At 35.8% G+C, this 72,089-nt stretch overlaps 1 long non-coding RNA gene across 1 annotated transcript; it reads right to left on the bottom strand.

The window, feature by feature from the left end:
- Nucleotides 1-16,799: 16,799 nt before the first annotated feature.
- On the bottom strand, nucleotides 16,800-60,559 carry LOC132680099 (uncharacterized). Its single transcript, XR_009610513.3, has 3 exons — nucleotides 60,436-60,559; nucleotides 40,034-40,221; nucleotides 16,800-16,946 (listed from the first exon to the last, which is right to left on the bottom strand). It is a non-coding gene; the product is annotated as an uncharacterized LOC132680099 (long non-coding RNA).
- Between the last annotated feature and the right edge of the window lie 11,530 nt (nucleotides 60,560-72,089).

The following is a 72,089-nucleotide window of genomic DNA, read 5'->3' as shown; positions in this document are numbered from 1 at the left end:
AAAAGCTGCAATTAAAGTGATGTGTATTTGTGAAACGTAATCACCAAAAAAATATATAATGGAAAAAAAAAAACAAAAAAAGGGGTTGCCATCATCCTGCTGTGTTAACAGCCACTATTCATTTGTACATACCACACTCATAACAGATTTTGCATTCATGTGAATAGTAGTCCTGCCAAAGTGGAGATTTTTTTTTCTCTTTAACATAGAAAAACTTTGTAAATCAGCAGTCATTTGCTAGTATGTGAGCCTTTACGTTGTCACCAGGAACCCCAGAAAATATATTTTTCACTAACTTCAGCGCATGGCTTCTGTCATAAAGATAACCTCACAGTTCTAGCCTTCACATCTGCATTCTAAACCAGCTGCAAAATGTGTAGAAAGATTTAAAAAAGCATATCTCCCTGCTGACTCAGCTGAATTTAATGAGTCATTTCCGAAGTCACACACAAATTGTCTCAACACATTTGCATCTAGACCCAGGGAAACATAGGAAATGTAGCATTGTGCCCAGTTAAAATTGGAATTCTGTTAGTAAGAATGGGTACACGAACATTGCAAAGTCCATAGCAATCTCTGATGACATACATAATAATGACTTCGAATTAAATCTTCAAGCAATGATACACACCTTTGAAATGTTATCAGGTAGAAAGAGTAAGTTCAAAACATTTCAGCAAAAGAATAAGGTATAATTTGTCAGTAGATGTTTTGTGTGTCAAAGAGGCAAAAAGTGACTGACTCCACTATTAGTGACCAAATCTATAAAACAAATAATATCACATGACTTTCAAAATTCCGTTTCGGGAGTATAATTTTTCTTGTTCACTTTTCGAGAGACAGAGAAAAGAACATGAGTGCAGGAGGGGCAGAAAGAGAGGGAGACACAGAATCGGAAACAGGCTCCAGGCTCGGAGCTGTCAGCACAGAGCCCAAAACGGGGCTCAAAACCACAAACCGCAAGACCCTGAACTGAACCGAGTCAGAGGCTTAACCGACTGAGCCACCCAGGAGTCCCAGGGGAGTTTACTTTCTTTAGGGTTCTAAGATTAGGGATAGGGAACTTATATTTTGATTCACCCATATCCTCACAATACTCAGATAGGGTAAGTAGCGTCAGCAAAAAGCAAACTCGTCAATGAATAAAAATTTAAAAAGTGAAGCAAAGAAGGATTATCATAAGAACATAGGGATAGGATAATACACTTGATATATGTGCGTTTATTGTGTTTGGTAGTTTGATAACACACGTAGAAACTTATTGCTCCATCCAATGTTGGAATTAATACAATTGCAGAAGCAATGATTAAACAGATACAAATCCAAATGTCAGCTCTATCACTTATTGTTTGAGAAAGTGTGCAAGGATGGTCCTATAGGAGTGTTCCTATGCATCACCTGAGATAAGCTTTCCTAAGAGGTTTGCATGACTACACCAAAAGGACAGGAGCCAAGAGCCTGCTCTTTGATTCGGCAGCATTGTGTGGCGTGCGACGCACAGTATTTGCTCTCTGCAAGAAGATAAAGGGAATGATTGAAAAACACGGGCTCAGACTTTCCTTCCAGAAAACTCACCAATCTTATAATACCATCCTCCATGAAGTGAATAAGTGAGTAGTAGAGAGACTCTGTAAGGCTTATTCTTAGAAAAGCCTCCTGGGGAGAAAAGAGGACTTTTGCAAACCATTTTGTATGGTTCACTCTTGAACTCTTGAACTGTCAGCTGTACACGGGCACTGATAATAAATAAAAATGTTCAAAATTATCTCTAGAACTCTAGGTGATTGAGGTGTTTCACTACACTTGCTGCATGACTTCAGACCCCTTCTACTTGGACTCTGCCCATACTTTCTGGGTTAAGAAAGAAACAGAGTACTATGTTTACTTTAAGAAAGAAACTACCCGTATTATGCAGGATCAAGTAACACCACTAAAACTCATGTTTATGAAAAAACACAGATAATTACATTTTATTATGTGTGTTCTAAAGAGAAAAGTATTTGTGTTCTGCAATGTAATTTTATAACGTACCATTCTAAATACTTTCTTTTAAACAAGATCATTATGAAAATGTTTTGCACACAGAAGTATTTTTGAATACGTTTCTAAAATGATCACAAAGTATATAGGCTTTGAATGTGTTGAATTATTTTAATACTTTTACACTATAACTGGAATTCTTAAAGAGAATATGCATTTGCATAAGGCTGGTAATCTTTTTTCATTTCTTTTTGTGCTTCAGCTGTTGTAATATCCACTGATAATGGTAATTATATGTGTTTATTATCCATGATTATCTCTAGATATATGTGCATTTTCTTTAATTAGACTATAAAGTCTAAATGGAAAAGCAAAATGAAGTTACCTCTTGTCTCAGTGTTGGGTATTAAATTCTCCTCCTTGTATCCAGAGTTTCCCAACTGCCCGTTGCACAATTTTACTTGGGGAGTAGAGAGTGGAAAATCAATAGAGTAAATTATGTTACAGGAAGGAGGTGCACAGAGTACAGCTTTTCATTACCTTCGCTCCCACCCCCAAATGCTACTTACTTATAACCACCAGCACTCACAAGAACAAGCAGTTTTCAAGAGCATAATACATTGTGATGAAAAGCTGTGTGAAACATTAAATAAACATAAAAATCAGAACAACTATCACTATTTTTCATTTCCATCAGAGGAGAAAAATCCTTCAGACATTTAATTATTTCAGAAGAATTTTCTATCATTAAACCATAATTTTGATAGAAGAGTTAAAATTATATATATATAAAACATTAAAATATTTTAAATTATACATATATTAAAATATTTTACATTATATATTTATTATATATTATATTTATAGCTGTATTAATACATATTTATATATTTATTTTTATTTATATGCATTTTATATTATATATTTATATATACATATATTTATATATATATATATATATAAAACACAGGGTCAGATGTGAACATGTATTCCCTCTACTCAGGGTAAAAGGTTGTCTTCAACTGAGCAGGAGACTTTAGCTCAGGTCATGATCTCGTGTTCGTGAATTTGAGCCCCACAGCTTGCTGTTGTCAGCGAGGTACCTACTTCAGATCCTCTGTCCTTCTCTCTCTGCCCCTCTCCTGCTTGTCCTCTCTCAAAAATAAATATTAAAAAAATAATAGAGGGGCGCCTGGGTGGCTCAGTCGGTTAAGCGGCCGACTTCGGCTCAGGTCATGATCTCGCGGTCAGTGAGTTCAAGCCCCGCGTCGGGCTCTGTGCTGACAGCTCAGAGCCTGGAGCTTGTTTCAGATTCTGTGTCTCCCTCTCTCTGGCCCTCTCCCGTTCATGCTCTGTCTCTCTCTGTCTCAAAAATAAATAAACGTTAAAAAAATTAAAAAAAAATAATAGAATAAAATACATAAGAGCCATCCATTCAACAGATAATGTTTAAATGGCTGCTCTATACCAGGAGTTCTAGATACAGGGAATGTACTGGTGAACAAGAATGGGCTGAATTAAAGACTAGCCAGTGCTTGAGGGAAGGTGATTAATGACAAATACCACCTCCAGTTCTATTTACGTGACCAATATGGTTCTACCTCCCTTCAATACAAGTCGTTCTGTCATTAACCAGATCCACTACGCCAACCAAGCAGCTTTCGATATACGTCTGTTCCTCTTCCATTGCAATATAGTTTTAAATGGCTCTACAATGATACAATAAATCACTATGGAATATTGATAATAAGTCAATATGAATAAGTTATTATCCTATCTTATTTCTAAGGTAATAAGTAGAACTATTAATTTTGCATAAGTAAAAAGGGATAGCAAATGTAAAAATATATTTTAGTTCATGGAAATATCCAAATGTTGTAATAATCGCGTTCTTCAAATGCCAAAGTGATGGGCTGCCTGTGTCCCTGAGAGTCCTCCACCATTCTACATGGTTCCAGATACATTCCTCAGAATTTCTTCATGTATGAGATCCAGTAAAACCTACAATGATTTCAGTAAACACATACACAAAAACAGAACAGGGAAATAAGTTGCTCCGATGAAGAAGCATAGTGTATGTGTAATTTGTATATTTGCTAAATATTGGAAGACAATTTAACAATAGCTTATACTGTACTATTTTCATGTTTCCCCATTGTTTTCCTTTCTTCAGAAATCTACCTAAACAACCAATGGATGTGTGTGTTGTTTTCATATATTAAAAAAAATATATTTTCCAGAAACAAAATTTACATGGCCACCTCTGCATTTAATACACCATAAAGTACGTGGTGCCGACGCTGAGAGAGAATCTGGTATTTGACAATTTTTTTTAAGGAGCACCCATCTGTAGAGGCAGGACTGGCAAAGGAAGAATATGAACCCTGGGTTTCTCTGGAAACGACCTGTCAGAATTCTCCCACTTGAGGCAACATTGTCAGGTTTTTGTTCTTCCTTCTCCATTAGTGTTTGGATGCTACGTGTTCCAGGAAGTCCTACACTGGGTCAGATAACTCTTACACTTGAGACAATCCTTAGAACTGACAGCTTTCTGAGGCTTTCCTGTGACATTGCTCCCGGCAGGCTCGGCAAAAATCTTTGCTTGAAGAGGAATGTGTCCATCACAGTGTTTGCCTTTCCGCTTGTGTAAAAACTAAATTGTTTGTTTCTTAATTTTCTGTTCGTTCGTTTGTTTTTTCCTTCTTCCTCCCAACTCCTCGATATCAAGGTGTCACAAACTGAGGCATGCAAAAAAAGAAACACTTTTATTTAGGCAATTTCATAAGTTCCTTCAAATGCAAATTTGTGCTAAAATATTCCTTTGATACTAACAATTTTTAGGGTTTGTGAACCAAATCCGTCATGTAATGCATAAGTTTATGGCTAAATTCTGAAGGAGTATTGCATAATCCAATATTCAGGTTGATGTACACATTTAAATAGAGAACATTATTTGATATGGAAATGCGCTTTGTGAAAGGAGAACGGGTAAGTTTTTAAAGTTGCTCTGAACGACACAAGGTGAACGATTTATTGGCCGTCTGCCGCCTTCAAACGGCTGCCAGTGAATGTCATTACATGTGGCATCTTTCAGATAGCGTGGGCTGTTTCAAGGAAGTGCTTCTCATGATAAAAATTCAACTCAGGGACCATGAAGAGGAAAGCGTGATGTCTATCCTAATAGCCCCAAACACGTACCTCAAAGGTTCAAATCATTCATAAATCCTAGTATGCCAATAATGTGATTTGCACCCATGCATTTTAGTCCCAAGAGACAGCACTTCACTCATACAGAAAATCACTTACCTAATCATGCTGGATTTCAAACCCATGCTGCCCTGTTTGAACCGCTGGCAGGATTTGGAAATTAGAAGTGGAGAAGAGGTTTCAAAAAGGAACCAATGTTCTTGGCTTCCCTGATTTTACGCCCAGCAGGAGAGACTTTCTTAAGGGCTGAGGGAAAGGCGTCATGCTAAGCCCAGAACTGCTGTAGGGAGGAATACAATGTGTTAGAGCTTTTTTCCTGTGCTGATTCTGATTTATCCTGAATCAAAGTATTATCCTGTCGTTATCACAGAGACTTAACATTGGTAATGTCTACCTCTTGATAATATTGATTTTCTTCTGTTATTAAGTAATACAAAGGGAAGAGAATTTGGATGTTAAGGGGCAAGAAAACCCAGAGATAAATAAAATTTAACTTTAGACAGTTATAATACAGTTAACTCACATGATGCTTTAGGGATTACACTTTAAATGTGCTTAGAAAAATTCATCACCAGCATTTTCAACTATCATTAAATAGTCAGCTAAAGTACAGTTGTGAACGATTGCATTTTGTTGAGTTTTTATATTGTTCACAAGTGTTTTAGACAGTGACAAGAATTTCTTTTAAAATAAATTTAATTGTTCAATGACCAAAGCGTACATATTGATCAAAGAAAATTAGAAAAGAAATAGACAGCGTATGTAATTAAATAACCTACACGGATCACAATGATTAACACTTTATACATATATTTGCCTTATTCGTTCTATGCATGCGAGTACGTGATCAATTATGCAACATGAAGGATTCATTTTGCACATAAACTCACTATTTTTTCCCTTAAAAGTAAATGCAATGAACACATTTTCATATAACTTTGTTTAACTAGAAGAAGAATATCTGGACAAAACGCACAAATTTAAATTTTTCTTGTTATTTAATTCAGAAGAGATTTCCAAAAATGGTGTATTTCTAAATTTCACTTGTACAGCATAATATGACTACATCTTTTTCCTGAAAAATTGGCTAGATATTAATTTCTATTTTTATTTTTTAATTTACAATATATTTATGGATGATATCTCATACGTCACACTAATTTTGGACAGTAATAAGATTGAGTCCCCTTGTTATTAATACTGTGCATTTTGCCCTCTGTGGTTCGGCATGTTGAACACTGCAATGGTTAAAGTAAACATTTTTGGAACCAGATTAGCTGTTTCATATCCCAATTCTATCTCTAAATTGTTTTGTCATATTGGCAAATTTCATAATCCTTCAGTGCTTCAGGTTGTAGACGAATGAGTAGGAAGTTACTGCAATAATCCAGGAAAATTAGAATATTTGTATCAGAGTCAAGAAGTTTATTAGAAGTATTAAATGAGTGACTGCATGTGAAACAATCGAGGAAGTGCCTTAGAGAATATGGGTACTTACATTGTTTTAATAATTTAAAATTTCTGTATATAAATCTTTGATTCATCTGGAATTAATTTATTATATGATATGAGATGAGTTTTATATTTTTTCTCCCAAAACTATTCTTCAAGACAACTTTTTAAACAACCAATTATTTCACCATGGTTTATAGCATGTACTGTTGATAGATTAACTTCTCTTTACATATTCTGGACTATATGTTCTACCTAATCCATTGTTCACTATTCATCACAGTGTTCCCTGGGCAGCATTTAACAACGGACTGCAAACTTGAAAAAACCCTTCTGCACATCTGTGGGACCATATTCTCTGGATCAGTCCCACCTCAAGTCAATTCTTTTTTTACCCTCTAAACTTTGAATTCCATGAGTATCCCAAAACTGGGTCTTGGATTTTCCTTCGACCATAGATGTGTTCCCATTTTTTATTGTTTATTCACATGACATTATACATCATGTTGATGCTGACAAATCCCAAAATTATTTCTGTGGCCTGGACCTGTCCTATGAGTTGCAATGTGCTATAACTGCCTGATTGACAACAGGGTCTTGTAGGCATATCAAAGTCACCAGGTCCAAAACAGATACTTTGTCCCTATCTGTACTGTAACCAACTTGTTCCTTTCCTTCCCTCCACTTCTCGGTAGCATGATGAGCATACCACAACGTCACTATTTTTCCAGTTTTGAAATCTGGGAGTCATTCATCATTTTTCCTTTTTCCCTCTGTCCGCACATGTATACAATTAGTTCATTCTAAATCAAAAACAGTGTGATTACAGTGGGAAGCAAATACTTTGAGTCAAGCAAAACTGACATAATTTCTGGCTCCTTTGTTTACTGACTATATCATACTCTGTAAATTACTTAATCTTTCTGTCTCTAAGTCTTTTTATCTGTAAATATAATGCTTAACTTGCGATTTGATTGCAGGATTACACTGAAACTCCCATTGTCATGTTTATGGCTCCCTTCAGTCATTATTATTATACCCATCAAGTACCTAAGCATTTGGTTTTCTCTTGAAAAAAATTTTTGAATTTCGTTAAAGTGTTAAAAGAATGATTGAGATAATACATGGTATAACTACAGAGAGGTGTGAATATGCCTGGGAGGTAAGAACATATCATTTCTTAAAGAAATTGTCACATTATATTAAGGTGTCAGATTAAAGGTAATACGTGTGTTGCTTTATTTAATATGCTGATGAAAATACTAAAATTGTATTTTTTTTTTTTAACATTTATTTATTTTCGAGACAGAGAGAGACAGAGCATGAACAGGGGAGGGGCAGAGAGAGAGGGAGACACAGATCGGAAACAGGCTCCAGACTCTGAGCCATCATCCCAGAGCCCGACGCGGGGCTCGAACTCACGGACTGCGAGATCATGACCTGAGCTGAAGTCGGACGCTTAACCGACTGAGCCACCCAGGCGCCCCACTAAAATTGTATTTTAAAGCATATACTAAAATACTAAAATTGTATTTTAAAGCAAAAAAATACTTCCTTTTATTTCCTATTTAATCATTTTAATAAAAATTCATGATCAATGTTAATTATTACGGTTTTAAAATATCATCTGTCATTAATATTTTTGTGTCCTTATTTTTGAAAAATAAGGATTTATGCTTCTGCCTTGTCTCCTTGAACACTCTTGATGTTGCTTTTCCTACGATTAGTCTCAGAATTCAGAATATTGAAACTGTTAATATGTCTTCTATGCACAAAATACCTGAGGTTCCCAGAAGGAACACCAGGTTAAAAAAAAAAAAAAAAAAGAATTTTGTTCCTTTATCCTATACCCAGAGGATAATAGAAATAACTCTGTATTTCTTAGTATGTTCTGAGTGGCAATTAACTCAAATCTATTGTGAGCTATCTTTCATTTATTCAACTTATGAATCAAAGAACAGCTCATATTTCAAGTTTAATTATGTATAAAAAGATACATTAACATAAAGGCTTTTCAGTCAATATATAGTTTCCATTTAAAAGAAGTATGCTCATGTTCAAGAACAATAACTGGGGCAATAACTATCTACAATATGCTTTTTTTTTCCCTCCAGGCTTTAATTCCTTCTCTAGCAGAGATAAGCAAAGTACATGGCATCAATAGACATGGACTTTGTCAATATCCTCCCTGTTCTTAATAGGTTCTTACTCTCAAGGACATTATTAGCTATATTCCCACAAATTGTATATCATAACTCAAGAGACGATTTCCCTCTTTTCTATCTACTGATGTGAGTTAACATAAAACTTTAGTCAGAATTGTTCGGCTTTATTGGCACAGTGAGGACAAATTAACCATTGTCATTAATCAATGGTTTGGGAGACATTTTGCCAAAATTGTTGAGTGTATCTTTATTTGCTTGTCTTGGCAAAACTATAAAGTGTCCTTTGCGAAAATTCAAGTGTATTCCCTACAGCTTGAGCTGGAAGTAGATTTTGATTATGTCTTGATCATTTTTTTCTTTTGGCTATGAAGAAAACCATTCTCTCCAGCCTGGTGAACACAGACCTATCCCCCCAGTAAAGAAGAAATCATTTTACTGAAATTTTTATTAAAGAACTTGGTAAAGTCTGTCACTTAATCAGACTTCACTGTCCACATCCACATCAACCTTCACGCAAGGTGGAAAGAACAGATGGAAGTCTGAAGCTAAATGAGTCAATGGTCACAGAGACCTTAAAACCTGCAGAGTCTAAGGTACTTCCTCCTTCCATGGTTCAACTGTAGTTTGTGAGTTAATAACAGACCAAACCATGTGTCTAGAAATATTACTTCTGATTCTAAAATCTACATTTGTTTCCATAAATGTTGTCAGGGGCTAATGAAATCCATTCTTATCACCAACATGTACTGAAACCTTAGTATTCTCTTGAGCCATGCCTGCAAAATTGTTTCTCCAACCTAGATATCAAGTTTGTTGAAGAGACACCATAGAAAGACATAAGTATAAAAGTCACTGACAAGCAGTTCTGCCAACTAGCAAAGTGTAAATCTTCAAAAGACTGATCCCTTGATTTTATATGTCAGATGAGGAGCACAGGTCTTCTTTGAATCGTGGGAAGGCTACTCCACCCAGAATCTCAAACTGAAGATGCTTAGGATTCTTCCAAAAGCAAAAGGTCTTGGACAGGAGTTGGCTTCCACTAATGACATCCAGACCAGGGAAATCATTATGTGATAAATAAACATCTACCAATCATTCTTCATAGAAAAAGAACCACAGTTTGTCATACTCAATCTGTATGTTTTGATTCTTTTTTTGCACAACAATCTTTTTTTCATCCCTGCTTCTTCTTTAATGTTACATTTAATTATGTTACCCGTAAAACTATGATTCCTAATACTTCTTTTGTCATCTTTAGTCACTCCCTGCAGGAGTTCAATAACTGGTTGCAACTTGTTTATGATTTGGCTAGAACATACATGTGAATCATGGTTGAGTTTGTGCACATTCTCCTTGAAGTGCCAGCCAGGTCCTTTTAACACTGGTCCCTTGTCATGAAACATTTGGGTTTATCAATATTTGAACTCAACTACTTGTTGATATTTTATCTAGATAGCAGAGCATTAGATAACTAAAAATCTAAAATCCCAACTAAGCTCATCTAGGAAGGGAAGCCTATGCTTATAAGGGACACAACACTCACAGATCATTTATAGAAGGCAGCTTCTATAACTACACTTTCAGAAAGAGAAGTCTTGGAAAGGCAATAGATTAAAATCGTATGTATTTAATACTTTCTCATATTTAGAGACTTCAAACAAATCAGATCTACCCTGCCCTCTGTGTGATAAGTTTTCCATTTTATATCCACAATCTGATTAACACTAGAATGGCACTGAAAGCAAACAATAAAATTTATCAACCCTAATGACTTCTATGGATTTGTAGTACCAGAATCTAGTGACTATTACAACAAACTTGAAAGAAATGAACCATATTAGTGTGATAGGCAAAATACTGCACTCTCAAAATGTCTAGATTCTAATCCCTCGAAGTGATGAAAATGTTGCCTTACATGGCAGGAGAGACTTTGCAGTTGTGATTAAAGGTAAGGACTTTTAAACAGAATCATCCTATAGTTTTGGGTGGCCAAATGTAGTCATAAGGCTTTTTTCAAGTAGAAAAGGGAGACAGAAAAAGATGTAATGTGAAAGGGACTTAATACGCTCTCTACTGTTGAGCCCTAACTTGTATATAAAGTGTTGGTATTTTGCTATGGAGTCTTTGGGAGGTAATAAGATTTAGATAACATCATGAAGATAGTGCCCCCATGTTGGGATTGGTGTCCTTTGAAGTAGAGGCAAACACACAAGAGAAATTTCTTATCTTCAATGAGCGAACACTGATGAAAAGCCCTGGGCACACATAGTGAGAAGGTGTCTGTCTGTAAGAGGTTGGAAATCTAGGAAGTGGGCTCTCTCTAGGAAATGAATATGCTTGATCTTTGACTTTCTTGTCTCTAGAACTGTGAGAAATGAACTGTTCTTTAAGCCATCCTACTTTTTGCATTTTGTTGTATCAACCCAAGCTAACCAACACAGGGTCCATGAGCTGAAGAATGTAGTTGGGCTCTAGGTATTGAGAAAGCAAGAACATGGATCCTCCCGTAGTATTAAAGGAGGAATGCAGTCTTGCTAACATCTTGATTTTAGCCCAGTAAGACTTGTGTTGAACTTCTAATATGAAGAACTATTGGATAATGAATTTATGTTGTTAAGCTACTAAGTGTGTGGTAATTTTTGCATCAACCATTAGAAACTAATAAATTTGGTAAGTGAATACATGTGTTCATGATGGTCAATTAATATCACTCAGGTTCCATTTGGGCACATTATTTCTATTCCTTCATAAAAACAGAACAAAACAAACAAAACAACAAAGACAATTTTATTAAGTAACTTGGTTTTGAAAAAGGAGAAAAAGTTGAGCTTTTAATCAAATTTGAAATGCTTGAAATCTTAACTACTTAACAGGAATTCTATAAAATTTTCCTCTCTCATCCAGTCTCTTCATATCACACTGTACACAAGGCATGAAAATTAAAAAAAAAAATCTACATACTATGGTTCACTGATTACAGATGAGCCATAAAATGTCAGTGAGCCCAAGGAACTCCTCAACTGAGAAGTTAATGACAATGGGCAGCTGATGGTCTAAAGCATTATAAATCATGTAATTAGATACTGTTGGCACATATTCTTATGGTAGCCAACCGCCAAGTACGTCTTCAATTATCTTTACCTCTTAGTGTTAATGCTCTTGTATAGTCTCTTCCCACATTGATCTAGAAGTGCTCTAAGTGACTAACTAGGTATGGCAGAGGTGACAGTGTGTGACAGTGTGCAACTTCTGAGGTAGGCCTTAAAAAGCATGGTGGCTTCCATTTTGGCTTCTTCGATTATGCACTCTAGATGCAGCTAGCCATCATGTTAGGATGACTTTGAAATAGCCTTAGAAAAGATGAATATAGAGATAAAATGAGGCTGTCCATCACCAGCCAACATCAGTTTACAAGCCATGCAAATGAGCCATCCTGGAAGTGAATGTCCCAGCCATAGCCAAGCCTTCAGATGACTACAGTTTCAACCAACAAATAAAGCGTAGCCTCTTGTAAGATCCTTTGCCAGAACAACCTGTCTTTATCACCTACTCACGAAATTAATAGATATCTACTACAGTGCCCATTTCCAGCTCTCCGCACTCGTCAAATTGTAGTAGAATTTGTTCTTTTGACTTAATATGGGTTGTCTTGTCTTTCTTAGAAGTGGACTACACATATCGATTATAATTCTTCCTTTAGTATTTGTCTCTAGTATTGTTCAAATATGTGATTTCAAATGTTGTTCAGATGCTGTCCCATCAAGTGATATTACAGATGATCAACCAAACAAAAGAATAGAAAAAAAAGACACTATACAGTGGTCAAAATAACTCCCAGAAAACACCTTATCTATAATTACATCTCTTCAAACAACATTGTACGTCTGGATTGATCATGTTCCCGAATAATAATGGTCTCTCCTCCATTTCAGGCCGAAGGACAATGAGCTGGGATAAAAGCAATAAAACAACCTAAGTCAATATAACGTGGGTTTGTTTGTTTGTTTGTTTTATCTCCACAGTGTGAGCCTTTGCCCCTGAAAAAAAAAAGAGTACCAAATACTAAATAAATTTATTGTTTGCCTCAGGAAATCACTCAAGAACAATTGAGCTGAGACACCATGCTCATTCACCTAGGCAAATATCTTACCTATGCAACAATGGTTTCTTATCAAAACTTGCTTCAAGACCTTCACCTTGCTGTGAAGCTTCACTTGCATTATTGCATACTGACCAATTTTTATGTTACTCCCCTTGGAAGACGCATTTAACTCATTTGAGCCCATACTCCGTAACAGGGAAAAATCCTTCTCTGAGTCCTCACTATTGAGACATGACTAAGAGTCTGCCAAAGTGTCATACTTCCTTGCCAAAGAGAGTTTTAATAAGTTTAGTTTTACTTCAAACACAAGTTGTCCTGTGCTATTTTCGGGAGTTACATTGGTTAATATACAAAATGTTAGCTAAGGCACTATTTCGTGAACTTGTGATTGTGCCATATATGGTAGACAGTGTTCATTACTGTAAAATATACCTATTATGCAATCAACAGGCATTTTTGAGTACATACTAAACTCTAAGTGATATGAATACAGAAGATGGATCAAAAACATACCCTCAATGAATATACATACCTTTATACATAATATGCTGAGTAGAGAGCCCCTGACATAGTGTCATGGCAACAGGCAAGTTTAGGTGAGCATTTCCCATGACAAAAAAAGCTATGTTCATTTGTGCACTGTGTATTTGTGTTTGTGTTTGTGTCTGTTTGGTGAGACAGCTAGCAATATAATTTGATGTCTTAAATATCCAATTAGGAAAGGCATCTCAGTAATAAATAAATAGAGATTCTGGTTTAGTTATTAGTGTTTTTTTTTTTTTGGTTATCTGAGCTTTTTACTAGGATGTGATATCTTATCCCATTTTTACATTCGCATCTACAGACACACACACACACACACACACACACACACACACATGCACACACACTTAATATGGTGATATTCTGCTCATGGTAATGAAAGGAATAAAATATTATTTCTACTATCACCAAAACTAGTCATTTTGAGAGATGCCTCATCTGAAAATTAACAATTTATAGTTCCTTTATAGATTAATATGAAAATTTGATGTTTCCTTTCCAGAAATTCAAATTCATATTTCAATAAACAGGCATCTCTCTCTGCAAAACCTGGAAATGTAGTTCTTTTGAAAAATAATCTGTGCTGGAAAATTGCATGTCATTTTGGGAAAAGACCAATCACAAACAGTAATTACACAGAAAATCAAGCCACAGAAACATCCGTTTCCCTTACAGTTAAGAGTCCTTACTGCTCTGAAATGTACACAGGAAAACCAAATGGGGGACGAATGTTCCTGACACTTCAGAGAAAAAGTCACTTGAACAACAGCTCAGCTGACATAATCAAACATATGCAAACCTGGAAAGGAACAAGACGACTGTTTTTCATATTAGTTCAGCTGTCAAGAAAGTGTAAAATAAAACTATCATTCTTCACTGCATGATGATTTTTTTTTCAAATCATTATTTGTTCGTTTTGCAACTTCAACAGCTAACTTGCAGGCTGTGTTCCATGACATTGAAGGACTACGAAATCACATTCATGATAGTGTAAAGGGAGATGTCAAGAGAGTATGGTGGCATTTGGATTAATTTCTATTATTAGATGCAATTTGTGACCAAATAATTCAAGGTGTATTTTTTCACAGCATTTTAATCAAGATGAATATTTACTAATGAGTCATTTTAGGGGACTTTTAATTTTAAAAATCAGTGCCAGCTTTTCTAAGGGTTAGACTGCTTATAACTTTAGTTTTTTTGTTGTTTGTTTTTGTTTTTGTTTTGTTTTGCAATTTATAGTTAATGCCTAAGACCTTAATGATTTCTATTTCCTTTCAATGTCTAACTTCCTTTACAGCAAAATTCCATGTTTGGTTTATGTAACTACAGTACATTTGTTATTTGCAAACAAAAAGTGCTCAGTGGTAAACATTGCCTGCTGTATAAGAATAAGTTAAATTCCAGGGTGCCTGGGTGGCTCAGTCAGTTGAACTTCCGACTTTGGATTAGGTCATGATCTCACGGTCTGTGAGTTTGAGCCCCGGGTCGGACTCTGTGCTGACAGCTCAGAGCCTGGAGCCTGCTTCAGATTCTGTGTCTCCCTCTCTCTCTGACCCTCCCCTGTTCATGCTCGGTCTCTCCTGTCTCAAAAATAAATAAACATTAAAAAAATTAAAAAAAAAGGATAAGTTAAATTCCTATTCTCTGTTTTCTGTAGAACTCCTATTTTCTTCCATAGTGTCAGATGAACTTAACGTGTAATAAGATGAAGGAATCAGCCTATAGGAGTGTAGATCTAAACTGAGATGAACCCGTGAGTGTCTGATGATGGATGGCGGAAGAAGTTGTTATTGAAATTTGTCTCAGGACCCTAACCTAGTATTGGATATTTTTAACTGAGGCCCAGTGCATCTGAAATTCCAAGCAGGTAGAACATTTTGAGTGGAGATCTCTTCCAGGAATTGCCCCTCGCAGGGAAAACATGACAAGATTAAGGAAAGCTCCTATAGAGTTCTCATAGGTGACCCAAGCAAATGTGTTCTAGGCAGATGGTGATCTTAGGAGATCTGCACTCATCTATCCAACAGTTCTCAGGATCAACTGAGAGACAAAATTATTGGACTTATGCTTATTCTTTTTCCTATGAACTTCCTTTTTATAGGCTCATAAAAATATGATGACATACTACAAAAGGAAAGTCAGCAATATTCTACGTACTAAGGCAGGTTTTTGTCAAGAATAAAATAGGATCAAATGATCGAAGAATTCCTAAAAAGCATTCCTCATTTGTGGGGTCAAAACACATACAACATTTGAAGATCCAACAAAAAGAAATTCCGTTTTAGGTCTAACACAAAACTTATTTTCACTATGATCAAGGAGGCTTTCAAATGGATGATTCAAAAGGCTTAAGAGAAACTCTGTTTCTGGGTTAAAAAACTTGAGTCATAATGGGAAGAGGGTCTTGGCTAGTTCCTGTAAAGCCCCCAGGGATGTTGCTTAGTGACTCCCCAAAAGACCAACTAAAACATGTTGAGTAAGCAAAGCTAAATAAAATAGAAGTACAACTACAGAGGAAAACACTACCTTGACAGGGTGGTGTTTTAGAAGAGTAGATGACGAGGTGATATTTATAGGCCATAGGAGTGTGGGTTCAAGTGGATACGTAGGCCTTTCAAGGCCAGTAACTGATTAGAATAGGTAAAATCCATGACATAAGTACTGAGGATTGAGGGACACTTTTAGATGAGAGCCTTGAAGTGAGTCTTCATAAGTAAACCGCTATTTAATAAACAGCTATCTGCCCAGGTGAGAAATCTATTGTCTGAAAAGAGAATTGTTTGCTCACACAAATTGGTTTGCAGAAATTTCCTGAAGCAAACAATAAAGTTATTTATTGGTTTACCATCCTACCTTCCTGAAAAAATAATATGAAATAAATTTTTAAATCATGTTGACATAGACAGTCTCAGGTTTTATTTCTAATAGTTAAGCTATGTAAATACAGGTAGTCTAAAGTTTCTATGTACTGTTGATTAACACTATCCAGCGAAGATATTACTTTTATTTACTATGAGCTTCAGCTGAAAATCTAAAACAAACAAACAAACAAACAAACAAACAAAAAACTTAATTTCTTCTCTTTAATGAGATTATTGTAGCTGTGATAATCAGCGGGCTGTGCGTATGTGAGGAGTGTGCTTACTCTGTCAACATATTCCAAAACATCTTCTCTAAAATTTCAATTTTGAGTGAATGGGAGAACTGTTACATTGTTTAAGTCTTTTATTACTTAAATCCTATATTACTTCAATTGATTGCTCTGTATTTTTATGGCCAAGTTTTTGATATGTTGTCATGAATTTAAATGAAAAATCTGTTCAGCATGAAAACAGGAGTATTTATTTTCCAAAAGGATTCTCCACCATATGTCATTTACAGAACAGAGTCAATTCTTCAGGGCGTAGACGTGTACATTTCCTTCTGTTGGTGTGGAAGTAAGCAAAATGCCGACGATTGTACATTCTTCACAGGATTCTCTGCAGCTTCAGGTAAAACTGTTAAGATGCAGAAAAATAAAAATAAGCTGCTAGAGATTCATAATTACAAATCGGGAAATAAATGTAGAATCATTGCTTGAATTTCATATTTCTCTCTAGGGAATTAAAAGCAGCATATAAACATTGTTTACAAATGTCGATATAGTCCTATGCTGATTCCATATGTGAGCAATTGACCTTCTGTCGAAGTCACTGCTGCATTTGTTTTTCAGACTGGAAAGTACTTGTCTGCCAGAAATTTTGATTTCTTCATCTGAAATGAGGGGATAATATATCTGAAAGCGTATATATTTTCTAGCATGAAAACATTGCTTTTGTATTCTGACTAATATATGACTGAAAAAAACTCATATTTAAAAGAATCTAGGGAACAAGGTGCCATATCCAAGATAAATTGTACGATAAGTACATATTCCATGAATTTATACCAAATAAATATTTCACAAATAATAATAAAGGAACTATTTTACAGCCTCATTCCCACAACTAATAGCAATGGTGCACACACACTCATATGTGACTATATATATACATATATGTATATATATAGTCACATATTATATATAAGGAGAGATGGTTCCATGCATATCATTAGCACTGTCTTCATCGTCATTAGTACCACCATAGAGCTGTTACTTCTTTTTTATATATGATCATGTGTGTATGTGCATGTGTATTCCAGGTACAATCGAGAATTTCTGCATCATTTCAAATATGCTGCTCTCTTATTACCAGATCAGTAAAAGGTAGTTTATGAATTATAAAATTATACACATAGACATCTTCTACTTGTTCAATATTCATTAAAGCTCAAAAAATATTTGGATTTCCATTCAAAACTCTTCCCTATCTCTTTGTCTATCTTCTTTAATTTTCACTGTTGCTCAATAGCTACCTTTTTGTCAAACAAATTCCAACATTAGGCTGCCCAACCTTGGTCTCAGAGTAGTCATACATATTACCGTATTAAGGCCTTGTCCTCCCTAAAGTCTTGACCACAAAAAAAAATGTAAGAAGGAAAAATACTGCAAATGTCAAATAAAGGCCCATTCTATAGTGTAATTGGTAAAGCCCTGAACTGATCGTCATAATCCATTATAAGGTAATCAAGCAACTGAAGAGATTGGAAAGTATTATAAAAACTTTATTGCAATTAATCTTCATGGTCATTAGTCTATAGGAAGGTACTGTGTAATCGTACCCCTCTTTTTGCTTTCTCTTTAATGCCATATTTAAATATAAACTGATGGAATTCATGAGATATAAAGTGACATAAAAACAATGTTCTTCTGGCTTTCCAGTGGATCTTATTTCATCTAGGAAGTACATTTCCTCCATATGTGTGTGATAATTATAGTCTCATAATTTGGATTTATTGAAGCTTGTTTTTAAGGAGCTTTGGGGCTGATAGCAGGGTCTCCTTTTCCTCTTGTATTTTCATTTGACCAGCTTTATTGTCTGTGACTTCCCCACATTACTAACATAATTACTGTGACCAGTGCTTTGATTGTTCAATATAAATGTGGAAAGAGATGAGTCATATTATTAGATAAAACACTGGAGACAACATATTATTAAATAAAGATATATTAATCAGCCAGGAAAAAAGTAGTAATACTCCTGGAGGGTCATTTCCAATAGTTGATATAATTATCATTGCAATGGCCATATAAATGAGCAAAAAGCTAAAATAAAAGAAGAAAAAAACCAGAATAGCTTAATAGTAACTTCTTGCTTTGATTTCACTTGAATTTTGTTTATTTAATACTATATACAAGTATCATTTTTGTTAAATGGCATTGATAGGACACTCATGATGAAGTAGAAAATTTAGAAGAAATATTTGAAGACCACACTTACAACATCATTAACTAAACTTAACTCAAATGCCCAAGTGTAGACTTGACCAGTAATATACCTATGAAGGAAGCTGGAAAACAATCTGAATGACACATATTTAGATTTGAACAGAGGCAGAGAAATATCATGTTCTTGGAAAAGACTCAAAATAATAAATGTGTCATTTCTCCTTAAATAAACTATATCTTTCATGGTATTACAAAACAGTATTTTTCGTGTTTACTTTCCCGGAGTTAGGTAAGTTGACCGAAATTGACTCAGAGGGGTAAAGAAGCAGAAATATGAAGTCAAAGTATCTGTAGGACAATGCTCTCCCTAAAGGCTCCAAGAGAGGATCCTTCCCATCTTTGTTTTTTTTTCTTCCCTCTTAGCTTCTGATGTTGGCAGTAATCCGTGATGCTCCTTGTAAATGCATCCCTCTAATCTCTACTCTCTTCACACAAGCGTCCCTTCATATGTCTGAGCTTTCACATTGGCCTCCTCCTCTGCATGTCTATATTTCTTCTTTTCTTATAAAGACACCAGCCATATTGTATTAGGTCTCATCTTAACCAGGTTACATCTATGAAGATCCTATTTCCAAATAAGGGCACAGTCCTGGAAACTGAGGGTTGGAATTTCAGTGTATTTTGGGGTGACACAATTCAAACCACAGCACCATCCTAATGTTTCACTCACTAATGAATTAATATGTATTGACATATAAATATTTTTACATTTACATGGTGACTTTCTTTTATTTTAAAAAATTTTTTTTTAATGTTTATTTATTTTTGAGACAGAGAGAGACAGAGCATGAGCAGGGGAGGGTTAGAGAGAGAGGGAGACACAGAATCTGAAGCAGGCTCCAGGCTCTGAGCACAGCGCCCGACGAGGGGCTCGAGCTCACGGACCTTGAGATCATGACCTGAGCCGAAGTCTGACGCTTAACTGACTGAGCCACCCAGGCGCCCCTACATGGTGACTTTCTAAATTATACTGTGTTGTATAGTTTGGTCCACCAAGAGGACCAAATGGAATCACCTACCTTAATCAATTCTACTATGTTGCCTAAGCAGTGAACGCCATTGATGCTCAAATACAAGAATACCTTTCATTTTACCTGTAGAAGAAAAGTAATAGAATCCACCTTTGTTAATTTCCTGTTTCTCTCTTTTTATCCTGACTTCTCTTTTTGTTGTTCTTGCTATGTCTGGTTATTGGTGTAGGAGCAGAAAATGTTTCCTTTATTCTCTTCTGGGTTCTTTGGCTGGTCTAATAATTAAATTGACATAAAACAGATTAACACGATAAAAACAAATTTAATTTTGTACTTATAGGAGCCCCACCAAAAATATGAGCCTCGAGGGAATAACCAAGCAGGCAGATTTTTTACATTTTAGACAGAAAAACAAAAAAAAAATTGTGAAGAACTGATAAAACAAAGAAGTTGGGGTATGGGCTGGTAAATTAGTGAGGTATTAACAAGTTTTGTTGGCATAGCCTCTTTGGCCTTAAATTTCCTATTTTTCATAGTAAGGATGTTTTCTGCCTTCCTGGTACAGGGAAGGTGCCTTTCATATGGGAGGTTTATTTCCTACTTTTACCAAGACAAAGAATGGTCAGAGTGTCCTTCTTGCACTGGCTGTTTTGTAAGTAACTTTAATTCAAAATAATCATTATGCTAAAATGGCATATCATGGGGTAACATATTCTGCCCTCCTTTATAGTCAGTTTTGGTTCTAATTCTGATTAGTGCATGGCCACTGAACTACTCTCCACTGTTATAGCAATGGTTAATTTCTTCAGGACAATGTTGAATAGAAATAGGGAAGGGGAACAGCTTTGCCTTATTCTTAATCTCAGGTTAAAAAAAAAAAAAATCTCAAGTGAAGAGTTTTTAACATATCATAATTTAGTGTGATGCTAATGGAAATGTTTACAGATGACTTTTGACAGGTTGAGGAAGCTATTAACTATTCCTAGCTTGCTGAGAATTCTTAAAAATTAATGCTGAATTTTGACATTTTTTTTTCTTCTATGTACATGATTATATGTTTGTCCTTTCACATTGTTATTTTGGTGAATGAGACTGATTTTTTTTTCAAATGCTGATTTTACTTTTCATTTAAGATAATATTTTATTACGGGACACCTGGGTGGCTCAGTCAGTTAGGTGGCTGACTTCAGCTCAGATCATGATCTCATGGTTCATGGGTTCGAGCCCCACGTCAGGCTCTGTGCTGACAGCTCAGAGCCTGGAACCTGCTTCGGAATCTGTGACTCCCCCTATCTCTCTGTCCCCTTCCCAGCTCATGCTCTGTCTCTGTCTCTCAAAAATTAAATAAACGTTCAAAAAAATTAAAAACAAAAGATAGTATTTTATTACTTCTAATGCTTTTCACAGAGGTGGAAGCTGGAACTGATTAGTGAGTATTTTAAGAGATTTTGCACATTAATTTTTTAAAAAGAAAAATACATTAATATAATTTTAAAACTATGTTAAAATTCCAATTTTGAGTTGATAGAGCAGCAAATGAAGTCTACAGTATGGAATACAAACTTTAGAAACTTTTCAATATAGAAAAAAATGAAAAGAACTAGAAAGAGAACAGGAGAAATAGATATACAATATGAGAGGGATGGAATAAAACACGAGTATGCACATCAAAAACAAAAATCTAAGAGATTTAAATACTATTCACATACAAACAGAGACAATATAAAAGAAAATTTCATGAGCTGTTTTTTTTTTAACATAGCTGAATTTGTGTATCAGAATGTGAACTAGATTTCTGACTACATAATAAAAATAGACCCTTTTCTAAAAATATCTTATAACATTTAAAATACAATGATAACAAAAATATATCTACAATAATGACGCAGGATTAATATTTTGATTTCTGTAGTATAATATGTCTGGATAGCCTTAAACTTTTTTTTTTTTTTAATCTAACATCTAGAGGTTGGAAGAACTCTCTGTTGGGATTCGAAAAATATTTGCATACAAAATTTTATGCTCTGTATTTGTAAAAATGGAAAGTTTTTAAAAGTATTATATCTCCATTTGAAAAAAAATAAATGGTAAAAAAGGAACATGTGAATAACATTAACCAAAATAAGGGACTAAAAAATAAGATTAAAAAAATGATTGAAAGTACTATTTATGATTACATAAATTTAACTAAAACTATGGTTACTGTATTGAATAGAATTAAAAATATTTTTGCAAAGGTATATGATTAAAGTATTATAGTATTATGGGACTTATCACAGATTAAAAAATAAATAAGAGAATAATTTATTTCTTAATGCTTAACCTTAGTACATTTAGTGCTTTTACTTGTTTACATTATAAATGAGAATTATTTATTTGAAATATTGAAAGACATGAAATATATGAAGCTCCATTTAAAAATAAAAACAGCAGCTAATATAATTACAAGTATTAAAAGTGTTGTAAGCTCATAAAAGCTTTATGAAAAAGGTAAAAGCTCTATGTCATTTCTCACAATAAATACAAACCATATAATTTTCCTAAAAGAGATGTAAATCAAAATTTAACAAGGGAGAAGTCATTCTTAAACTATATGATTCGCATTGCTTAAAAAAATATATGTTTGAAGATATATTGAGACATACTGTGAAAAAAGAAAGTGAAAAGAAAGTGGACCTGATATCAATGTGCAAAGAAGAATTCATAACAACATTGCATTAAACATGCATCAATGTATTGATAAAAGCCTGAGAGGGCGCTGTGATGCACTGTTATTGATTCTTATAGACATATTAATGCTAGAATGTCAAATATATAAATTAGGCAATTTATAGTAAAAAAAAAAAAAAAAAAAAAAGGAACTGGCAGACATGAAATGAAATGTAAGCCTTTCCACATTAAAAGGCTTTCTGGGGCACCTGGGTGGTTCAGTCGGTTAAGCGTCTGACTTTGGCTCAGGTCATGATCTCATGGTTTATAAGTTCAAGCCCCGCGTTGGGCTCTGTGCTGATGGCTCAGACCCTGGAGCCTGCTTCCAATTCTGTGTCTCCCTCTCTCTCTCTGCCCTCTCCTGTCTGCATTCTGTCTCTCTCTCAAAAATAAATGAACATTAAAAAAAAAAAAAAAAAAAAAAAAAAAAAGCTTTCTAAGTTGCCCATGCTTTTCTAGTGACCTGTTTGGTAATGGAGTATAGGAAAGGGTGTCCAGATTTTGTAGATAAGCACAGTATTGAACCAGATCTCAGTGTTGAGTTTGATAGAAATAAAGCACAGACCACATATTTAATTCTACAGTTGGTAAAACCTGAGTCCCCTTGAAAATACGACCAGCATAAAAGGAGAGAAAAGAAATGTGATTAAAACTGGGGTATATGATTGGATCAATTGTTTCAGACTGATTAAAGATTACTCCTAGAAGATAGTTTTAAAGTTTGGCTTTATGGTTTCCTTCATCTTTCAGTCTGATTTAAAACATCACTTTAAATGACTCTGCAGAGTATAAAAATATCAAATCATTGTGTGGTACACCTGAAACTAAAATAATGTTGTATGTCAATTAGACTTCAAGAAATAAATGACTATTTTTAAATATTAGAATAAAATCAACTCATATGTCCATTTCTTATTTTAATTTACTTCTACAAAAATATTAAAAAGTAAAATTAAAGCAACTCGAGTTGGCAAAAATAAGCTCTCTTCTTTTGGGTGGAAATGGATAGTGAAAACAGTAAGATAAACCTAAATGCAGTTTATTTCCACAAATTGGAGCTTCTTTTTAAGCTTCAGAGAAGTCACTGAAGAATTTTAATTAAGGAGTCAACAGTGACAAATTTGTGCCATCAATTGGACACTCAAGACAATATAGAAACATACTTCTCAAGTTACAATGAGTATATAAATAACCTGGGATTTTATTAAAATGAAGATTTAATAGAGTTTAGAGTGAAGCCTAATAGTCTGAATTTCTAATGGATTAAATTAACAAAGATGAGGAGGAAAATTTTGGTTACTTTACTGCATATGTATTCACAAGCATAGGCAAACACATATTGTTTAAACTATCACTCTGGTAAGAAAAAACATGTATTTTAGAAGACATTTTTTTTTTAGATTCAGATTGATTTATTATTATAATAATAGAATCTTTTGACTGTACATAACTCTATATTCCAAACAGCTAGAAACTTTTGAGTAGTAATTGTTCACCATCTAATAACATTTTTCCTGGATATCTAATGCACTTTTGGACAAAATAGCTGCCTTCCAGTGATTTCCAATTTATCCAATTTTCCAGCATCTTGTCTACCCACACAATGACAGATTACTGTTTCATTCTGTCTACTCTGAACAGCTAAGCCAATTGTTTTCAATCTTTTTTTTTTTTTTTTTCCTTCAGCAGTCTTTCTCTTAAAACCTTTAGAGTGGTTCCTGGAGGGATTTCTTTTTAAATCTCTCTTTAAATGTTTATAGATAGACTTCTCTCATCATCCAGAGTAACCGACAGAGAGATAATGATAATTGCCTTTGCATTAGGGCAAGTTCTATTGTTTCCTTCATCTTGGCAGTCTGATTTAAAACACCTTTATAGATCTGATAACTTAGTTTAGAGGTTCAGAAAATTTAGGGACACAGAGTTTCCATGTCTATTTGGTAAATTATTATTACGTATTACTAACCTATCTAAACTCTGTGGTCTCCTTAAAATAACAAAATGGAAATAGTGAATACTATGTACAACAAGAGTTTTCTTAAGAAGAGATCTGCTTCAGCAGTTGGTCGGTAATTTAATGCAAAATCGTCGATAGTTCCAAATGCTGTTTAGGAATGAGTCTGAGCAGGGAAATTATAAAGTGGGAGTTCTCCCTACAGAACATCAATAATCACCTACTGATTTGGGGATGGACCAGTCTCCATTATGCCTCCAAAGGCTATCACCTGACAATTCAACTACTTTTCCTGCTTCTAAGAGGAAGTGTGCCGGGTGATTCCATTCTCCTATGCAAATTTCCAGAAAGCCCTTATAAAGATTTACATTAAAATTACATGATATCATGGGGCGCCTGGGTGGCTCAGTCAGTTAAGCGGCCAACTTCGGCTCAGGTCATGATCTCACGGTCCCGTGAGTTCGAGCCCCACGTCGGGCTCTGGGCTGACAGCTCAGAGCCTGGAGCCTATTTCAGATTCTGTGTCTCCCTCTCTCTGACCCTCCCCCGTTCATGCTCTGTCTCTCTCTCTGTCTCAAAAATAAATAAACGTTAAAAAAAAAATAAAAATAAAAATAAAAAAAATCACATGATGTCAAGTGCTAGCCATTACTTTTTTGTTCAATGATAGCCTCTCGGAAAAATATTTGATGAGATCTCTAATTTATTTAATTATTGAACAATGCAGTCAATATTGTTTATCATATATCAATACTTTTATGTGGCTTTGTAATGTTCTGTGAAGTAGATAGTGCAACAACCCATTTGAATAAACATTATATTCTTGCCAAGTGACTTATCTAAGGTCACTGAAGAAACCACAATATTAACTTCTTGACTCTTGGCTCACTGTCATATCTAATAAAGTATTTTTTCATTAAAAATATCCATGGGACAGGGGTACCTGGCTGGCTCAGTCAGTTAAGTGTCCAGCTCTTGATTTCGGCTCAGGTCATGATCTTGGGGTTTTGTGAGCTCAAGCCCCGCATCAGGCTCCGTGCTAACAGTGCAGAGCCTGATTGAGATTCTCTGTCTCCCTCTCTGTCTGCCACCCCCCACCCCGACTCATGCTGTCTCTATCTCTCTCAAAATAAATAAATAAAAGTAAACATAATTAAAAAATAAATACAGGGGGAGTGCCGGAAGATGGCGGCGGAGGAGGACTCGGGGCTCACAGCGCGTCCTGCCGATCACTTAGATTCCACCTACACCTGCCTAAAGAACCCAGAAAACCGCCAGAGGATTAGCAGAACGAGTCTCCGGAGCCAAGCACAGAGGAGAGGCCCACGGAAGAGGGTGGGAAGGGCGGCGAGGCGGTGCGCGCTCCACGGACTGGCGGGAGGGAGCCGGGGCGGAGGGGCGGCTCGCCGGCCAAGCGGAGCCCCCGAGTCTGGCTGGCAAAAGCGGAGGGGCCGGACGGACTGTGTTCCGACAGCAAGCGCGACTTAGCGTCTGGGAGGTCATAAGTTAACAGCTCTGCTCGGAAAGCGGGAAGGCTGGAGGACAAAGGGAGGGAGAGCTGCTGAGCCCCCGGAAGGCAGAGCTCAGCTTGGCGGGGAACAAAGGCGCCAGCGCCATCTCCCCCGCCCATCCCCCAGCCAAAATCCCAAAGGGAACCGGTTCCTGCCAGGGAACTTGCTCGCTCCGCGCAAACACCCAGCTCTGTGCTTCTGCGGAGCCAAACCTCCGGCAGCGGATCTGACTCCCTCCCGCTGCCACAGGGCTCCTCCTGAAGTGGATCACCGAAGGAGAAGCGAGCTAAGCCTGCCCCTCCAGCCCCCGTGCACCTTGCCTACCCACCCCAGCTAATACGCCAGATCCCCAGCAACACAAGCCTGGCAGTGTGCAAGTAGCCCAGACGGGCCACGCCACCCCACAGTGAATCCCGCCCCTAGGAGAGGGGAAGAGAAGGCACACACCAGTCTGACTGTGGCCCCAGCAGTGGGCTGGGGGCAGACATAGGGTCGGACTGCGGCCCCGCCCACTAACTCCAGTTATACACCACAGCACAGGGGAAGTGCCCTGCAGGTCCTCACCACGCCAGGGACTCTCCAAAATGACCAAACGGAAGAATTCCCCTCAGAAGAATCTCCAGGAAATAACAACAGCTAATGAACTGATCAAAAAGGATTTAAATAATATAACAGAAAGTGAATTTAGAATAATAGTCATAAAATTAATCGCTGGGCTTGAAAACAGTATACAGGACAGCAGAGAATCTCTTGCCACAAAGATCGAGGGACTAAGGAACAGTCACGAGGAGCTGAAAAACGCTTTAAACGAATTGCAAAACAAAATGGAATCCACGATGGCTCGGCTTGAAGAGGCAGAGGAGAGAATAGGTGAACTAGAAGATAAAGTTATGGAGAAAGAGGAAGCTGAAAGAAAGAGGGATAAAAAAATCCAGGAGTATGAGGGGAAAATTAGAGAACTAAGTGATACACTAAAAAAAAATAATATACGCATAATTGGTATCCCAGAGGAGGAAGAGAGAGGGAAGGGTGCTGAAGGGGTACTTGAACAAATTATAGCTGAGAACTTCCCTGAACTGGGGAAGGAAAAAGGCATTGAAATCCAAGAGGCACAGAGAACTCCCTTCAGACGTCACTTGAATCGATCTTCTGCACGACATATCATAGTGAAACTGGCAAAATACAAGGATAAAGAGAAAATTCTGAAAGCAGCAAGGGATAAACGTGCCCTCACATATAAAGGGAGACCTATAAGACTCGTGACGGATCTCTCCTTTGAAACTTGGCAGGCCAGAAAGGCTTGGCACGATATCTACAGTGTGCTAAACAGAAAAAATATGCAGCCGAGAATCCTTTATCCAGCAAGTCTGTCATTTAGAATAGAAGGAGAGATAAAGGTCTTCCCAAACAAACAAAAACTGAAGGAATTTGTCACCACGAAACCAGCCCTACAAGAGATCCTAAGGGGGATCCTGTGAGACAAAGTACCAGAGACATCACTACAAGCATAAAACATACAGACATCACAATGACTCTAAACCCATATCTTTCTATAATAACACTGAATGTAAATGGATTAAATGCACCAACTAAAAGACATAGGGTTTCAGAATGGATAAAAAAACAAGACCCATCTATTTGCTGTCTACAAGAGACTCATTTTAGACCTGAGGACACCTTTAGATTGAGAGTGAGGGGATGGAGAACTATTTATCATGCTCCTGGAAGCCAAAAGAAAGCTGGAGTAGCCATACTTATATCAGACAAACTAGACTTTAAATTAAAGGCTGTAACAAGAGATGAAGAAGGGCATTATATAATAATCACAGGGTCTATCCACCAGGAAGAGCTAACTATTATAAATGTCTATGCGCCAAATACCCGAGCCCCCAGATATATAAAACAATTACTCATAAACATAAGCAACCTCATTGATAAGAATGTGGTCATTGCAGGGGACTTTAACACCCCACTTACAGAAATGGATAGATCATCTAGACACACAGTCAATAAAGAAACAAGGGCCCTGAATGATACATTGGATCAGATGGACTTGACAGATATATTTAGAACTCTGCATCCCAAAGCAACAGAATATACTTTCTTCTCGAGTGCACATGGAACATTCTCCAAGATAGATCATATACTGGGTCACAAAACAGCCCTTCATAAGTTTACAAGAATTGAAATTATACCATGCATACTTTCAGACCACAATGCTATGAAGCTTGAAATCAACCACAGGAAAAAGTCTGGAAAACCTCCAAAAGCATGGAGGTTAAAGAACACCCTACTAACGAATGAGTGGGTCAACCAGGCAATTAGAGAAGAAATTAAAACATATATGGAAACAAACGAAAATGAAAATACAACAATCCAATCGCTCTGGGATGCAGCGAAGGCAGTCCTGAGAGGAAAATACATTGCAATCCAGGCCTATCTCAAGAAACAAGAAAAATCCCAAATACAAAATCTAACAGCACACCTAAAGGAAATAGAAGCAGAACAGCAAAGGCAGCCTAAACCCATCAGAAGAAGAGAAATAATAAAGATCAGAGCAGAAATAAACAATATAGAATCTAAAAAAACTGTAGAGCAGATCAACGAAACCAAGAGTTGGTTTTTTGAAAAAATAAACAAAATTGACAAACCTCTAGCCAGGCTTCTCAAAAAGAAAAGGGAGATGACCCAAACAGATAAAATCATGAATGAAAATGGAATGATTACAACCAATCCCTCAGAGATACAAACAATTATCAGGGAATACTATGAAAAATTATATGCCAGCAAATTGGACAACCTGGAAGAAATGGACAAATTTCTAAACACCCACACTCTTCCAAAACTCAATCAGGAGGAAATAGAAAGCTTGAACAGACCCATAACCCGCGAAGAAATTGAATCGGTTATCAAAAATCTCCCAACAAATAAGAGTCCAGGACCAGATGGCTTCCCAGGGGAGTTCTACCAGACTTTTAAAGCAGAGATAATACCTATCCTTCTCAAGCTATTCCAAGAAATAGAAAGGGAAGGAAAACTTCCAGACTCATTCTATGAAGCCAGTATTACTTTGATTCCTAAACCAGACAGAGACCCAGTAAAAAAAGAGAACTACAGGCCAATATCCCTGATGAATATGGATGCAAAAATTCTTAATAAGATACTAGCAAATCGAATTCAACAGCATATAAAAAGAATTATTCACCATGATCAAGTGGGATTCATTCCTGGGATGCAGGGCTGGTTCAACATTCGCAAATCGATCAACGTGATACATCACATTAACAAAAAAAAAGAGAAGAACCATATGATCCTGTCAATCGATGCAGAAAAGGCCTTTGACAAAATCCAGCACCCTTTCTTAATAAAAACCCTTGAGAAAGTCGGGATAGAAGGAACATACTTAAAGATCATAAAGGCCATTTATGAAAAGCCCACAGCTAACATCATCCTCAACGGGGAAAAACTGAGAGCTTTTTCCCTGAGATCAGGAACACGACAGGGATGCCCACTGTCACCGCTGTTGTTTAATATAGTGCTGGAAGTTCTAGCATCAGCAATCAGACAACAAAAGGAAATCAAAGGCATCAAAATTGGCAAAGATGAAGTCAAGCTTTCGCTTTTTGCAGATGACATGATATTATACATGGAAAATCCGATAGACTCCACCAAAAGTCTGCTAGAACTGATCCATGAATTCAGCAAAGTTGCAGGATACAAAATCAACGTGCAGAAATCAGTTGCATTCTTATACACTAACAATGAAGCAACAGAAAGACAAATGAAGAAACTGATCCCATTCACAATTGCACCAAGAAGCATAAAATACCTAGGAATAAATCTAACCAAAGATGTAAAAGATCTGTATGCTGAAAACTATAGAAAGCTTATGCAGGTAATTGAAGAAGATATAAAGAAATGGAAAGACATTCCCTGCTCATGGATTGGAAGAATAAATATTGTCAAAATGTCAATACTACCCAAAGCTATCTACACATTCAATGCAATCCCAATCAAAATTGCACCAGCATTCTTCTCGAAACTAGAACAAGCAATCCTAAAATTCATATGGAACCACAAAAGGCCCCGAATAGCCAAAGTAATTTTGAAGAAGAAGACCAAAGCAGGAGGCATCACAATCCCAGACTTAAGCCTCTACTATCACCTTTAACTTTTGAAAACTAATTTAAACTCAGAAGAAAAAAAAAAGGAAGTGAAATTTTGTTTCCATTATGACATTTCTGTGTTATTTTTAACTTTTAAAATATCTTTTATAATATTACTTCATAATATTTATACAGTTTATAATACATTATAGAAATATGTGTTGATTGAGTGTTGGAGATAAAAGCTAAAACTTCTGACAAATGTATTTTACTTGGAAATTCAGTCAATACATTATCAGACATGTATTATATACATGGCAAGATTATAATGTCAACCAATGTGACTTTGTGTAGAGCACACGGTATTTTGAACACCAGTGAATAGTTGGGAAAATATGAGGTAAAATTATGCAATATTAGTGTGGATAATACCAGAAGGTCATGGTTCTTCTTGACATACAATCGGTAGAAAATACTTTTTTTTTCTTTTAAATAGTGTAGTTATAAGATGTCAGGGGATGAAAAAAAAGGAAAAATTGTTTGTCACTTTTAAATAACTTGAGAATGTTGGCCTTTTCAAAATTGTAGTTGTTTCAAAATGTGTTTTAATTCTTAGCAATCATCTTTATACTAGCAGAGTTATTGCCTAGGGCTCCTTGAATTAAAATAAACAAGTCAGAGATAAATACTTTCCAGATTTAAAATGTTTTAAATTATCATATATATCATATATATATATATATATCATATATCATATATATCATATATATCATATCATATATATCATATCATATATCATATATAATATGATATATATCTCATATATCATATATAATATGATATATATCATATATATCATATATAAATCATATATATATCATATATATCATATATATCATATATATATCATATATATCATATATATCATATATATCATATATATCATATATATCATATATAATATGATATCATATTATATATATCATATATATCATATATAATATGATATCATATGATATATATCATATATATCATAAATTATCATATATATCATATAATATGTCATATATCATATATATGATATATATCATATATATCATATATATCATATATAATATCATATATATCATATATATCATATATAATATCATATATATCATATAATATGATATCATATGATATATATCATATATAATATGATATATATCATATATATCATATATATCATAAATTATCATATATATCATATAATATGTCATATATATCATAAAATGTTTTAAATCATCATATATATCATATATCTACCTCCCGTGCTCTTTATTCATTCTCCTTCCAGCATATGTCTCTATTCTCTTTTTCTTTCAACTTTTGTGTTTTTTCTTGTCTTTCTGTTCTTATCCTTTCTCATTCTTTCTCTTTTATTTTCTTGCCTTATTCTGTTCTGTTCTTTTTCTTTTGTCTTCCCTTGCTTTTCATTTCTTTCCTCTTTGTTGTTTCTCCCAATACATTCTGAATCCCAAAGATTATATTTGAGATGAACATCTTCTGGTCTAGGGAATAGGTGAACAGCACACATACGGAATTTCTAGAGACCCTCTTTACTTACAAATATTTCTAAGAACCAGTGATCCATTAATCCAATGTCATTATTATGATATTTTACATTCCAGTTCTCATTTTTGTGTGGATTTGTATTTTATTTTATATTTTAAAATTTATTTATTTATTTTCAGAAAGAGAGAGTGGGGGTGGGGCAGAGAGAGGGTGAGAGAGAATCCCAAGCAGCTTCTGCACCCGCAGCATGGTTCCAATGTGGGGCTCCAGCCCATGAACCATGAGATCATGACCTGAGCTGAAATCAAGAGTCAGGACCTTAACTGACTGAGCCACCCAGGCGCCCTGGCTTTTGTATTTTAAAACATGCATTAGTAATAGTCCACTTTGGATGATGTAATTACTCACTCACTTGCATAAGCCAGAAATTTAGAATCCATTCTTGATTCGTCACTTTCCTGTGGATCTCTGCCAAATCCATTTCAAGCCTACTGATTTAATCTCCTAAATAATATGCAACATGCCTACTTGTCTCTGTCTGAAACCATCAACTTAATTCATAAGTGGGAAAAAAATCACAACCCTTGGGACCTTGGCTTCAGTCATTGAGGATGATGACATCACTACTGAAATGAGAAAACATGAGGAAGGTTGGTAGCTGACGTCCACGGAAAATTAATCTCCAAAAATATTCTCCCTGCTTCTACCTCCCGTGCTCTTTATTCATTCTCCTTCCAGCAGATCCTACTATGGTGGAAATTTAGCCATTTCACTCCTCTTTTTCAAATCATTCAATGGATCCCAATGTCCCTTGAAATACAAACTCTACATCTCAAACTACAAAGCCATGAATAATTTGAGTTATCTGTATTTTTTAATTTACAGAACAAAACTCTTTTTTTTTATTATTAAAAGTTTATTTTTAAGAGACAGACAGAGACAGAGCATGAGCGGGAGAGGGGCTGAGAGAGAGGGAGACACAGAATCGGAAGCAGACTCCAGGCTGGAGCTGTCAGCACAGAGCCCAACTTGGGGCTCGATCTCATGGACCTTGAGATCATGACCTGAGCTGAAGTCAGATGCCCAACTGACTAAACCACCCAGACGCTCCTGGTGCAAACTCTTAATTCCCCAAATATTCCAAGTTTTGTCCGATTTGAGGAATTGTTCCTCCAACTTCATTTTCTCTTTACCAACTCCTCACAGCTCAGACTACTGCTTAAATCATGCTGCCTTAGTGAAGCCCTCTCTACTCTTCTAAGTGGTCTCCTCTACTGCTTTTCTGAGACCATGTTTTGTATTTTGTGAACCATTTTTGATAACTGGGAATAATTTTATTTATGTGTGTGTTTATTTTCTCTAAGTCCAGTATGATGACGCAATTCCTCTTTCTGCAAATGTATGTCTGATGCCAGCACAGTGCCTGGTGGGCGAAAGTATTCGCTGAATATTTGCTAATGAATGAATACAAATATTTAATTAATTTGTGGTTGCATTTTGACAGAAGCTATCTTAATTACAATGTGTTCCTGGGTGTACTTCTCTAAACTTTTGCTTAAATTACAGCTTGAGGTATTCCTGCTGTTATTATTTTTCTTGTAGGGAATGACCTTCATAAATTACATACCCTATAATTGTATGAAGATGAAGATTTCCAGTTTTGTCTTTGAGTATTAGGTATACACGTTATTTTATGTATCGAGAGAAATATTTTCACTTACCATGTGGATTGTTTTAATGTTTATTTATTTAGTTTGAGAGAGAGAGCTAGCACAAGGCAGGGAGGGACAGAGAGAGAGAGGGAGAGAGAGAAAATCCTAAGCAGTCTCTATGCTGTCAGTACAGAGTGGGGCACGGGGCTTGATCCCACAAACCCCATGAGATCATGACCTGAGCTGAAAATAAGAGTCAGATGCTTAACCTACTAAGCCACCTAGGCATCACCCATGTAGATTTTTATAGTCATATAGGAACTTTTCTTTATGAGTTTAAAAACAAGGAATAATAGTTAATTTGTTCTTTGGGGGAAACAAGATTTTTACCCCTTTTGGAATTTAAAGTTTTCTACAAATAACATTTTCTCCAGCCATATAGTCTGTAATTCATTTTTTGAATTTTCTTTCTTACTCTCTTGCACAGACTCATCTGTATACAAATATGCATTTTCCTCATGTTTCAGGGAAGGGCTATTATGTAGACATTACCATATTGATTTTTTTTCTTTAGACCTGAACCATCAGTATGATTCTTAGTTTATTGCCAATATCTTTTTCTAAGTATCACCTTGGTCTTACTAGTTTTTTCTACTTATGTAGAATAGAAATTCAATGTCCAATCAATTGTATTGTTAAAAGGTCATAGAAGACAGACATTTAGATATTCAAATTTTAACTTCATTGGAAATAGATTTTTATCAAGGATAGTTAGTGACTCCATTCCATATGATGCTAAAAATTAATTAAGAAAAATTAGGTTCGGGTGCCTAGATGGCTCAGTCAGTTAAGCTCCTGATTTCGGCTCAGGTAGTGATCTCACGGTTGGTTAATTTGAGTCCCGCCTCGGGCTCTGTGCTGACAGCTCAACTAACAAGATAACTAACTTCTATTTATCCTTCTTATAGTAGTTCAAATAAAACTCTTAAAAAAGCCTAACCTGACTCTTCTTACTGAATTCAGTGACCAGGATATTTTCCTGCCTTTGCCCCTTTATACTACATGTAATAATTACTCAATAATGTAATCTAATAATTCTATACTAATAGCTAATATATCTAATCTCCCTCCAACTTTTTTACCAGTTACTTAAAATTGTCTTTTACAGATTTTTAAAGAACAGCACAATTTCCTACTTCACATTTGGTCAGTAGTTCATTATATCCTTGTCTCTCTCTCTCTTTATAATCTTTTACTTATTTATTTTGAGAGAGAGAGAGAGAGAGAGAGAGAGAGAGAGAGAGAATGAGCAGAGGATGGGCAGAGAGAAAGAGGCAGAGAGAATCCCAAGTGGGGTGGGGTTCCATCTCAGAAACCGTGAGATCATGACCTGAGCCCAGATCAAGAGTCAGACAGACACTTAACCAACTGAGTCATCCTGCACCCCATCCTTTTGTCTCCTTAACAATATTTTAAGCAATATTGACTTCATGAGAGCTCAGATCAGTTGTTATTATTGAGTAGGATATTCTACATCCTGAATTTGTTTGATCGTTTCCTGTTAGTGTTAAGTAACTTGCCCCTATCTTGCCTGTTTTGCAACCTTACTGGATGTTAGATTCACAGGCTTCATTACTTTATGTTAAACAATTTTGCAAGAATATTTCGTAAGTGATGTATCATTTACCATATCAGAAAGCACATGCCGGGTTGTCCCGTTATTACTGATGCTAAGTTACATCTGTCGCTCAGATATAGTAAACTTAAAATTTTCTTTTGCAATTTCTAAGTCATCGGTAGGATAATGCTTGGGCTTTATGCCATCATCTGTGCTTATTCACTGCATTTTTGAAGTCACCATATCTACTTCATAATTAAGCCATCTGAATTAAAATTAAATGAAAATAACTGGTTTCATAGGGCAGCATTCATTGTTAGGGCTCTTTCACTCACCCAACAGCTGTCGCCAAACTCTACCGTTAGGCTAAATGAAGACTTTTTGAGAAAATAGGGGAGATATCAAAGGCTCCAAAAAGGATCTCTAAAAAGTAGGGCAGCTGGAAGGTGTTGTCTTGGAGACTCTAATCGGGTCAGGGCTTCACCATGACTAAGGCTCTCTCATGTCTGTTGCCATATGGGTGCAACATCATTCTGTCCTACTGTTGGACAATTTAATTTTCTTGTTAAGAGGAAGAAAATCCACCAGTAATCAAATCAGAGGGGAAGGATGCTTTCTTTTCCTTTCTTAGCCTCACCATTAAACCTATAAAGAATGAATCTGGTTGATTTGTCTTGGGCCTGCCATGGCTACAGAGATTTGCTCAGCCTTGGTCGTGTAGGAGTGAATAGTAGTGGCACTGGGTCAGGCTGAGAATCATGAGTCTGTGGCCATTGTTAGAAACCAGGCAAGGAATTATTATGAACTGGAAACTTACATCAATTTGGGTCTACCAGAAGTTGTAAAGAGTGTCATTTTATATGGCTATAAAATTCAAAAAGGGAAGAAAGTTTAATCATGAAAACAATGTATTTTTTTTAACCAGAGCTTGAGCTCAATTATGTCTTTTATATCTTTTAATATACTGAGAAATGCTTTTTCCTCAAGTAATAAGTGATTAACTACTAAAAAGACTTCAGGGACTGGTTCAACTCATATAAATGGACATATGGATTCACTAAATGAAACTTAGTTTATTGTGGGAAATAGCTATCATTAGAAATAAAGCTTATTGGGTAATATATCTTACAATTTAAGATATGATTTTATAAATTATACTAATTTGTATTCTTATCTCATTAATCCAACGAGTAACCTACTCTTATGGTCACTGAATTAATCATGTACAACCTAACATTAATATATCTAGTCAGTGACCATTGGCCAATGAAAGAAAAACAAAAACAAACAAAAAATTCTAGCATATATTCTCTGAAGTTCCTTATGAAAATAAATTATCTCCAGAAAATGATATAGAAAAGAAGAGGTGACAAAATAAAACATATATGTATTTTTTCTAATGTGACAAAATCAAAGTAATTCTTAACTATTTTATCATTTATTTCAATACTATTAGTAATTACAAATGTATTTGAAAATTCTTAAGAAAGATGCACTATTATAAATTACTGAAATAACATGTGTCAATTTAGTTGGTAGCATATGTTTGCTTCACCAAGTAATTTTGTAAATATTTGTTTTCTTAAAAAGATTGGCAGAACAAAAAAATAACAATTAAATTTTTTGAATCGAACATTTTAATTATAGAAGCAAATAAAACTAGTTTCTAACCTATAGCCTGCTCTACTATAATGCCTGTTTTGAAATGTGAATTTGTTCCAACAGGATGGATATCTTTGGGGACAATTAGAGCATAATGTCGAGATGGGTTTGCTCATAGGAGATTTTGACCTAAGGAAATATTAGGTGAATGCAGAAAAATGCACCCTGCTGAATCAGGCACACAGGAACACACAGAATGCATGGGGTGTGTGTATATGGGTACAACTCAGATATCTACCAGCTGCCTCAGTTAACTATGTGTCATGACCTATGTCCATCTATATTGGGGAATACGATAATCTCATTACAGAAAATCTCCCTTCCACTACGTCATAACTCACAAGCTGTCACTGCTCCACGATCCACTTCTATAAGGAAATTTCAGGGTGAAGTGCCATAATTACTGTCGTATTTATTTAACTATTTACTATGTGTAAAACTGTGTTACCATTTTTAGTTTTAGGTTTTTTTTAATGCTTATCTATTTTTGAGAGAGAAAGAGAGACAGAGTGTGTGGCGGGAAGGGCAGAGAGAGAGAGAGAGAAACACACACACAGAATCCGAAGCAGGCTCCAAGTTCTGAGCTGTAGGTACAGAGCCCAACGTGGGGCTCGAACTCAAGAACATTGAGATCATGACCTGAGCAGAAGTCAGACGCTTAACTGACTGAGCCACCCAGGCACCACTAAAAGGTGTTACCATTTTTAGCTAGGTTCCTGTCTTTTTCTCTCCCCATCTGTCACTGATAAAGTTTGTGTGTTATGCTGTATCTGCATGATTTTTATTGCATATGTGCATGGCCGGCTGATTTTAGGACTGAATACATTGCATTAGAGCAGGACAGATAGTGTATGGGCTTTTAGGGAACATCCTGACCAAAGCAACAGAATGATCAAAACAATTTCTGAGGAGTTTCAATAATTGAATGTTACCATACATAATTTGATTTTATGTAATGTTTGAAATTAATTATAATGAAGTTTGTAAAGATAGTAATTTGAAATTGCACATAGGCCTATCTCGAGTCTACTTATATAAATATTCATGCTATATTAGAACTAATTTCCATAAAACATATTATTTATGGATATTAATTATAAACTAAATATGGTATTGTTAAATGGTAGGATATTTTTAATGCTGTTATTTCATTTAAAAGTGTTTAATGTTACATTTGGGTAGTAATTGTGGAATGATTTATAAAATGTTCCGTATTACCTTTGAAAAGAGAAAATAAATAAACATCATCAAGAAGAAAATAATAACATATATGCCTATGTAATTTATACAATGTAAGTAATTTTATTTGAAAATTAAAATAGCAGTTCAAATATATTTACTTATATTTACCTGAACATATTTAGGTAAAGGTTCAATTGCATGTCGAAGTTTCATATCAAAACATCTGATAATCTGCATTACATTTTTCATAACCAAGAGCTTTTAGAATAATTAATTAACTTTTTTCAACCTCACATTTTTCATTAAAAAATACAAGGTATAAAATTTTAGTGTGACATTAATAAGCACATTTATATGAAATAGAACTAACTGCCATGCTTACCATAAAACATGCATAAACTATGTTCTTTTCTCCCTCTCCCTCTTTCTTATTTTGAAACCACATATTAATTGTGAATATTTTTAAACAAGAATCAAGCTACAGCTCTTGATGAATTATCATAAAGAGGGCCAGGAAAGAGACTGGTAGTAGATAAAAACATTTGGATAGAAAATAAAAATAGCAGTTAAATGTGTAAAATTCATACTAATATCTGCACCTATAACATAATTTACACCTAGAACTTAATATGTACAGAATGGTTGAATTTATTTTTACAGTCTTATTCAGGTTTCTGACATCTTATTAAAATTTTGATTTGCCTTCCTAAGCATCTGGTCCTTAAGTAAGGATATGGCACCAGCTTCCTCTTGTTGGAGATTCCTGAGTGCTTCATCTGTCAAAATGATTGGAAGGCACTAATAGCATTTCATAGATGGGGGCCAACAATGCCAGATGTCCTGCAATCCTACACTGCCTCCCCCAATCAAATGTCCCAGTGTATATCCACATGGTGATAATCTGTAACTATTTAGTCAAACAACAAAATCTTTATATGTAGATACTTTCAGAGGGTTTAATATAAATTAAAAATTTCAAGAATATAACCACTATATAAACTAAAGGAAAAATATACCCTGCTCATTCCAGAAACTTCCAAGAGTTTTCAACATTTGCTAAATTGTGTAGCAATGGGAATCCTATTTATGTTATTTGAGTCATCAGTAGAGTACTGTAGCAAGCTATATTAGCACATCTGTACCTTGTCACATCCAAGATAATTGTAATATTTAAATATATAATGATTTAGTCCACATTAATAGAAAAGGTGTCCACAAAATTCATTTGAGTATTTCAACTTGGGCATTATAGTATAACTAGAAATGTACAGTTCCCAACATACCTACCATTTTTTGTATTAAAATAATAAAAATAATAATGTAGAGACTATTTAATAAAGTTGATACATATGTATATGTGTATGTTGCACATATATACATATGTATATAATGCAATAATATATCATGCTATTAATATAATAATATATATTTAATTTTTGAAATCTATAAGCATAGTTTGGAAACAAAGTAGTGCCATATTACTGCTAGAATGTCTGCAGCACGTTTTAATATTTTAATCACAATGGGAAGAAAGGCACTAGACATTTTAATCCCTCTTTGTAATTAAAGTTGCAAAGAGCAAATGTTCTTATTTGGGTTAGGAAAAGTAAGTGATACACTTTTAATTTGAATGAGATATCCTGAAAGTCTCCTGAAATTAATTAGGGTTTTCTCAGAGGCCTTCTAGAATGCATGTATCTTAACAAGGTCCCCAGCCCTGCAGGCACTTAGAGAATTCTGAAGTTAAAAAAAAAAAAAAAAAAAAAGACTCCCTCCTTGTCCAAACTTTAGTCAGGAACCTGTGGGTTCTCTTTCCAATTCTAGTTTTAGCAAAGAATAATGGTTAGCCAATTGATCTAGAATCCCCTCACCCCTGATATTTAATCACTTTGGCCTGTCTTTAGCAAAAATGCATTTTGACAAGAATTCCCCTACCTCTGACATCTCATCAACTACTCTTTGGCCAAACATTCCCAGCTGTCTTTGGTGTATTTGGGATTGAGTTCAGCGTGTCCCCTTTGTTGTAATAGCCTCTCCAATATTGCAATAGTCCTGAATAAAGTCTTCCTTTCTGTTTCTAACAAGTGTCAGTTGTAAACTTTTCTTTTTAAGAAAATTCAGTCATCTTTCCATGGGGAGAAGAGTCAAGTCAACAAAATGTAAAGTATTTCAAACCATAAAAACCCTGGAAAGGATTATCACACAGGGTATAAAATGCAGAAGGTAGATTTGGCATGTGAATAAAAACGTGCAATTTAAAACTGTATGAAGAACAGTTATGTTCCCAGATCTCTTACCATTACCGAACAGCTTGTTGATGACTCTTCTTTTAGCATAGCAGAGGGTGGGAAATTTATTTTGTAGAGAGGCTTGTAAGATATTACTCATTTGTTTGCTTGTATGCTTTTCTTCACCAGGGTTCAAGGATTAGAAATAGGTAGAAATCACACAGCAGACTTCACTCAGTGAAAAGGTTGGCAACTTACTGGTGAAAAAAAAAATAAAGGTGTGAAAGAGGATAGGTCAGAGATCAGCAAACCTTTTAAGTGAAGGGGCAGGTTGTAAATAGTTTCAGTTTGTGAGCCATACAGTCTCTAACAAGTACTCAATTACAACCTTGAGTGCAAAAGCAGCCATAGGTGATACGTAGATGTGGGCTGGTTTCCAGTAAAACTTTTAGAGTTTATTTATTTATTTTGAGACAGAAAGAGAGTGTGTGTACAGGAGGGGGAAAGAGAGAAGGAGAGGGAATCCCAAGCAGGCCCCATACTGTCAGTGCAAGCCAAACCAGGGCCAGGAACGGTGAGATCATGACCTGAGCTGAAATCAAGAGTCGGACGCTTAACCGACTGAGCCACCCAGGCAGCACAGAACTTTATTTTAAAAATAGCTGGTGGGTTAGAGTTGGCCAAAGAGAGGTAGTCAGCCAGTTCTTGTTTTAGTTTACTGACAATAGAGTGTTTAAATTATTCAGTCATAGAGTCCCCCATATTGATTCCCAAATATGACTGCATATAAGAATCCTAAGAGGAGCAGTTGTAAAGTTGTAATGTCCAGTACCAAGTTTCAGAAATACTGGTATAATCTTACTTGAGGCCAGGTCACCAGAACTTTAAAAATCTCCCCCAGGTGATTCTAATGTGAAGCAAGTGTTGAGAACAGCCATAGGCATTTGATGCTCATAAGGATTAAGTATCCACAGGGGGGCTCTCATGGAATGGGAGAAGGCAAAGGTGCCAATGGTTTGGAAGTCTTAATGATATAGGAGAGTAGCTGCAGGGGAACTGTTAATACATGATAAGGGGATAAGAGATTGGTAAGAGATGTGTGTGCTTAAATTAGTGACTTCAAAGGAACAGCGGGTTTTGTAATTATTATTTCAGGGACTCGGTAGGCAGCCTCTAAAATTTCCCCATTGATCCATACATTTTAATATTTATACCCTTGAAGAAACCCCTACCCTTGAGTCCTGGTTGAATTTATTAGCTCACTTCTTTCATATACACTATGATAGAAGCAAGGGGATGTCCCTTCCAGGATTAAGTTGCATAAAGACTGGCTTCCTTCTTCGGAGCTCTCTGTTTCACTCTCTCTCTCATTCTAGGAGAAGCTGGCTGCCATGTTGAGAAATGCTATGTGGAAAAGCCCACATGTCAAAGAACTAATGTCACCCGTTAGCAGCCAGCAAGGAGTTATATCCTACCGAAAACCACATGAGTGAGCTTGGAAATTGGTCCTTCTAGTATGTGCCATTGGATAATGGCAGACCTCACCAACCTCCCGACTTTCAGCCTTATGAGAGACCCTTAATTAGAGGATCTAACTAATTATTGCTAAATTTCTTCACCTAGAGAAACTATGGCATAATGAATGTGTGTGTGTGTATGTGTGTGTGTGTGTGTTTAATGTTTATTTATTTATTTGGAGAGTGAGGTGGCAAGGAGAAAGAGAGAGGGAAAGAGAGAAGCCCAAGCCGGTTCCACGCTGTCAGTATGGGAGCCTAATGCAGGGCTAGATCTCATGACTGTGAGATCATGACCTGAGTTGAAATTGAGTCGCTCAGTCACTCAACCAACTGAGCCATCCAGACACCCAGAATGTTTGTTGTTTTAACCCACTAAGTTTTGCTGTAATAAGCTAAGGAGCAACAGGTATCTAATAAAATGGGTGATCTGGAGAAAGGAAGACTTAAGCAGAGAGAAGATAAAAGTCAGTAGATTATAAATATCATTCAGTGAAACTGAAATGCTTGTAGTTGGGAGAAAAGAGCTGTAAGTCTTATTGCTAACAATTTGGTTAACATGACTCATAATCCAGGGGTCATATGCTTACATGTGCCTCAGAGAATAGATGAGTTTATTCCTGGGTATAGGATTAAACGTTTCCAAAAAGCACGGGGACCAAATAAGATAAGGACCTCACCCTTGAACTCTGATATTCAAGGCATGGGGCGGATGAAGAGCTCATGATCAGGGCACAAACAAGTTCATGGTAGAACAATTTGTGAAATATGGAGAGAATGCAGGACAGCTTTCATGACCGACTGAGTGATTAATTGGTTGATTTGGAGGGGTGTCAGTGGTATTTTGTCTTATTTCTATGAGTGCATAGAAAATGTTTTCTGTCTTTCCTCCTGGATTTCCTGCAATATAGTTAAGGCGAATTGATTTCAGAAAGTATTCTGAGAAAGCTTTAATGGTATTATTAAGTTGGTAGAGAAAATAACCGATGTTATAAACTCAGGTTTTCAGCCAACTTTTTTAGCACTTTCAGAATGATTCCAGAAAAACCTTGAATAAATTGGATATTTGTATTAATTTTATGCCCTTTTATTGTGACTTTATAATAAATGAGAATTTTTTGGTAAATATTGGAAGTTAATATTCTATAGTTGGGAAAACCAATTTGAAACACCCAGACAGCAAGCCCATATAAAACTACGTAACACCACAGACTACAGCAAAAGAATAACTTAATGAACTTAGAAGACAAACTATGCACTTTGTGCCAAGCTTATTAAGGAAGATACAATTTCAATACCAATGAAATAAACTCCCACAAATTGATTTTTCTTTGTGTGCACTCATCAGTGTAAATACAATTAAATTATAAAGCCTGTACTTGTTCAGGAAAGACATTTTCTGTTCATATTCATGCTGTGTGGGTGCTTTGGCTTCTGATACTTTGTTATATAAAAACCTTGAACAGTGACAACAAAAATCCAACAAGTACAAGTTTGTAAAGCCTGTAAGTATCCTCACAACACGGATGGACCTAAATGGTATTATGCTAAGTGAAATAAGTCAGACAGGGAGAGGAAAAAAAAGCATACTATTTTATTATATATGGAATCTAAAACAAACAAACAAAAAACAGAAAATGGTCTTATAAATACAGAGGAGAAACTGGTGGTTGCCAGAGGGAAGGGGGTGGGTGGGGATGGGTGACATAAGTGAAGGAGATTTAGAAGTACAACCCTTCAGTTATAAAATAAAAAAGTCACAGGGATGAAAAGTACGACATAAAGAATATAGCCAATAATATTGTAAGGACTTTGCATGGTGATGGACGATAATTACATTTACCTTGATAAGCACTGAATCATGTACGCAATTATGGAATTGCTGTGTTATATACCTCAAACTAATGTAACATTGTACGTCAGCTACACTTCAATAATTAAAAATAATACAATGAAATGTTACAAATTTACAAACACCTGTGCATTTCCTTTAACAACTAACATTACAGTTTTCATCAAATGAGAATGTCATGAATATCTTTTTGAAATAAACTGTCATTATTATGAGACTTAAAGTTTTAAATTAGCACATTCTGTAATTTAAATAATAGGATCATTTTTCCTCATTACAATAGTATGAAAGACAAGAAAATCCAAAGTTGTGTGTTTTTTTTTTTAATTTCAAAGAGTAAATTCACCTACAAGTACCACTTTTCAAGGGCTGAAGAGCTTCCAAGTACGATACAAGTTTATAAATTACCTAATTCAATAATTTAAACTTTACAAAAATCTCCTAAATTACTGTTAGGATCTCTGACTTTCTGATAAGAACACTGATTCGGTGATTACCATCTTGCCCCATATAATGCAGTCAGACTTACGATTTGGAATTTCACTTTTGCTGACACCAAATTTGATTAATTTACCAAATAATCAGCTGAGTTAAGCTCCATGTAACCGAATACCCAATAACGATGTTTTCAGCAATCTCCATTTGGCTGAGAAGGGAGAAAAAGGGTCCCCTAGGCCTGCCCCAGGTAAACACAGACATTCTAGAATGTGGTGAATGTGAGAACATTTAACTTTGAATCTAAAACAAATATTCAGTTTGGGGTTTTTGTTTGTTTGTTTTTCGGTTTTGTTGTTGCTTTGTTTCGTTTTGTTTCAAGTTTCTATAACATAGGAATCAACATAAGGAAAACACTATTCCACCCCCCACCCCCACCCCACCCCCACCCCACCCCCGGTTACAGAAGGACGGAAGATATGTTCAGCTGCACAAGTCAAGAAGAATGAGCAAGATGACTACGTTGCAGGATATGGTCTCCAGATATAACAGCCACATGAGCCGGGGTTGGAAGTGACGGAATGGAAAGTTACAGCCAATGAACAATTTTCCAGGGACCTTGATGGAATTGAGCATTAATGTATTTTGAAAATCTCTGTGATGATTCTAATGTGTAAGAAAGGCTAAGAACTCCTTTCTTTGAACAATATAGACAGACCTTTTTATTTCCTCTCTTCCCTCAGGGGTGTATATGCAAACACTCCAGGTCAGATATGGAGTTTTCATGACTGTCAGACATCCAGACTCTTTACTCTTTTCCTTGGCCATCTTCCAAATGGTGCTTTTTCTCATGCTCTCATATGACTGCTCTGGATCCAGCCATCACAGCACCTCTTCCAAGAAGGAAGAACAGTAAATAAATATACTGCAGAGGAATAGAACAGACCTCTTCTTTTAAAACTTCTCAGAATTCACACATTTCTACTTCATGGGCCGAAAATTAGTCATACGTGTCATGCCTAGTGTCAGTAAAGGATTGGGAATATAGTATTTACTCCTGGTGATCATGTATCCCACTAAAAATTACAAGTCTCTTTTTTACTGGTGAAGAAAGAATAATGGATATTAGAGGTAATCAGCACTCTCTGCAAAAATTAGTACACATTCCATCATAAGTGTTATAGGAAATGAGGCACCAGGCAGTTTAAAACATTTTTTTTACATTTATTTATTTTTGAGAGACACGGAGAGACAGAGCACAAGTGGGGGAGGGGCAGAGAGAGAAGGAGACAGAGAATTCAAAGCAGGATCAGGCTCTGAGCTGCCAGCACAGAACCCCACATGGGCCTCGAACTCACAAACCATGAGACCATGACCTGAGCTGAAGTCAGATGCCTAACCTACTGAACCACCCAGGTGCCCCCAGACAGTTTTAATAGATTAAAATTACTGTTTTTTTCCCCCTTTGGGGAAATGCTGGCAATTTTGTTATGGGATTAAAACGATGACATCATAGCCCACAAAAACATAATTGTGGAAAAGAGCTTTTGTTTATTTATATTCAAACACACAAAATAGATTTTTTTTTCTTTCTGATTAGTCCAGCCAAATGGAGGGAGCATTTATTTGTAAGTTATTCTTGTCATCAAGTTTACATCTTTCCTTCATAAGAATAGAGTTTTGTTTAACACAAAAACCCTTGTAATAATTAAGCATAACTAAAAACTTATGCTGTATCCTTACAGATTCTCAACTGTATTTATATCAGTAATTGATAACCCTGGTCAACTTCAAAAATGCTTTTCTGGTCTCACCACCTGCCTCATTTACATAGTGTTAGGAAAATCCCAGAGTCAGGCGTTTCCAGCATACCTCCAGAGCTGTGATCCCTAATTGCTGGATGTGCTAATAGAAAAATATTTTTGTAAACCATGCCGTATTAAAGCGAACGTTTAATGTACAACTTAACATACATTTTAATATGACACGGATTGAAGGTTGTGAAAGTTAAATATGCAGGTTGCATTGAACCTTTTATTTTCCTAACTTTGCCTCATTATAGACAAGGATGCAGCCCCAAGATCCAAGAATTCCATAAAGGTCAACATTGACGTTTGCTGTCTGGCGTCTCGTTAGCTTTGACCCAACAACACACATATCAAGAGGTACAGAAACTGAACGAAGCCTGTCGTTACTGTATTGTTACAATCAGCTTCTAGCTTGTTTACAGTAAGGCGCCACATTTGGAGGGGGTAGGGAAGAACCATGTGGGTAAATTTTCACCATACAGAATGCTTCTCCCCATTAGGGATTCTATGGTGATCTCCCCAAATCCCTGATGGGAGTTGGGGAAGGGAGGTGATGTCTTATGTAGTTTAGAGGGAAAGAAAGAACTTTAAACTCACCCCCCTCATCTGAGTCAAAGAGAGACTACATAAGTATTAGCAATTTTGAGGGAGAGCATACTAGGCAGCTAGTAGCAGCCTAAATAAACTTGTCTTTTAGGAGCATCCCTGTTTCAGCACATCACATATTTCTTGCCTTGTTTGCTCGTACATGTGTTACACACCTAGGCTTATGTTCTTGGGTTATATTAGTAAGAGTTGTATATCTAAAGGAAAGTGCGATATTCTCATTAAATGTGAGAGGACTACTTTTGACATTAATATAAACAAGCAAATTTCTTCCTTATAATACTTTCAATCAGGTTATTGAAACTAAATGATATCCTTGGAACATGATTTTCCAGAAATTACTTATGACCACCAGATAGCAAAAATCTGAAATTAAAACAAATTTCTGTTTAACAGCTTGACTTGTTTATGTAATTAGACTGATTATTTTATTATGAAATCAAGGTGTCACGCAGTAAAGAGTCAAGAAATATGCTACGGAAATTAAATTATGACCACAAAGGCCCTAGTATATTGATCCCACAAGCGTTTTCCATTTCTACAGCTATGTTCATCAAAAACAACAGCAAAAGCCAGAACACAAATGCTTGATGCTTGTTTTAAAGCCAAAAAAATACAGAAAAATTAACTTCCACTTGAGAGGTATTTAAAAATTGTTTAATCTATGACCCAATTTGAATCTCATTGTCTTGAGAAGTACAATATGTCTCCACGAGGAATCATCCCTATCACCTAAAAATTAGCTGCAAATGATAGACTGTATCTGCTTACCCTGCTGGAAAAACACAGAAGTTATCCCAAAGATTTAATTAGATATGGACATTTTAAAAACTACATATTTTTATTTATTTTATTTATTTATTTATATATATTTTTAAAGTTTATTCTATTTATTTATTTTGAAAGAGACAGAAACAATGTAAGTGGGGAAGGGCCTGAGAGAGAGTGGGAGAGAGAGAATCTCAAGCAGGCTTTGCACTGCCAGCCCTGAGCGTGACGTGGGGCTTGAACTCATGAAACCATGAGATCATGACCTAAGCCAAAAGAGTCAGATGCTTAACTGACTGAGCTACCCAGGCGTCCCCATATTTTGATTTTTAAATATATAAGCAATATAATTCTGTATTTTGACAAGTGATTTGATAAACGAGGTTAAGTGATAGTTACTAAACAGTGATGTTGGTAAACTAGTGCTCCAAATAACAAACAAAGTCTGGATATAGTGTTTCCTGATCCAAGGTGTAAATCCTCTGACCATGGTTGCTTTCAAGCTATTAACACACCATTCTCCTGGATGTGAAGTTAGGGATGTTGTCAGCAGAATGATTAAGTGTGCCCAATCTTTAAATAAGAGGATTCAGCAATGCAAAGCTTCTGAGGCATGAATAAACCTAGGATTTTTGTTCAGCAAAAGAGTCACTGGGCTGAATGAACAAGATGAATCAGCTAACAAAGCAATTTTAGCCAATGATAAGAAGGAGTTTGCAAACATCCTTTTGAAATTCAGCTTTAAATTCTTTTGGCTAGTACTCTTGCTTTTATTTTCCCTTGAACTTGTTTTTATAGGCTCTGGAGGTAGGTAATTAAATCACTAATTGATGCATTTTACTATTCTAATATGAAATTTTGGTACTTAAAATTCCCATGTTATTATAAATTCAGCTTTGGCCAATGCATTTAATATATTACATTTTAATGCTTATTTAATCTAAAACAATGTCAGTGTCCTATTGGATTTCTTCTTTAACGTGTGCATTATTTAGAAATGCATTATTTAATTTCCAAATATGCAGATATTTTCTCAGTGTCTTCTTATTTTTTCTATTTTAAGAAAAATAAGATAGAGAATACTCTTAGCATGATTTTAGGTTTTTTAAGGTTTGTTTTATGGCTCAGAATGTGATTTATCTTGCAAAATCTTCTGTGTTTACTTTAAAATAATATGTACTATGCTATTGTTAGGTGGATTAATCTATTCATTTTAATGAGTAAATTTTTGAGAGTTTGTCCAAATCTGTTTACTTATTGGTATTTGTCCTATACTTTTATCTATTATTGGTGAAATGTGTTGAATTTTTCTACTACAATTGTAATTTTCTCTATTTCTTTGTTCATGCTTAGCAGGTCTTCCTTATTGTGTTTTGAATATTGTTATTAGTTGCATACATATTTAGAATCATAGTGACTTGACCACTTATCAATCATAAAATAAATCCTTTTCCATCTTTTTACCTTGCTTTATATTTTGAAATTATGCTTCGTAGGGGTGACTTAGAGGCTCAGTCAGTTAAGTGTCTGATTCTTGATTTCAGCTAGTTCATGATCTCCAGTATTGACCCCACAACGGGCTTCATTGAGCATAGAGCCTGCTTAAGATTCTCTCTCTCTCTCCTCTGCCCCTCTCCCCTGCTCATGCCTCTCTCTCTAAAATAAAATAATAAAATGAAATGTAAAATAAAATAAAATGAAATTTTTTTAAATATACAACCTATAGTTGGTTCTCACTTTGTTTTAATACAATTTGGCAATTTCTGTCTTTAAATTGCTGCACTTGTATTGTTAGTTTTTCACGTACTTATCCCTATGGTTGTGAAGTCTTCCTCTTGGCCCCTCTGGCCAACTTATTAGACTTTTAAGTTTTAGCAAGTACCTTTAGTCCACGTGATTGATTAACTAAACCTTTCATTGTATATCTACAGATCATACATTTTTTTCCTAGAAATACTTGAAACCAAATCTTCTTATACAACCTCCTCTGGGGCGACCTCTCATGTGCACAGCCTCCAAGCACCACAGGTAATGTCTGTAGCTGGCACCGCTGATTTTGCATGCAATCAAGAAGTGTTATAAATCACTGTGCTCCCCTTTTACTGACTAACAGCCCTAATGTTCCTTTAAAAAAATTGGGGCCAGGCAAAAAATTGAAAACAATAAATTTCCCCTTTGGGGACAGGGAGAAACCTGAGAGTTGGTTTTTGAACAAGAGTCTGCTTTCTTCCCAGGTGGCTGGCCTCCTGAATAAACTCCTCTTTCTTTCCAATCACAACTTGTGTCTTGATTACTAGCTTTCAGAGCAAGCAGCAGCCAGTCTAACTTGGGTTTTTTTTTTGGCAATGATTGGATTAAAATCGACCATCTTGTTAGATGTTCTCTTTATTTCTTATCTATTTTTTCTTTTTGTTCCTTTCTTCCTTGTGTTTGTATTAATTATCTTTATAATTCTATTTACTCTCTACTACCATCTTATTATTCATGCCTTTTTAAAAAAAAATGTATTGTATCTGGGGATTACAATATACAATTTAACTGAGTTAACCTTTTGGTATCAAAATAAACTCATCTCCATATGTATTACAATTCATTATGAGTAGAAGGTTTTCAATGAAAAGAAAAGTTAGGTTTATAATAGTAGATCATTGATAATGTCACTAAAAATCCCTCAGGTGCCTCTCAATCTTGATTTTTCCAGATACTTTCTTTTTTCAACTATTTATCTAGAAAACTCAAACAGAAAAGTATGTCAAAAAGGGGGGGAACATACACGTTTGGCAGAAAAGTAGCAAATTGACATGGAAAATTAGATTTTAATTATAAAGATTATAGCTGGAATAAAACATTGAAAAAAGCATGGAAAGTGTAGCATATTTGAATCAGTAAATTGCTAACCAAATTCTTCAGTTTCATCCCTTTCATAAAAACTTAAAGACACATATATGCTCACATGAATATTCCTACTCTTTTTTTTTTTTTTTTTAATTACAGTTCCTTTGTTTCAATTTCCATTTGAATGCTGGTTTCTGTCATTAGGTATTGCAGTTTCTTAATTACTATGAAGTTTATTTGTTCTGAGTTCTTCATCTAATACTACCCTTTTGTTTTTTTTTTTAATTTTGCATGCTTAACAAATGGCCAGTAAGAGTGGAGGATAATTTAATCAAAGAATATAGGAAAATTGATTCTTGTATATAGTATCCTTTTTATTTTTTTTTATTTTATTTTTTATTTTTTTAACATTTATTCATTCTTCAAAGACAGAGACAGAGCATGAAAGGGGGGGAGGGGCAGAGAGAGAGGGAGACACAGAATCAAAGCAGGCTCCAGGCTCGGAGCTGTCAGCACAGAGCCAGACATGGGGCTCAAAACCACAAGCCGTGAGATCATGACATGAGCTGAAGTCGGATGCTTAACTGACTGAGCCACCCAGGCGCCCCTATAGTATCCTTTTTAAACGAAGGGATGTTTTAAGAGAAAAGCATGCAAGAAAGAAAAGTAAGGTGATCTCTTAAAGTTTGTGCGTGTGGTTTCCGATATAAAGAGTGTGTAGTATCCTTTGCTATTCTTGCTGCTGGGGGAAAACATGTTTATTGAAATCGACTGCATTTTAAGAAGCTTGTCATATTCTCTAAGAATAAATACCAAACTTCTCTGTCCACAGTTTAATTTAAATACAGAAAAAATGAAATTCCTTGAATCTGTTCCTATTGCACCATTGGTATGAAAAACGTGTGACTAACCAATTTTAAATAGACCTACTTCAAGGAGAAAAGAAAAACAAAGAGTAACATATTATTTTTTTAATGTATGTATTGACTTCAATAGCAGGAAAATAGATTTCATAGGTTAGGAATCTAAACACATCCTTCATAACGAAGGGATTTTCAAAAAGGATATTTGAACGGAACCAGAAATGTTATCAATTTAAACAAATCCAATCCAAAGCATCATTTTAGAGCTTAAAGAGCTAAACATGCTTCAGAATTGGTCCTTAACAAAACAGCAGAGACAAAGTTGTCTTTTCCTTACCTCTTTCTTTTTCAGCTTGTCTTTTTCCTTTTTTTAAGTTTATTGATAAATTTTGAGAGAGACAGAGACAGCAGAGAAGTAGGAGAGGAACAGAGAAAGAGGGGTAGAGAGAGAATCCCAAGCAGACTCCGCACAGCCAGCACAGAACCCAAAGCGGTGCTCAAACCCACAAAGCTGCGAGATCATGACCTAAGCCAAATACCAAGAATTGGACATGTAACCGACTGAGCCACCTAGGCATTCCTTCCTTTTCCTTTTCTCCCCTATCTCAAAAAACCCTCCTGCAATGTGTCCATTCTGGAAACAAAACTGCTTCTTTTGGGTACTATCTTGGACACTATATCCCTACTGTACATGAATCCAGTTTTTCCTAAATGTGGACTAAAGATTTCCATTCCTGAAATGCTAATTCCACATCAATAATCCTTGACGAATTAAAAAGAATTCAATCAGATACAACCTCTACATCAGCAAAATATTTCAAGGTGGAAGGGAGCACTGGCGCTGGGTTTGTGCTCACTTAATAACATTATTAATGATGTGGATGAATGAACAAATATTATGAAAAGGAAATTCATAGGTATTAAATATGTAGAGTATGCAGAAACAAATAGGCTGGAAGGTGATGTCTGCAAAATGACCTAGAGAGGTTAAAAAAGTTAATAACTGCCCAATATTCTTCTAGTTTTCAATAAACTACATCACTTAACTGGTAAAAATAGTCAAGAAATATGCAGCAATGATAGTTAAGCCAAAAGGTGAAGAGGAGAAATTATATAATGCTGCATTTTTTGTATAGTAGAGTATCTAATGAACATTTCTAAAGTTTTAATTCACACATGAAACAAACCAAACCAAAAACAGTAGTTCAATTGTTCTTCACTGAGAGGATAAATTATTTATGTGGAAGCATATTCAAACTCACATAAATAACATGGGTAATCTCTTTATTGGGAAGTTATTCATAGCATTTAAGTAACTTGGGATCTTAGGAACTCATTAATTTTCATCAATAATTGATAATCAAGATTCGGTATACAAAAAATCATGATCTAATATTGAAAGGTGAACCATTTTAACCTTCATATTGCTTTTCACCTTGGCTGTGGGTTGGAATTCATTCTCAGTCTCTATAGTTTATTTTGAAACATTTTCATGTGAAGGTCATACAAATATTTTATTATTCCTAATTTGGGGAAAGTTGTTAACTTATTACATCATTCATTGCCTAATTTCCTTTGATGATCCAATGTAAATAATTTTTTCTATATTCTTGCTATTTTAAAAATTCAGAGCGTATATATATATATATATATATATATATATGTACACATTCACATACTCAATATCTATGAAAGAACTTAACTTCGAAAATAAACAAATTAGAATCTTTTTAGGTCACATAATATAATATCTATGGCATTCCTACTTTTACCATGACTCAAGTTAATATCATTTCATTGTTATTCATTAGATTTCACACGTAAAAAGAAACATCAGGTGCTGCATGATAAAATAGAAATGAAACCAAATACAGTGTTTTAGGAAATTACAAAAAAGTTTTATTTTACCTTAGGGGACATATAATAAAATCTCTCTCCCTTAGTATTTTGCTCACTATCTAGCAAAATTGAATGGAATCTACAAGCATTTTTAACAAGGTTACTTCCGAATTTTGCAGCATATCACAATCAGATATTTACTCAGGCCACTGTTCACATTCTAGGCTTCTATAAATAAGGTGGAAAAAATTTCAAAATGATAACACTTTCCTGCCTAGACAAATTTTTATGCAAAATACTCAGTTTCCTCTTTATTTATAACAGAATAGTAAAGAATTCACCTTGTAGATTCAATTTTTGTTAGCATTTCTACTTCTACTATAATTAGGTTTTGAGTAATTCCTAGGTATAACCTTTATGTTTAATAATTTAATTTAAATGCACTGATAAAGCAAATAAAAGTACTAACAAAGTAACTCTGTTATTCGTTTATATAAAAGTCCTATAAATTCAAGATTTCCTTGATTTCCGCCATGGTAGCACATCAATACATTTTTTGTGAGTAAACCTTTCTCTTCCTCTACATTAAAAATAGCAATTTTTTACTTCCCCATTTAATAGTCTGTGAACTATTTCAGTTTTTTTATGCACAGATGATGAATAGAAGCAATGCATAGTGTTTCGGTTCCATCTATTTTCAAATCTATTAAAATTCCATCAATCTGGGATCTAACAGTTCTCAGGCCCATGATTAATTTTGAAGGAAACAACAACCAACTCCTATGTGTTTATTTAGAGCCCACATTTTCTACCCCTTCTTCAGTTTTAATGGAGCTATCAATGGTTTTGGCAAAGTTTGTGGTTCACTATTCCTTTAATTCAACATATTTCTTGAAATGGTAAGTTATCATGTTATGTAGGGTATAGTCTCTTGTGCCCCTGTTTATAAGTGAATTCTGCCACAAGCAACTCTCAAAGATGCCCTAAGCGCTCCTCTGACCTCAGGATACAAGCAGCGAGTTGCAAGGGCCTACTAACTTTGAGAGTACTTCCTTAACCGAGTTTACATGATTTTGGTGTTAGAGAAATCAGTACAAACAAAAGTCAACAGAGTAATACTTAAACTGTAGAGCTCTTACAAAAACCCATATGTTCCATGCTTTTTCTCATTTCCAATGCTACCTGACACGACCAAGTCCTCTTGGACACTTCCTCCAGACAGGAGGCCTAGCAAGTATACATCTTGAGGATAGAGGGGAGCTGTAGTATAGTCAATGTTCTGGTACTTTCTCTTACCTTTTCCAATGATGCACCCATAGTCGTGGTGAAGTTGTATCTGACCTTTTCTAAAACTTAAAAATGGCAATTGGTGAACAAAATTCTATTCAATGATCTCTCCTACAAGTCTTATTCTTCTAATTCTAAATTCATAGCAAGCACTGTGAAACATCCTGGAATATTTCCCCTGCATTTTGCATCCGATTTCTATGTAGCCTGTGTAAACGGAATGAAAAAGTTGAGGATGGTAAAAATAATATTTATCATACAAGATGTGGGGTAACAATTCAACATAATACAGTGGCTTTTATCTCTACCTGACCACCATCTCATCAATCTCTAAGGCTCAGTTCAAAACCACTTCTCTGAAGCCTTCGTTGGCCCTCAGCATCCTTTATTTCTGCCATAATTCTAGAACTATCCAGAATTATGTTTTTGTCAGCTTTGGTTTGCTTGTTTTCCTGTTGTCCTCCACAATTAATTTGGAACATGTGGTTGGTAAGGTTCATGTATTTTTTTTTCTGTATATTCAAGACTACATTAGATTCTGATTAGATATTCGATATATTTCCATGAATGTGTAGTTAATCTTATGCTACACAGCAGATTTTAAAGAGTTTAAGTCTTAATGCTTTTGAATTCTAGGGAAAGAAATTCAAAGAAAGAGAAAGACGTGAGTCATTTTAGGAGCTGGTGTACAAAGACACCAGCTTTGTGAATTTTGAAAGATTGAGTATCAAGTCAAGCATATTTTTTTCAAAGCAATTAAACTGGGCTTTTAATGATATTGCTTAGACATTCCAGACAAAATGCGTAGCAATGGAACTAATTCTTATAAAATGACTTTGAAATCCCTAAACTCAAATATAATCTCATGGAGTCATTATTAGTGATAAAGAATTAATATGTTTTATACCTTCATTATAAAAAATAGTGGAAGAGGGAGGAGAAAAAAGCTTTATTATGAGTTACAAAATTTAAAACCTAAATTGATCATTTTTATTATTTCAAGAAATTTTCCCCCAGAGCTATTTTAGCAGCAACATCAAAGTCAGGAACCTAAGTTCCTGTAAACAAAAGAGTTTACAGGAGTTTAATTGTATCGCACTATCCCTTTTTCCTCTGTCTCTTAATTTTCTCAGTAGTTTCTAAGGAGTAAAAACCATTCCCCATGGAGAGGAGGGTTCCATGGAGGTCTGATGATGGTAATGATCTTTGTGAAACAGAGGCAAGTACTGTCCACCAAGTTGTTTATAATGAGGTGTCTGGGGAAAATCGTGTGGCCTTCTGTTGCGTCTCCTGTACCTAGCTGGCGTTGTCTTTGTTTGGGGGAGATGTTCTGTCTTCTGCATATAATCATGGGGCTGTTGGAAGTATCTCTTCTCTGGGCGTCCTGCTGTGGCACAGAGCACTTCTTTTTTTTAATTCCTTTTTCCTTTCTTCTTTCCTTTTTTGAAGATATTGATGCCTCTGTTCACATGGTCAGTGACAACAGTACAGCCTTCAAGTTTGGCAACTTATGTCAATCTCATCAATGTTTCCATTATATGTGCATTTTAAGCTCATTACTGCTACGGGTTTATTCTAATTTAAATACAAAATAAATAATCTTAGCAATGGCTAGAGGTTTTATACTCACAGATGACAGAAATATGCATCTGGACATACTTTGGGGCACATAGGACATTTGGGGATATAATTGATAATATGAACTGACGTGTTATTTTGCATATGCTACGCTGTCCACGTTAATATAGCCTGGGATATATTTATACGGCTCATTGGTTTGAGATTACTAGTTAAGAAAGTAGAAATGACCCTGAGGTGGAAGCAAAAAGTGGCGTTATATGGTGGGAAAGTAGTCTCTCGTCTCAATACCATCATTTTCTTCCTCAGATGAAGTGTTGTTTTTGTCATCAGTAAAATGTCAATTTTTTCGCCATGCAGCTGAAGCCAATACTATAAATATCAAAGGACAAAATGATGGAGTATATATTTTTTAGCAGGATAGCCATGCAAGCCTGGACTTCTGACCTCTTGACTATTATAGTAAAGACAGATTAACAATTTTATTTAAGCTACCGTATTTATCGCAATGCACAAGTCTCTACCTTGCTCAGCTCCAAAGGGCACCATTTTCATATAATTCATTCCCAAAGGTAAATCCATAAGTATATTCCCTTTAACAAATGGTGTATAACATATGGGACGGAGAAGAGACACTTAGGAAGGATGGGAAAATGATCATCTAAATGTCTATGTTTATGCATTACACTTTAGCTGTTACAAGCAGCAATGAACTCATTATAATTATAGGGTCTTAATTTAGAGAAATGATTTTTAATAAAATCATGGAGTGATGTTAAATAGTAGAGTCTATATTAGTAGAGTCTCTAAATAGTAGAGTTCACTGGGAAAGTGAACAGTAGCCACCAGAAAATATGATAAACATGGTAACCAATGGTCAAGGGAAGATGACAAATAAATGGGAAAAAATAAAATTAACGCTGACTCATTCGATACATAGAGATAAAATCATACGATTAACCTTTAAAGCAAAAATATCACTAATGTGATATGAAATGACACATGTAGATATTCTACAGGTTCTATAATTCCTGTTAAAGAATTGGAAATATTTCATTCTACTTCTTTGTGTACAAGAACACATACTATGTTATAAAAGAAATGCATATAGAGCAAAATGGGCCTGTGAAGACAGGAAATGTAGATGAAGAGAGAGATTGTAGAAAGCATTTTGTATGGGTCCCAAGGCCCGTTAGTATGTCTTTACATACTATATATATATTTGTGTATATATAAAGGCCATGAGTCTGAAACACCTATAAGGATATGGGGCATTGTGATAGGCATAGTCAGGTATGTTAACAATGACAACAACAACAACAAAACGTGTCATGAGAACCCTTACATAATATAAGGTCCACAAAGTCTCCTTGCAGTTCTGTGTTCCACAAAGTTGGATTTTGAAAAGCTGAGGCAGTCTGAGAGCTCTTCACCAAAATATTCTTCCCTTCTTCCTGTGTAAACAGCTTGCTAAAATTTCCACACAACTGAGTCCTAGTTAATATGCACCACTTCCAGTGCTGGACCATAAACCCCCTCCCTGATCCTCCTGTTCTTTCCACATTTGTCAGTTCAAAATGGAGAACTCCACAACCCTATGGGCGGCTCCAGCTGGAAGAAAGGGGTAGGCCACTTTCCTGAATTACTGGGTAGAGAAAGTCAACCACTGACCAGGAATGTTTTCATTTGAATGTTGCCAGTGAGAAATGAATTTTAACAATTAATCTACTTTAACCTTGAGAATTGTCAAAACATTTAATGTTACCCAGGCATTTACAGGAGACTAATAAATAACTCTCCATTTTTCCCTCTTCAAATTCAGATTGAACTGAGGTATAGGTATGGAAGTAAAACAGACAGTGGTAAAATGTTCCCTCATTTGTGGATAAAGCTATTTCAAGGGGTGTGGTTTAGCATTCAGACTTGATCTCGTGGGCTTCTAGAGACATAGGGGTAAGTGATCCTCACTCTAGTTCTGAAGTTCAGTTTTAGTTCTGAGCACACATATACACTTCAAGGAGGATTACAGAGCCTACAGGCGCTGGGATCATTCATAAGGCCTGCTGTTATACCTACACTCACTGACCCATGCTGTATCTGTTAGTCAAATTGCATCTGGTATAATTGTGATAAATGAAATGCACCAGCCTTAGATAAGCTAGTCCCTGACACATGCCTAGACAAGACTTAGAGAAGAATGGCTTAAGGTGTGAGTGTCAAGGCGCACTTTGTTGTCAACGTGCACTTTGTTGTCAAAGTGTGGAGCTTCCTGCGTTGTGAGGTAACCTTCACTTCTTCAGAAGTTATGATCTGCACTGGGGGCTCTGGGTACCCTGCCGTTTTAGGCATGTTCATTGGTTTGTCATGAATTTGAATGCACTCTCTTTCTTCTGTAAGTATTAATGTTTTTTCTTATGCTTTTTTAATGTTTATTTTTGAGAGAGAGAGAGAGAAATACACAGAGAGAGAGACAGAGTGTGAGCAGGGGAGGGGCAGAGAGAGAAAGAGAGAGGGAGACACAGAATCTGAAACAGGCTCCAGGTTCTGAGCTGTCAGCCCAGAGCCCGAGGCAGGGGGCTCGAATTTGGAAATGGCGAGAACATGACCTGAGCCAAAGATGGATGCTTAACCGACTGAGTCACCCAGGCACCCCTCCTTCTGTAAGTTTTAGTAGCTAGGTTTTATTTGATTTTCCCAGGTGATTTGCCCACTCATGTGCTTATGGAAGGCACTCTGGTCTTCCTATAAATTTGAACGTACTATTGACGTTAGTAAGAACAAAGGACACGCACAAGCAGAGATAGATTGCTGTGCCTTGCATGAAAAGCAAATGAAACTTAAAGTCCTTTTGCAAGTAAGCTTTTGTTCAGTTTGGTTTCTTAGAACTCCCTGAAATGCTATGATAATTACAGTGGTGTAGTGAGAGTTTACTGGTTGCTAAAGCTATCCATGCACAGTAATTTTGCAGAACACTGAAGTATGTAATGCGGGTACTGAGTAATAAAATGATGAAATTGCTACTGCTTTGTACGATGTTTGAATCCCTTTGTCCATTTCTTGGTAGACTGTTCTTAAACAATATGCTGCTACCACTCCCACAAACTGAATTTTTTTAGTTTCAATAGAAGGTGGTTGACATGAGTTGAAATATCTTTGCTACGTTAATTGTTTATTTTTTTCCTTGTCATTGAAAGAGTAAAATTAACAGACACACACACACACACACATGCTTGCACACACATGCACACATACTCAGAGCTCTAAACAACAACAACAACAACAACAACAACAACAACAACAAACATACTGCCAGAGAAGTAGGAGGATTTGCTGTGGAATAAAAGCTGTAAATGGCACTGCATCCGAACTTTCTGCACAGCTCTGCAGATTTTTATGCATTATTCAATCCATTAAAAACCACCTTAGGGGCGCCTGGGTGGCGCAGTCGGTTAAGCGTCCGACTTCAGCCAGGTCACGATCTCGCGGTCTGTGAGTTCGAGCCCCGCGTCAGGCTCTGGGCTAATGGCTCGGAGCCTGGAGCCTGTTTCCGATTCTGTGTCTCCCTCTCTCTCTGCCCCTCCCCCGTTCATGCTCTGTCTCTCTCTGTCCCAAAAATAAATAAAAAACGTTGAAAAAAAAATTAAAAAAAAAAACAAAAAACAACACCTTAGAACATAAAAGCAAACACAATAGAAACTAAATGAGATAGTTACAAAGAACATCAAAAATAGTAATTTAAGCTCCCATATGATAGCAAGCTTGTTCAGAGTCTAATTTTGGCTCTTTGGGTTCTCTTTAGAATCTAATTCATTTTACACATGCATATGTCTGTAGGGAGTGGGGGATAGAATTAATTAACCCAAACATTGGACGCCCACTCCTCTAATATTTCTTATGTTAACACACAAATCTGTTCTCTTCATTACTATTAGACCGCATTCAAATTACAACACAATTAGAGATCATTAACTCTCTCCTTTGTAATCAGCAATTTTCACAGGCCTCCAATAGACATGCACCTTTAATATATTCCTATTCATCTTACACTTTCCTTTAGGAGAATGTCAAAACAACTTTTTTTTTACATTATTGCTATTTGTTTTAGTTTTTGCACGCTGCCTGGTAGAAGATAATTATTTCTACTAAACGTCTCTTCCCTTCAATCATTCAAATAGCAATTCATTGCTATTTAAAATGAAAAGAAACAGAAGAAGAAAGAAAGAAAATACACCACTGTAAAAATCAGATACTTTGGTTCTACAACTTTTGTTTCATGCACAAAGAGGTTTATTTATGTATTCCAAAATATCATGCTGAGGAGGAAGACATCCTCACTTTTTATTATTTCGTCTGCATTTTAAAAGGAAACGTGTAGAGAACAGATTTTTCCTGAGGTATTATATTCATGAGCTTTAAAGAGGAAGAATATTCAGTATGCTAAACAATGGCTGTTTACAAAAACATGTTTTATTCATTAATTTACCTAAATTCAGTTAAAGTTTCTTTCAGCTTAATGTACTTGTAGATATAAAACTGTGTATTTATGTTTTGTGGTAATGTGTTTAATCTGGTGTTACAATTCTAGTGTCCAATAGGTTTTACTCAATTTCAATTTATTCGCTTTATGGTTTGCCAGAATGTGCTTATGGAAGGCACTCTGAGTCATGAAAATGAAATTCTAAGCAGGTTAGCACATAACTATTTTTTAATTTATAAGCTTCCTGAGTTTTAGGGAACTGTGTTCTCTCTCTCTCAGTCACCCAGCTACAAGAACCCAGAGGGCCCTCGTTGTGGTGCATGGAAAGGCAGTTAAGGGAAAGATGGACCCTTTTTCTGTCTCTCACAGCGAACAGGCTCTGTCTGGCCTCTCGGTCACACAAATTCTCTCTTCTCTACTTTCCACAAGGCAGCCAGTGTACTACTCCCCAAACACACACCCGAACATGTCAACCCCCTGCTTAGAGGAATGTAATCACTTTGAATTGTCACGAGCAATTGTTTTGAACAGAATACAGATTCAAAAATAATCTGCTGAATATTGAAGGCCCCCAGGATAAAGTCCAAACTTTAATCTGTCTTCACTTACCAGTGTTCGGTGACCTTTTAGCTTCATTACTGATCATCGCCCACTGTCACTAAGGTGACATGAGGCCTCCTCCACAATATTTAGCGGGAGAATACAGGAAGAGATGAGATCATTGCTTCAGCATTTAAATGTCTCAGCTCCGAAGGGACACATGTCACTTCTACTCATATGCCATTGCCCAGTACAAGTCACATGACTGCCCAACTACAAGGCAGATGGGGGATGGAAGTCTCAAATAGCAGGGAACAGCAGTACTATGTGTTATAGTGGCTGAAACACAACAGGAATTTCATAAAAATATTTAAGGAATAATCGAGATTCATTTGACTGCAAGAAGTAGACACAAAAACAGTTTGGCAAACAAGAGGGATTGACTAGTTTTTGTTGTTGTTGTTGTTGTTGTTGTTGTTGTTTTTCAAAATCTTAAGAAAGGCAGGGGCATTGCTTGGCTTTATTTTTCACAGAGACAGTGACTTCTCATTTTTACACACTTTTTCTACCGATTTCCAATCTCTGCTCCCCCTGGACCTCTGTCTTATCTGTCAGACTGGCCTCTGCCACAGCTATATTACTGAAGACCTCTGGTTCCTGGTTTAGCCTCCTGGACCTAATAGTTCTGTGGGAGTTGGGATAATATGACTGATGCAACTTGAATGAAGAATGTTTCTTTGGACCAATCACCACATCCAGAAAGCAGAGATTAAGTATTTGTGATGCGACTAAAATCCTTATTACCTAGAAGTCTGAGGCAGTTTCTGACCTTCTAGAATGAGAAACTGAATATACAAATAGGCGGTGACCATCCTATATGTAAAAATAGAACACGGACCCACAACTGCAGCAACCACTTTGGATCACAGCCCCTGTAGCATTTGGCCCCGGATGGGAAGGGATTGCTTGAGGACTAACAGCTTCCCTAATTTTTGCCTTCTAGACCCAACTTGGAATCAATGACAAAAAGCCAATTATCCTTCCTAAATGCTCACACAGAATGCCTCACTTCTAGGTAGTCCAATCTTCTGTCTCCCCGTACCAACAATCTCCTATCAGGGTGTAAAAGAACCTTTCGATTTTTCCACAGCAAATCTTTCCCCCATCCCCTGCTTGCTTTTTAGTCCCTGCCAAATGCAAGTAATGGTTGCTGATTCTCTGGCTGTCTCAGGCTCTGATAAATATCCTTTGCTTGTTCTCACTTGAGAAGTTTTGGGTTATTTTCACACTATTAAGGAGAATGCAACAACCTTTATGCTAAATGCACCTAACTATGCAAGCCTTTACTTTTTACCTAAATAAACATCATTTTGGTTCATGTTACCAAAGAAGGCTCCCTTTGACTTGAAACCTTGGGATCGCTGCTAAATTAGTGGAAGCCTCCACCTTCCTCCCTTATTTTCCTTTTCTCATTTGTGCACTGTCTTCTTGATTCCCTATATGATAGCAACATTATTCTCCAAACTAGCACAGTGTATTTAAACTCATGTTACTACTTACGAGATTCTTTTGTGATCGGCATGTCATATTATCAGCAAAAAATGCTTTGCTTTTAACCTGATATCCTTTTCTGCCTCCAAGATGAATTGTAACCACATATTTCCCTGATAGATATTTAAACTCTCATCTTGTCCGACAGAGTTGACTTAAATGGCATTCCTTTAATCAATCCTGATCTCATATTATCTGTTGACAGTCTCTACCTTAGGGGAGAAAAAAAATAATAAGGTAACCTTATTTTGGATATGCTATTACTTCTGAACACTCCGTCACCTGGATAGTTGAATTATTTCATGTAATTGGAACATGCAACCTAGCCTGAGGCAGGAGAAAGAGAGAGAGTGGGAGAGAGAGGGAGAGAGAGAGAGAGACAGACACACAGAGCAAGAGAGACAGAGAGAGGGACAGAGATAGACACTTATATACAGTTAGTATTAAGACAGTATTAGTATATAGATAAATATTAGGAGTTGTTGATTTTGTGATGTAGGCTCTTCATTTTCTGCTCTATAGCTGCAGGTAAAGAAAAATTTTTAAATAGTAAGAATGTACTTGATTCTTTAGGAATTATGCTATTAAGTTAAAAACACACTAGTGAAGTAGAAATAGAATCTAAGGTGAATTCTCTGGTATATTTCCCACAGGAAATGCTGCCTTTTGTAGACTGATTCCCGAGTTTCTTCTCCTTTTGTAAAGTTACTTACCTGAAAGGATTGTAACAATCCACGTATTCTTATCAACTTATAAAGTGTTAGACGGTATTCTAAAATTATTTACCTATTAAGATTTATATGATGGCTCAATCATAGCCAACTGATGATGCCTAAATTCATATAAAGAACTTTAGCAACTGTACTAAATGGATATAACTAAAATACTAAAAATTGCTTGGAATCAATGTTACTAAAATATCAATGGAAGACGTGTGTGTGGAGAGGCACAAAAGTGCCTTATTGCCAATGCGATCACTGACCCAGCTCTAGTAAGACTGGAAGGCTGAGGGAAAACTTTAAACCAGCATCACAGGCCCTTTTCAACACTGATAAATGAACATCGTACAAACACCTTAATCCTAAGGATATCGATATATCCTTACATGATTTGTAAATGACCAACCAAAGAACCAAAAGGGAAGGAGGAGGAAATTTTCAATCCCTACAAGCTTTACCAAGTGATGGAAAAACTCTTTTCATAAGCAAATCCCATCAAAGATTTTCAAGGTGGTCATGTTCTCCGAAGCGTGATTATCCTCATAGCCTGAAAATATAGAAAAGGTAGAGAAATTAAATCATGTGTCCAAACAGATGTTACCTGACCTTTCAGAAAAATTTCATCTTCCTTGGTCAAAGGTGTTTCACCTATTTGCTTCTTTTTCCCCACAGGTTTTCCTTTTCCCTCATGAAGTCATTTCTTGGTGACCTATAACCAGTTCTTCAGCACTGTGTTTAGTGTCTAAAATGTAGACAGAGACTGATGTAACAATCCCTTCATGTGACTATCCACATAGCTATCTTAGTATTAGAATTCAGTATTGAGATTGTAGTTATAGGAACACTTCAAAACAGAGTCAATTGAATTTTAAAAGAAATTTGGCGATTTTACTGGACAGAAAAGAAAACGGATTTGGTTGATTTGCCATTTATATTCCTAATTTCATCTGAGGCCTGCTGTCCCCTGAGATGAAGGGAAAAGGATTCTGGCCGGGCAGGTAACTCTAACCAGTTTTCAAGTGTCAAATCTGAATAACTGAGCCCTAACTCTTTCGGTTCCTTTTTCCATTCTTCCTCTCAAAGAATCTTTCGCACACAAGGGTTTTATGTTGTTGTTGTTTTTCAAAAAAGAAATATATCTCAAATTCTTGAACCTTTCTTTGTAGCTTTGCCCCTTGGTGTGGAAATTTCCAGGATGCAAAAGAAAGGAGAGACTCAAAACATTCATCTTCATTAAAAACAAACAAACAAACAAACAAAAATGAAACGAAATGAAACAAAACAAAACAAAAACCAGATAATTCTAATGACCAGGGAGCAAAACCTTTTACCAATGATTTTTTTTCAGGTTTTTACATTAAATTCTTTTAAAATCTTGAAGAAATGACTAATTGAGTTATCATTGGCCCTTGCTTATAAACTGGTTTATATGGTAAACCACTCTGTAATTTTTGTTATAATTCTTTGAAGGAGTTCACAGAACTGAGTGGCATTGACCTAACAAAGCCCCTCTGCTCCCATCTACTTATTTCTGAGAATGGGATTTCTCAGTGCTTAAATGTGTAAAAACGAGAATATAGGAATAGATATAACGATGACCCAGTCACATTCTAGCAAAAAGCAAGATTCATCTATGAGGACGTGAATTTACAGGTAAATACTTATTAAGAAATTAATTTTTCCAAAAATACTTTAAAAATCTTTTTTTAATGTTTTTATTTATTTTTGAGAGACAGAGCACAAGCAGAGGAGAGGCAGACAGACAGGGAGACACAGAATCCCAGAATCTGAAGCAGGCTGCAGGCTCTGAGCTGTCAGCACAGAGCCTGACGCGGGGCTAGAACTCTCCGACCGCGAGATCATGATCCCAGCCGACGTCGGCTGCTTAACTGACCAAGCCACCCAGGCGCCGCCAAAAACGCTTTTTAAATAATTGTACTTCAAAATCTGCCACGTGTTTATGCTTTTGTTCAAGTTTTTAACAAATAATAATGAAATTAATAAGTCAAAAGAAACAAAAGCACAAACTATACGGCAACAGAAAATTTAAATGTTGAATTGTCTCAGTGTCCACAGTATCGATCTATGGCTGGCAAACACTAAAACGAATCAACCTAATCGGTAAACGTTTCGTAGAAAAATTGCAATGGCATGAACTCTGGAGCTCTTTGCCTTTGAAAGGCTCACAAAGGTACGAGTGGTGGAGATTTTAGGGATGGCAGGAATTGCCCAGAAACCAAAGGCCCTTCCTCTGTGTCTCTGAATTCCACAGCTTGCAGGGTTTTCGTAACACTGAAGGAGGGGAAAGGGGCCTTTAAAATAGCAGGTGTTTAATTTTTTTCACAAATTAATTTCAGTAGGGGCAGAGGCACATTTAACTTTGTTTAGAAAATTAAGCGAGCATGGCAGTTTGCCCCTGAGCGTTGTGAAGAAACTTTGTACCCCTTCAGAGCAGCGTCACCAGCTTGTGTGTTTCCTGGGGATAGTGACAGAGTTTGGCGTGTTGATGGATCCTAGACCTCTCCTCCATCACTCTCCATAATGGGTCAGTAGAAAGACTGTTAGGTCATGAAGACCAGCCTTTGGAAAAGCAGGGATGAGAATCCAGAGGTCACCAAGTATCATCTCTGAAGATACCATCTGCCTGACATCTTTTTTTCAGAGGGCCCTTTCTCTCTGAAACTGCACTTGCTTTCATAAATGGTTAAATGGACCATTCTTTTATTGTGAAGTGTCCTCTTTCTGGTCTTTCCAGTGGAAAAACTCTGAAAGTAGTCTGAGCTGACATTGTAGACTTTTCTATTTTCTTGATAGAAGTTATCTCCTTGCAGGAGAGTTAAATGTCGTTTTAAACAAAAACTGAAAAGCATTGTCAATAGTTCTACGTTTCTAACAATTACCAAATTGACTGAGAGCATTCGAACGTATCATGCTCTTCCTGTGTTTGCTTTTATTTAATATAGCTGTCTGGAAGGATAGACTGTCCTTTTCAGGAAGGGCGAAATTGTATCTCGATTAGTATTACTGTTGTATCAATGCATTAGTTTTTAATTAGTGGTAATTGTGCCCTGGGTAACCCTCATTGGCTACTATACTGCCATGGGACACAACTTCGACGCAGTAGATTGTGGAGAAAACAATGTGGTGTTGGTACAAGAGCAGCAACTTTGAGTATAAATAGTACCTGACTTGAATCCTGATTCTCTCACTTTTTTTTTTTTTCTAATGTTTATTTATTTATGAGACAGAGGGAGACAGAGAATCTCAAGCAGGCTCTGCACTGCCAGCACAGAGCTGGATGCTGCGCTTGAACTCGTGAACCATGAAATCATAACCTGAGCCCAAACCAAGAGTTGGAAGCTTAACCCACTGAGCCACGCAGGCGCCCCCATCACCTTGTTTAACCATTTACTTCAGACATTTGGTTAATTGTTATGTAATTGACACTTCATAATTTTAAAAATATTAAACATTGCTAATTTGTGAATAGATGAATACTTTGTATTTATATAAACATATGTATCGTATTATTAATTTATATATTCTGACAATATGTCTCAAAGGGATGGGGCTCAATATTAAAAGGTAATATTTTTGAAATTTATTTCATTATAATAATAGATAAAAACGAGTTCTTCCCTATTATACAAAATAGTATAATAGAAAAGAGCTTGGAAAATTCAGACAGCTCTCTGCCTCCTTTCTTTGAGCCTGTTTTTGTCTGTTTTAAATAACTGAGTTGGATTTCTTGAAATTATTTTCGAATCTAACATTTTGGTGTTCCTCATCACAGAAATCAATTTATCCTTAACCTCACAAGATGTATTTCCCTTGATAGGAAACCTAAGAACACACCTATCAGAGTTCTAATTCTTCCTTACAGTACAGGTCTCCTCTAACCTGAGTCATATTTACAGACCTTCTTTTTTTTTTTCATAATTTGTGTAGATTTGGCACTCTTGGGTATCAGGTAAGAGTAAATGGTATACCATAAAGAGTGCATTATTACACTACACTAAACCTGTCATAACAGTCACCTTTTAAAACAGGAATATTAATTTTATCCCTTATCTTTTTTTTTTCCTTTTTTAAGTTTTTATTTAAATTGCAGGTAGGTAACATACAATGTAATATTAGTCGCAGGTGCACCGTATAGTGATTCAACACTTCTGTACAACACCTGGTGCTCATCACAAGTGTACTCTTTAATCCCCATCTTGCCCTATTTACACCTTCTTCCCCTCTGGTCAGTATTACTTTGTTCCATATAATTAAGAGTGTGTTTCTTGGTTTTCCTCTCTCTCTCTTTCATCCTATGATTGTTTGCCTTGTTTCTTAAATTCCACATACGAGTGAAATCGTACGGTATTTGCCGTCCTCTGACCGACTTATTTCACTCAGCATAATACTCTCTAGCTCCTTCCATGTCATTACAAATGGGAAGGTTTCATTCCTTTTCGTGGTCGAGTAGTTTTGCATTGTATATACGTACCACATCTTCTTAATGCATTCAGTTGATGGACATTTGGACTGCTTCCATAATTTGGCTATTCTTGATAATGCTGCTATAAATGTTGGGGTGCATGTATCCCTTTGAATTAGCATTTTTGTATTCTTCAGTGTAACTAATAACTAATAGTGTAATTGCTGGATCAGTGTCCTTTATCTTGAATGTGTTTTGGCATCTTTTATGTTGATCTACTTTGAGTGAATACATTACAAGAGCAGGTGTTAATTTGGAGTGTTCATATCCTTACTACTCCAAGATAACAGTGTGATTTCCTTTGGGGAATAGGTGCACTTTAACTCTGCATACCTTACCAGTATCCCCTTGAGCTTGAACATGCAGTATGAAATTCTCATTGCTTTTGTAGATGTGATTTCAGGGATCAATTCTAAACTAAGTAGAGAAATTGATGTACTATTACTAAGTTACAGTCACAGATGTTGACTTTAGGCCTGATTAAAATTAAAATTATGAATATTCATAATTCTAAAATTCTCGGAGAATCAAGTAGCATTTTAGATACAGAGATTCATATATAGACAGGAATATCATCTTGTAAAATAAATGCTGTCATTTAGTTAATGTGCTTGTCATTACTTAGTGCTAATTATGTTTCAGAAGGTAAAATTATAAATGTTGCTTTTGTAACTTTACACATTCCGTCTTCAAACACACAGGCATATGTGTGTGCGTGCACACACACACTCACACACACACATACACACAATTACATGGTTGCTATGGTAAAATGATTTCCCTGAAAAAAATGTTTGCTTCAATTTGTTATAATCAAATTTATTATATTCTCAACAAGCTTTGTGCTTTTGAGCAGATAAGTTTTAACTCATGTGGGGATGATTGTTATTCAACTGACATACAAAAATCCAGCATAAAGGCCTTTTTGTATTTTTGTATTTCTTCAGTAACACTTAAGAGATCCTTGCCAAGTGCAAAGAAATCTTTCCTATGTTGCTAAATGTTGTCTTAACACTTGAAGATGTTTATCCTGCATCTTTATAATTTCCTAAAAGATGTTTAAACTTAAATTATCTTCTACTTGGCTAACGTTCCGTGAATTCAGATATAAAGCCATCCTTATAATTCCATATCCTAACCTGTTATTAAAATGAAATTTGAAATTAAAATCCAAATAGCCTAATTTTGTATGTTGATGTTTTAAAAAAAAATAAGAAAATCAAATTTCTTTGTCATTTTTAAATTTTATTTACTTATTTTGTGTGTGAGAGAGAGAGACAGAGCGCACACGCAGGAGGGGCAGAGAGAAAAGGAGAGAGAGTCCCAAGCAGGCTCCTTGCTGTCAGTGCAGAGCCCAACACAGAGCCCAGACCCACAAACTGTGAGATCATGACCGGAGCTAAAACCAGGAATTGGACACTTAACTGACTGAGCCACCCAAGTGCCCCACAGAGTTGTCAAAATCATTCTTAAAATCTCTAATAGGAAATTTCTATACTGTTCTTAATATGACTACTATTTTTTTCCTCTTATGTTAGAATGCTTTTTCTTTAGATAAGAAACAACTGAGCAGTTGTTTTACTTAGAGTCAGAACTCCACTAAAAATATGTGCCCCTTACAAAAGAATCACACTCAGATCAGATGCTCATGTTACAAAAGCCACGGTGGATTTTAGACAAACCGAGTGAGCTTCAGATATCAGTTTCCCTTCTCATCTAGTTTATGTTCTTTTGTGAGAGGGGCCAAGGATAGGAATTTATTATTTATATTTCATCTTTCCTTCCTTTTTCTTTTTCATTTTGGCTGAGTGACTTCTATTTCAATTTCTCTACGTTAAATATGTATACAAAATAAGACTCCGTTATAAAATATTTTTTCTGTTTACAAAGAGATAACTATTGATATGGTTCTTAACAAAAATGCTGAAAATACTATTAATCAGTGTAGTTTAGGTTAGTGTGTGTACGAGTTTTTATAAAAATAAAAAAAATTGCATCATTCTGACATAGTGCTGATTTTTATATGAAGTTAGAAAAGGTAAAGATACTCTTTGACCAACTGAGTTAGCAACTAAGAATATATTTCTAAATCAAATGCAGCATATATTTTGTTCAAAAATTTTCTTTGGAGTTAAAATGAATCTGTAGAATGTCTTCTGACCGTGTTATATGATTTTTCAATACCTGCCACAGGAGGCAATTTTTTTTTTGATTTTTTAATGTTTATATATTTTTGAGAGAGAGAGAGAGAGAGAGGGCTGGAGAGGGGCAGAGAGAGGGAGATACAGAATCTGAAGCAGGGTCCAGCCTCTGAGCTGTCAGGACATAACCCTACATGGGCTCGAACTCAGGAACCATGAGATCATGACCTGAGTCAAAGTCAGATGCTTAACTGACTGAACCCCGCAGGCAGCCCGTAAAATATATTTTATCTGCTCATCACTACTATCTTTTTTTGAAAAAAAAAAAAAAACAAAAACTAGTTACATCTTTTATAATTTCTATGATAGTAACAGTGTGATATTCAAATCAAATTTTTAATATAAAGGATTTTGCTTTTCATTAGTTGTTCACCAAATGAGTAAGTTTAGAAATCTGTGGCAGACATCCTCTCAAGACAACCACTATTCAATCCTTCCCACCCCATGTATGCAGGCAATTATATTCAATCAAAACCTAGAGTCTGTTTCACCTACCCTTAACCTGGGCTGGCTTGTTACTTGCTTTCGTTAACATAATGTGAGTCACTGATGCTGTCCACATATCAGATCTGGTTACTTATTTATTCAGTTATTTACAATTGACATGTATTTGACATATAGTGTTGTGTAAGTTTAAGGTGTACGACATGCTAGCTTGGTCTGTTTATATTGTAATACGATCCCCATTGTAGCAAGAATTAGCACCTATATCACATCCTGTAATTATCATTTCTTTTTTTGCGGTAAGAACAATTAGGATCTAGTCTCTTATGACGTTTGATTACTATAATACGATATTGTTGTTTATATTCACTTAATCTCCAGGATTTATTCCAGGAGATTTATTTATCTACCAGTTGCAAGTTTGCACCCTTCATGTTATTTCAGGTCTGGTAGTTGAAGTGTAAGAAGTTCAGCAGTTTCTGGGGAAAGACACGCACCATATAGCAAATCCCACTTTCCCAAGGCTACCACATTGGAAGGAAGCTCAATCAAGCTACTCAGAGATGCAACATGGAACAGAACTGAGGAATCTGGACGGCAGTGCAACTGAGACTCTGACTTAGACCTAAGTTGAGTAATCTCAGCTGACCACAACCACTCCAGCTATCCCAGCCAAGATCTCAGATACTACAGAGAAGACATAGTCATTGCTGCCCTGGCTTATCTGAATTTCCTAATCTAAAAAAAAAAAAAATCATAAGGAACTGAAATGGTTTTTCTTCGGGGTAAGTCATTATATAGCCATAGATTAATATAACATAGTCTTATTCTGCAGGACCAGATTGTGCTACATCTGATAAATGATAATAACAGTAAAAATAATTACTATTTTTTGATCTCTTATTTTGTTTAAGTAGGGATTTTGTACATAAAATCATATATAATTTTTATGATAACCTTCAGAGGTAGGCACTATTATTGACTTGCATAAACTAAGACTTGGAGAAAAGACTGTATGAGATATATCATGAAGGAGAAGTTCCTAGAACTCTCATCCCATTCTCCTGAAAGAGAAGTAAACACAGAGACTTATGGTGACAAAAAGACTAAGGCTCACAATTTATAATATTGAATTTGCGTTTTATAATAATTCCATTGAGAGAAGCCAGAGACTCAATCTGCCACACAACTTCTTAAAATATCAAGATCTAAGTACTTATTTTCTACATGAGTAAACCCTAAACCCTATCCAAGAGCTTTGAGTGTGCTCAGGCGACCCTTAATTTAGAAAAATGAAACATCATGACCTGAAGGAGAGGAAAGAAGTCATAGTCATAAATTGGCAAACTTCAAAAAGACTGCTTAAAAGGATACTGGAAACTTACATTTGAAGGTCAGGTTTTATACAGAAAAACCCATATGATACACAAAGTACTGTTTTGTTTTGTTTTGTTTTTTTCCCTTGGAAATTAAATACTGAAGATCTATTCAGTCACCGCTATCTTTGGAAAAGTGAAATAAAAAGAAACGTTTTATTGCCTGAGATGTAAAAGTTTAGGTTGTATCATGTGGTCCCGATGATTAGAGAGACAGAGTTCCTCCTCAGAATCTTTCCATCTCAACAACGGCGAGTCCTGGCACATTCAATTTCAGTTATTTTAGGAACTCAACTCAACTTGCTCTTCTTTTTGAGTCTGGCACATGCTGATTTCAGGTTAACAGTAGTTGAGAGAGAAACAGAAACTTCAGAAATGCCACAAATGTCACAGAAAGAGACAATTTCTTATAGGATAGAAATCCACAGAAAATATGCTATTGAGGAGCTGTTTTCTTTCTCATCTACTACATGCTCAAGATGTTAATCTCACGTTTCTCCTTTTACACAATAGTAAATCTGCTGAAAATTAAACAGAGTAACTAATCCGAGTCTGAAGTCTATAAAGAAAACCAGGGGAAGGTACTATAGTTAGCAAACGCTTTTGGAATTTGGAAGAGGGGTGATTTCCCTTCTAATCAGACGAGGAGTGTTTAGAACAGCCTTTTTAGAGATGAGTCTACTGATGAATTTGGAAACGAGTTAATAAAGTAAGTTATAGGCCATATAAAATTATGTGACTCTTGTGGGATTTGTGTGTTTAGGAACGTTATGACTTAATTGTGGAGAAAAACACTACCATTTTTATTGTTTGGATTAAGACAGGATAGAGTTTGAATTCCAAGTCTATAATATTTTTAGAATTTTTTTTTTATTTATTTTGAAAGGGAGCCAGCACAAGCAAGGGAGGGGCAGAGAGAGAAGGAGAGAGATTCCCAAGCCAGTTCCAT

This window comes from Panthera onca, chromosome A1 (genome assembly GCF_046562875.1).
Source record: "Panthera onca isolate mPanOnc1 chromosome A1, mPanOnc1 haplotype 2, whole genome shotgun sequence".
NCBI classification, from domain to species: Eukaryota; Metazoa; Chordata; class Mammalia; order Carnivora; family Felidae; genus Panthera; species Panthera onca.
This window is presented reverse-complemented; position numbering and strand designations above follow the sequence as displayed.